The sequence below is a fragment of the Lissotriton vulgaris genome, chromosome 2_2, assembly GCF_964263255.1.
Source record: "Lissotriton vulgaris chromosome 2_2, aLisVul1.2, whole genome shotgun sequence".
In the NCBI taxonomy this organism is placed as follows: Eukaryota; Metazoa; Chordata; class Amphibia; order Caudata; family Salamandridae; genus Lissotriton; species Lissotriton vulgaris.
This window is the reverse complement of record NC_141688.1, coordinates 30610708-30682796: the sequence shown is the minus strand read 5'-3', so window position 1 is coordinate 30682796 and position 72089 is coordinate 30610708. Positions and strand designations below refer to the sequence as shown.

The window sequence follows — 72089 nt, the reverse complement described above, 5'->3', positions numbered from 1 at the left end:
ATGGTTAAATCATCCAAGCGTAGTACAAAATCGGCCGTGTCCGGCACATGTGACCGCCATGATTGTACTATAGGTTGTAAGAAATGGTCTTCATACCTTCCCAGTGGTTCAAACAAAGAACAACAGCTGGAGACAATGGGTATAAATGGGGGATCCACAATATTTTTATGGATTTTCTTTCTTTTTATTTTATTTTTTTATTTTTTTTATTTGCATCAAGTGGACACACGAAAGGAAAAAGCCATGATTTAAAAAATCAATGTACAAAAAAGATTTTTCAGTAACAGCAATACATAAACATTAAACATTCCATAAATCATAAGCAATAAAGAGGTCATACAGAAAGTAGAATTAAAAAAAAATAAAAAAAATAAAAATCCAAGAAATGACATATACTGTTATTGAGACATAAATAAACCCCAGATTCTGTCAACTTTTCGTTTAGACCCCTTGAAGCAGCAAGGGCAGTCTCCATATTATATGTTTCCTTAACTAGGCTCCACCATTCCATAACTATTGGTGGGTTTTTTTTGGATCCAAGCTCTAGCAATAGTAAGTCTTGCACAAGTAACTAAAATATTCAGCAAATCACTGAATGCGCTAATACCCCCACATATACCCACCAACACATCAATAGATGAAAATAAAATAGGTTGAGCAAGTCTATCAGACACCACCTTAATTATTCTGTCCCAATATTCACTAAGATGAGGGCAAGAAAAAAACATGTGGACAATATCAGCACCACTCAGATCACATTTAGGGCATTTCGTACGATCACCAAAATTATTATTCATTGTCCATTTAAGAATTCTCTCGGGAGTATGGTATAATTGACAAACAGTTTTAAACATTTGCAGTTTTAGACTAGAGGATTGAACTGACACATTGAAGCTTTTAAGAGATAAAGTAATTAGATCAGTTGGTACAGTCAAGGCCAATTTTCTATTCCATTTCTCAGTTAATTTTATGATGTCGCTAGTGTTGAAGCCAGAAAGAATCTTATATCCTATACTAATCATAGATTTGTCTGCTTCTCTATAGATACAGTCCCATACCTCAGAATCTAATACCATGGCAAGTTCTAATTTCTTCACTAAATAGTCTTTAATCTGATAACATTTAAATTTAGCCAATTCAGATAGATTATAACAATGCTTCATTTTTTCAAATGCCATAAATCCCTGATGATCATATAAATCTCCCAAGAATCTAATACCGGAATCTAAGAGTAATCAGCAAGATGGATCATGAAAAAAAAAGGAAAACCCGGATTACCCCACAAAGGTGTTTTATAGTGTAGATGAGAAACGTTACACTTAGCCATAATAGATCGCCAGATATTAACTGTATCTCATACCGTCTTAAATTTAACCCTTTTAAAGTAGTTAGGGTCATTTAGCCTGTAAAGGAACATATTAGCATCCTGTCCAAGTAAAAACCTATGAAAATACAAACACTTATCGGTGACTGTTAGACTACAAAGACGAGTCAGAAAAGCCGACCAATAATAGAGCTTAAAGTCCGGGAGAGCCAATCCACCTTGATTAAAAGGAAATTTAAGTGAGGAAACAGCGCGCCGGGCTTTTTTATATCCCCATATAAAACTACTAATATTTCCCTCTAATCTAAGAAAATAAGAATTATTTACCCGTAGAGGAATTGCTCGAAATAAATATAAGTATTTAGGCAAAATTTTCATTTTAATTAAATTTATTCGGCCAATGATACTAAGTGGCAATTTATGCCATTTCTTAAATTGCATAGCGGTCTCTTTTAATAATGATTCGTAATTTAATGCTACAATAGAATCAATATCCGAAGAAATGTTGACGCCCAGATAAGTTGCAGCACAACCAATTCCTGGGATGGGGGCAGGCGGATGATAATTCATAACAATTTGAGTTTTTGTGGTGTTAAGTCTATAGCCAGAAACTGAGCCATATATACCTGCTTCTATTATAATGCCTTTCATGGCTTGAGGCACATCCGAAGAGAAAACTGCAACGTCATCCGCATACACAGTGATATCAAGTTTATTTAAGCCGTTAAAAAAAGGGCAAATTAAAGCCTGACGTTAAAGTGCGATTAAGAAAGGTTCCATACCTAAAGCAACAAGCATTTACAATGCAATGGTCTCTGCATTATTAAAGATAGAGCTATTGGCATTGCTCATGACTTTTTTTTTTAAACATAAAAAAATGGTATTGTCATTCACAATGGCAATAGGTGAGCATTAGAGAGTAGTAGAGAGTATTCGCGGACACTGAGCCACACGCCCACACACACAGAGCCCAACACACACACACACACAGAATCCCACACCCACACACACAGAGCCCCACACACACAGAGTCCCACACCCACACACACAGTAAAACGTGATGACTTTTTTTTACTGCTTTAAAAACAGCACCTGTCTTAAAAGTAGATTGCCTCTAGTCTTGCATATTCCATATTCACCTTATGAAAGGTAGTAAGAGGAGCCCCCCCCACCCGTTAAAGCTTAGTCTATGGGAATGTGATATGTTTGATAATTAGGCATCAATATATAGTAAAAGAGGGGAACATAACTGATCACCAGTGGTGATCAGCAAATCAGTGATGTTCTGTAAAAAGTTGTCTCTATTGCTGGCAGGGTAGCAATTTCCAAAAATGATTTTACTGCCAACATTAATGCATCGTTTGTAAAGGTCATATTGAAATGACAAAAAACGACTGTCTGGCAACATGCTTAGCTTACTTACAGACCTTGTTTGGGGTGGAAAGGGGCTAGGAAGGTAAGCTGCAGCTGCCTAAGAGTGTGGACTGACAGTCCTGGATTTAGAGCTGTACCACCTGGCAGTCCAGCTAGTGTAGGCACCTAGAATGATATCGGAGAGCCCAGAAGCAAACGAGGAATATTTATTTAGGCAGTGCTACAAGTAAGGGCGACATGTTGGCGAAACAATGGGCATCACTGTAGATGTAAGGACTCACTAAGGTTACTAGAAACTGACATTGCTGGACTAGAATATCAATATGTACCTAGACCACAGTGGCATTTGTGACTGCGCTACTGTTGTGATCCTTGCCCTCATCCTATATGCTCTCTAGAAAAGTAGACACGTTTAGCAACAAGGGAGACTCACAATAAAGGAGAATTTAATTGAGGGTGGCAAATTATATACATTACAGAGACTTACCACACAGTACCCTATAATTGCTGGTCAATTTTCAACATAATACAGCAATCAGGTTGTTATATAAAATACGAGGGAGTGAGCCAAGATATGCTTGAAACACAGCACACTGAACATCGTACCTGAAATAGGCTGCTGTAAAAGGGCAGTGTCACAATTCTAAAGTGTATCAGTTAAACGAGTTTGCGCTAAAAACACACAGGGAGGTATGGAAAGCAGACATAGGGGAATATATTGAAAATGGTGGAGTGTATCAGCCTACCCAAAAGCAGTGTCTAGAAACGCTAGATTTCTGCGCCTGCAGTAGAACACCTTATACTGTATGCATCTCACCCATAGCCAATTGAACATATTTCCAACAGTACCTGGCAGTGGTCCCCTATGTCAGGTAGGAAAAGCTGGTATTGTGCATATGTTCTGGTTGTGTACTTCGCTCGCAACACATTGGACGCACATGTTAAGAGTACACAAACCACATACCAGATTGATATAGTAAGAGGTCTAAGGCATGCATATTGGGTCTCACACCAAAACACAAGCAGAATATGGCCACAAGTAGGTTTGATTAACTGGCAGTGAGGCTAGAGCAAAGAAACTGCAATGCTTTGGAAACATGACTCGCCACCTACCATGAGTGAATGAGAGTAAGTTGCATAAATGGGCGAATCTGCTGCTCGTTTGAACTGAAAGAAAGAACGACTCAGACTGGGATACTTTTTTTGTTAAGAGCTGCTGAGAAGGATGATATTAGACACGCATAAAAGAACCACATATCTGACCAAAATGAACGAAAATGTCAGAAAATTATGTAAAATAACGTAAAAGCAGGGGCTGGTTTACCCAGTCGGGAAAATCTCTTAAGTGCGAACACCTTCTTCTTAGTGCATTTCTAGTTCAGATTAAATCTGTTTTACGCATACTAGTCTTGAATTGAGTTCGGCAGGCCATCTGATTCGTTATTGCATTTTGCCAAATCACTAACCTACAAGCGGAGATTTATATATCGCTAGAACATCACCCTGAGCAATAGATGTGCCTAGATCCGAGAAGCTGGCAAAGATGGGAAGCTGAAAGCAACGGGATTCATTTACAAAATTCTATGCTCCAGACACCTCGTTGGCCAGTTTTCCCAGAGACAAGACAACAGATGTCTTGCATCACCAATTGTGGACCAAAGAAGAGCTTCTGCAATTATGTTATCCCATTACTCCGCTGTGCAGACTGAATGACCTCGATTTCCTGCCATACCCGTACTGTAAAAATAGCTCATTCATTTTGGATAAACGTTAATTTCTTGGGTATTAAATCCACTTTTCCGCATGCCTCGTGGAAAGACTTCTCTAATATTTAACTAGCCAAACCCATTATCTGGCTGCTTGTGTACTTTATCAACTGTTTTACGTAAAAAGTTTGAACACTCTTGAATATCTTTTACCCTCGCCCAAAATCTCGCAGTACATCTAAATATAGTTGCACGACCCGCAGCATTCGGTAAAACTTTGTCTTACCATCAGATGGATGTTTATTCTGAGTTACTCAAGGCATAGTAAACTGCATAACGTATTTGAGCGCTTGGCCTTTCCTCCCTGCCTTGAAGGCTGTGCGCTTTTCGACCACTGAGTTCCTCTGCAGTTCCACACTAAGCTGTGCACGAAAACATGCTACTTGACCCGTGAGGCTTCCTGGAGGGTTGTCTCTTCCTGTCCCACTTTGCCCAGTGTTTATTTCCTCTGCGGGGCTGTGGAGGAAGCACAAAGCACGCCCCCTTCTGCGTGACCCTCCTATGATGGGCTGGCTGAGAATGAAAGTCTTACGTTCGCTACGGCGCGCGCACTCCTGAAAACAAAAGCTATGGTGGGGGCGGGACTTCCGCCTTGTGCGCGAAGCCCGCACCCACGAGTGCCTGGCCCGAGGAGCAGTGGTTGAGGCTGCAGATCTCCGGAGTGGCGGTAAGTGCCCTTACTTGTAAGGGGGGGGGGGGGTGCGCTTGTGTGTGTGTATATGTATGTGTGCGATGGGGGGCCTTGGTGCACGTGTGTGTGTGCTTGTGCGGGCGCGCGTGTATGTGTGTGTTTGTGTGTCCGGGGGTGTGTGTCTATGTATGTGCGTGCGTGGGCGCTGGGGGAATTGTCAGAAGAGGTGCGGCGTAGAATGTGAGGCGAGGTGGGGAGGGGTGGGTGCAGTATCGTGGGCAAAGGAGAGAGCGGACGAGGCACTGGGAGGCATGCGAAGGGGGGGCGAGAGTGCCGGGATAGTGGGCAATTGAGGAACATCAGCGATGTGAAGAGTGGGGTGGCATAGCGAGCGCTGAGCAGGGCTGCTGCGGAAGGGACATGAAAATGGTTGATCACCGGAGTAGCAACGGCATAAGGGGCCCGTTGCTGGAGAGTTTTTAAGAGGTGCGCATCTGTCGGCGGGGGGGCGGGGGGCGGGCGGCTCCCGTATTGGTGGGGATGTGTGCATGCGTGTGTGTATGCGTGTATGCGCAGGCGTGTTTGAAGCTTCTCAGGAGACAGTGGCTGAGCGCGCGGCCCGCGGCAATCGCCTCAACAGGAAATGCGCGCGGCCGGGACTGTCTCCTGGGGAGCATAGTCGCTGACAAAAGATCTCGGCGGAGACGCGCTTCCGCGCGTTGACGCCGAGACCTAAAAAGCAGGGGTGCCCCTCTTAATTGGAAACATAGGAAAGCATTTTCCCATATAAGATACCTTGCCCATGGGATTGTCATAGAGCGATTGAATCCATCTCAAAAGTTGACCTTTAATGCCAAATGCTTGTAAAGCCGCCCATAAAAAGCCCCACCCCACTTGGTCAAATGCTTTTTCTGCATCTAATAAAATCATACCGAGTGGGGCGGGTTGAGTCCGTGCAGCATCAAAAGCAGAGATGGCCATATTAATATGCTCTGTAGTGTCTCGTTTTGGAATAAATCCATGTTGTTGGGGAGAGACAAGCTGGGACATGACTGGCGCAAGCCTAGTAGCCAATATTTTGGCAAAGATTTTAGCATCACTGTTGATACGCGAAATTGGCCTGTATGATCCTCTCTCTTGTGGTACTTTACCCTTTTTTAAAAAGAAATTAATTTGAGTTAAATTCCAGGATTTGGGTGCTTGTTGCCCATTACCTTTAGCACTGATCACATTAGTTAATAATGGTATCAATTCCTCAGTACAGCATTTATATAGTTCCAAAGGAATAGAATCCTCCCCTACAGCTTTACCCGTTGCTAGGGAGTTGATAGCATCCCTAGTTTCTATTGCTGTAATGTCTGCCACTAATTGTACAGATTGTTCCGGCTCTAAAACTTTAACCATGTTTAACTCTATATAATTCTTAATACTATCATCCGAGGTTGCAGTTTCTGGTGTATATAGAGCTTGATAAAAAGAAGCAAATTGTTGTAATATTGATTTTGAGTCACAAAATAGTTGATTGTTACCCCCTTTAATTTCTTTAACCGTATTCTGGCATCGATCTTCACCAACTTTGTAGGCCAGGAGTTTACCAATTTTATCACCGCTTTCATATTGATCAAGTTGGTATTTCTTTAATTTGCTAATACTCTTGACCCTGAGAAGATCTTTTAATGCAGCTTTAAGTTCAATTAGTTTAAAGTTTAGTACATCTAAGTTCGATACCCCATTAGAGAGAGCTTCTGACATTTGAAGTTCAATATCACGAATTTCTCCAAGCCTTTCCTCATTTAAATTTCAACGGTCTTTATTTTGTCGCCAGATGTATTGCTGAGTGAATCCACGTATGCTAGCTTTACAAGCATCCCAAACTATCAAGGGTAAACTAGATTGTATATTTATGTCAATGAATTCTTTTATATGCTCTTTAAGTTGATTTACAAACACAGAATCGGTGAACAGATATCTTGGAAATAAGAAAAGACGAGGAGAAAACTCTTCAATTGCAGACTCAAATGTTAAGGAGATCGGGTTATGGTCCGAGGTTACCCTTGGATATATAGCCATCGAACAATTACCGAGAATAAAGTCTGAGACCCAGATCATATCTATACGTGAGCATCAGGGGCGTAACAAACGCTCCCGCAGCCCCCGCAGTACAGGGCGGGCCCCACTCTCTACAGATAATTAAGGGGGCCCGGGCCCCCCTCAGCTCTTCAGTGAGAGAGGCTTGCGCTGAAGCAAGCCTCTCTTCCTCCAAAGCAGGTGCAGGCTGTCTGCAGCCCGCTCTGAACTCTGAGCTCTCGCCTGCTCCCTCTGACTGAAGAGAAACAATGTATCAAGTTGAATTGTTTCTCTTCAGTCAGAGAGCTCGAGGCCAGAAAGAGGATGGGGGTGGGGGCCCCAGAGAGCAGGAGGCACTGGGAATGAGGGCTTCCAGAGACCTGCATGTATCTTCCCATAACCAGGCTGCGGTTAAACGCTAGTTGTGTGGCTAATTAAGGGTACGCACCTTTTATTCTTCCAAACAAACCAGTAGTATAGTATTTGAAAAACATGGGATAGTAAGACGCCAAGCTCTGATTGGTCCTCGTGAAAAGACAAAGCACACACAGGAAACGGACAAGAGCATTCCCTCTCCCAGATCTATTATGAGTCAGTATTCAGTATAGCGGCTAGGAGATTAAAGAAAGATAGCTCAGCTGCTAAAGTGCCTGCTGCAGAGTTCCATGCCTAACCCTTGTGAGCGACAGTTTAGAGTGAAGTAGGTAAAACAAGCACCACTGACTTGCAGAATCATCACATATCAGTGAGGCACCCGCAGATAATTCAATATGCGCTCTATTTGGTATGTAGATGGTAGTTGTACCCTTCCAGGAGGGGATGACTTTCTTCTCTAGCCCTCTCTCCCCCGAGGGAAGAGTCAGTCCCTCTCCCTGCAGAGGGTGATGTCCTACAAACAGTATTAAAACACCTCCTTTTGGTTTGGCGCTGTCATTTCTGCCTGGAACACACTGGGGTCATGCCCCCTTCCCCCGCCCCTTGGACTGTCACAGGCACATCCCTCGCTCCTGAGTGCCTGTTTGTACATTCACCTAAGGTACTCGCTCCAGTCAGAGAGTAATGCAGGCTTTATTGCCAGCTTTTCAGTTCAATGGACCCCCCCCCACACACACACATACCTCAGGAACTTGATTCAACTCCACCGCCACTGGCAGGCAACTACTTTGACTGTATTCTCAGTCAGATATATTCATTTATTTGCCATTTTATACCGTGGACTTAACGCAGCGAGTGGCAGAGCGCTTTTATAAAAGAGGAAAATGTATGCTGAATATACAAAGGCATTACAATGCGAATTAATTGTATGAATTGTACAAAAGGTATATATATAACTGGCAAGAAAAGCTATTTATATACAGAAATGCAGAGTGTTCCTCCCAACAGATGTAGAAGTACCTGTAAATGTAAATGTAGTTGAGCTTATATAGCGCACAGCTACCCGCAGTGGGTTTCCCGGCGCTTGCTTAGGGAACCCGTCCTGGTATTCCCCTGTGAGATAACCCCGGCAGTGTATCCACAAGGTGAAAGCCAGGAATCCCGCCACGAGGGGCCGTTGTGGAGATTAAGCAAGCTATTGCCCAGAGTCGCAGAGTGTGAACCCGTGAGTCGAGAAGGCACCGGAGCGAGAATTATCAAGTCCGTGGAATTTTGAGCCCAAGACCCGCCGAGGCGGGGAATTGAACCCTGGTCCAGGGCCGATCTCAGATTCCGGGTCTGCCGCCTCTAACCCCTGAGCCACACTTCTCCTTTCCATAAGTACATTGTGGAAAGAACCCGGAATTTTGAAACGGGTCCCAAGAGGAAGTGACATTGGAACAGAAAAAATATTTCAACTCTCTTTTAAAGGTCAGGACTGGTTTTAGGTCAGTGCGACCAGTGCGGCCGCCCTGGACGCCAACCTGGAAGGTGGGGTGCTGTGTTTAGCAATAACTTAGGATGTAAAAGCATTTGATGCAGAGTTTCTTGTGCGACCAGATTTCAGGCAGCAATAAAAATGTCGGGAGAATGGTGCAAGGTAGAAAAGGGTGCAAGGCAGGGGTGGAGTAGGGTGCAAGGTAGAGAAGGGTGCAAGGCAGAAGGGAGAAGGGTGCAAGGCAGAGAGGGGAAGGGTGCAAGGCAGAGGGAAGAAGGGTACAAGGCAGAGGGGAGAAGGGTGCAAGGCAGAGGAGGGAAGGGTGCAAGGCAGAGAGGAGAAGAGTGCAAGGCAGAGGGGAGAAGGGTGCAAGGCAGAGGGGAGAAGGGTGCAAGGCAGAGGGGAGAAGGGTGCAAGGCAGAGGAGAGAAGGGTGCAAGGCAGAGAGGAGAAGAGTGCAAGGCAGTGGGTTGAAGGGTGCAAGGCAGAGGAGAGAAGGGTGCAAGGCAGAGAGGAGAATAGTGCAAGGCTGAGGGGATAAGGGTGCAAGGCAGAGGGGAGAAGGATGCAAGGCAGAGGGGAGAAGGGTGCAAGGCAGAGGGGAGAAGGGTGCAAGGCAGGGGTGGAGTAGGGTGCAAGGCAGAGGGGAGAAGGGTGCAAGGCAGAGGGGAGAAGGGTGCAATTCAGAGGGGAGAAGGGTGCAAAGCAGAGAGGAGAAGGGTGCAAGGCAGAGGGGAGAAGGGTGCAAGGCAGAGGGGAGAAGGGTGCAAGGTAGAGAAGGGTGCAAGGCAGAGGGGAGAAGGGTGCAAGGCAGGGGTGGAGTAGGGTGCAAGGCAGAGGGTAGAAGGGTGCAAGGCAGAGGGGAGAAGGGTGCAAGGTAGAGAAGAGTGCAAGGCAGAGGGGAGAAGGGTGCAAGGCAGAGAGGAGAAGGGTGCAAGGCAGAGAGGAGAAGGGTGCAAGGCAGAGGAGAGAAGGGTGCAAGGTAGAGAGGAGAAGGGTGGAAGGCAGTGGGGAGAAGGGTGGAAGGCAGTTGGGAGAAGGATGCAAGGCAGAGGGGAGAAGAGTGCAAGGTAGAGAAGGGTGCAAGGCGGACGGGGAGAAGGGTGCAAGGCAGAGGAGAGAAGGGTGCAAGGCAGAGAAGAGAAGGGTGCATGGCAGAGGAGAGAAAGGTGCAAGGCAGAGAGGAGAAGAGTGCAAGGCAGAGAGGAGAAGGGTGCAAGGCAGAGTGGAGAATGGTGCAAGGCAGAGGGGGGAAGGTTGCAAGGCAGAGGGGAGAAGGGTGCAATGCAGAGGGGAGAAGGATGCAAGGCAGAGGGGAGAAGGGTGCAAGGTAGAGGGGAGAATGGTGCAAGGTAGAGGGGAGAATGGTGCAAGGTAGAAAAGGGTGCAAGGCGGAGGGGGAGAAGGGTGCAAGGGCGAGGGGAGAAAGGTGCAAGGGGGAGGGCAAGAAGGGTGCAAGGCAGAGGGAAGAAGGGTGCAAGGGGGATGGTGATGAACTTAAAAATGTGCCCCCCCTTGAAAACATTTCTGCGGACTCCCATGGCAACGGACACTACTTTGTGAGAGAGAGTGGGAGAGAGTAGACAGAGAGTGGTGTGAGAGAGAGAGTGGAGAGAGAGAGAGTGGAGAGAGCCAGTGGAGAGGGAGAGTAGAGAGAGAGAGAGGGTGGAGAGAGAGATTGGAGACAGAGACAGTGGAGAGAGAGTGGAGGGAGACAGTGGAGAGAGAGTGGAGAGAGAGAGAGTAGAGAGAGTGGAGAGAGAGTGGAGAGAGAGAGTGGAGAGGGACAGTGGAGAGAGTGGAGAGAGAGTGGAGAGAGAGTAGAGCGAGAGTAGAGAGAGTGGAGAGACAGTGGAGAGAGACAGTGGAGAGAGAGTAGAGAGAGAGAGTGGAGAGAGAGAGTGAAGAGAGCGTGGAGGGACAGTGGAGAGAGTGAGCGAGAGAGAGTGGAGAGAGACAGTGGAGAGAGAGAGTGGCGAGAGTGGAGAGAGAGTGGAGAGATTGGAGAGAGAGGGAGTAGAGAGAGAGTAGAGAGAGAGAGAGAGAAGAGAGAGAGTGGAGAGAGAGAGAGAGTGGAGAGAGAGGGAGTGGAGAGAGAGAGAGAGTGGAGAGACAGAGTGGAGAGAGAGTGGAGAGAGAGTGGAGAGAGTGAGGAGAGAGAGTGGAGAGAGAGAGAAGAGGGAGTGGAGTGAGAGAGTGGAGAGAGAGTGGAGAGAGAGTGGAGAGAGTGAGGAGAGAGAGTAGATAGAGAGAGAAGAGGGAGTGGAGAGACAGTAGAGAGAGAGAGTGTAGGGAGACAGTGGAGAGAGAGTGGAGAGAGAGAGAGTGGAGAGAGAGAGAGTAGAGAGAGAGTGGAGAGAGAGAGTGGACAGAGAGAGTGGAGAGAGAGTGGAGAGGGACAGTGGAGAGAGTGGAGAGAGAGTGGAGAGAGAGTAGAGCGAGAGTGGAGAGACAGTGGAGAGAGACAGTGGAGAGAGAGAGTGGAGAGAGAGTGGAGAGAGAGAGAGAGTGAAGAGAGCGTGGAGGGACAGTGGAGAGAGTGAGCGAGAGAGAGTGGAGAGAGAGAGTGGAGAGAGAGTGGAGAGGGACAGTGGAGAGAGTGGAGAGAGAGTAGAGCGAGAGTGGCGAGAGTGGAGAGAGAGTGGAGAGATTGGAGAGAGAGGGAGTAGAGAGAGAGTAGAGAGAGAGAGAGTGGAGAGAGAGAGAGAGTAGAGAGAGAGGGAGTGGAGAGAGAGAGAGAGTGGAGAGAGAGAGTGGAGAGAGAGTGGAGAGAGAGTGGAGAGAGTGAGGAGAGAGAGTGGAGAGAGAGAGAAGAGGGAGTGGAGTGAGAGAGTGGAGTGAGAAAGTGGAGAGAGTGAGGAGAGAGAGTAGATAGAGAGAGAAGAGGGAGTGGAGAGACAGTGGAGAGAGAGTGGAGAGAACGAGAGAGTGGAGAGAGAGTAGAGAGAGAAGGGAGAAAGAGAGAATAGAGAGAGTGGAAGGAGACAGTGGATGGAGACAGTGGACAGAGAGTAGAGAGAGAGAGAGAGAGGAGAGAGTAGACAGAGAGAAAGTGGAGAGAGAGAGTGGAGAGAGAGAGAGTGGAGAGAGAGAGAGAGTGGAGATAGAGTGGGCAGACTTGAGAGAGAGAATGGAGAGAGAGAGATAAGAGTGGAGAGACAGTAGAGACTGACTGACTCAGAGACTGAATACTGACTGACCGAGAGACTGACTGGCTGAGAAACTGACTGAGAGAAAGAGAGGCTGACTGATTGAGAGAGAGACTGACTGACTGACAGACTGACAGAAAGAGAGAGATAGAGAGACTGACAGAGAGAGAGAGACTGACAGACTGACTGACAGACTGACTGACTGAGAGAGACTGAATGACAGTGACAGAGAGCGAGAGAGAGACTGACTCACTGAGAGAGAGAGAGAGAGAGAGAGAGAGAGAGAGAGAGAGAATGTGATGGAATTGGGGTCACAGTGTGGATGAAGCTATGCAATGCCTCTTAAGATTGCTATTGTCTACTAGCAAAAATGTATTATCAAAATGTGCTCTTTGTAGTTACATCTGCTTTTGAAATACGGCATTGTCGCATTGTCTAATGTTTTAAAACGGAAACAAGAAGGAGCAGTGGATGCACTTTTGTCAAAACTGAACAGTGAGTGGGCCCGTTGTTGTATATCATGTATATCATGAAAGGAGTCTGCATCAGGAAACCCACCTAAAATTGGGCAAACTTCCCCGACGTACTGATGGCAGGGACCCTGTAATGAATGGACCGCCACCTATGATAGCCTGCTGGCAGACTAAGCCCAACCTTTAACTCCACCATCCAGTGTTACTTACAACGGCTGGATTGGTGACAGTGGCGTAACAATAGCCCTGCATGCCCTGCAGTATGACAGGTCGCTAGCCTAGAGAGCTCTAGACTGGCACGGAGAATGGGAGGGGGGCCCCTTCCATGTAGTTTGCAGGGGGCCCCCTAAATTTTCATTACGCCACTGGTGAGCATACCTTATGAGCTGCGGAGTAATATGTATAGCCGGCTAATTTGGAATTTAGACATCTCCAAGCATCCTTTAGGAAATGAGTAGCAGCTAAATCCAAAATTGCAGCTCTAGTTTTCCTCATTCTCTGAAAAGAATTTTTCCGAGTAGTGTCCAAATTATAATTCATAATACAATTGAAATCACCCAACACAATATATTCCCCATTCCATACAAGCAATTCCATATTAATCTGATCAAAAATTGTAGGCTCGTCTTGATTTGACGCATAAACCCCACATATTGTATATTTTTGACTTACCAGCTTCATCTGTGCTATGGCCCATCTGCCAGCTTTATCAGTTAGTGTCTTAAGTATCTCACATTTTAAGCCTTTGTGCGTTAAAATCGCTACCCCCCGGATTGAAGCATTAAATTCAGTGCAAACTATAATATCGTATCCTAGGCCGGGGATGCTTGGCTCCACCTTGGGGACTCCCAGCAGGGACCATCCCACAGGGAAAGCCAGGACGGGTTCCCCAGCGTTACACAGCGCCAGGAAACCTCCGGGTAACAGTGCGCTTTACAAGCTCAAACATAATAATAATAATAATAATAATAATAATAGTTGCTTAAGCAAGTGTTTATCTTTATAAGCTATATGAGTTTCAGTGATAACCACGATTTGAGGGTTATGCATCTTAAGCTCCTCATATACAAGACTCCGCTTTATTCTATTATTTAAACCCGACACGTTCCAAGCTAAACATTTTATTTGATGCATTTCAAATTATATATGTCCCTATCTATATGACCTCCATAACAAATCAAATCAGCTTTATAATTCCTCTTATTTTTGTAGTTTTTGTGTCCTTTGATGCATTTTTTACCCCAAAGCATATCTTCCCCTTCCCCGCCCCACACTCTGCCCCAACCTCCCCCCACCCAATAGCTACCTGCAGGTCCCCCCTTAGATCGGCTGCCGCTATATTGGCAGCCAACAAGCGGATTTAGCCGCTTATAGGATCCGGGCCAACAAAATTATCAAAAAAGCCGTGCTTTTATAGTCATCAATAACTAACGTGACCTATTACCACCCAGTCAAGAAAATCAGACCAATCTAGAAATAAATTGGAGTGTATAACAATAGAGCAAAACAAAAAGCGAACATAACATTAGTCAATATCCAGTTCATTTTTCCAATCTCCAAGTAGCCATAGCAGATTCAACCTCGTTCTCTTCCAAGAAAAAATAAGACCGGCCATTTTTTTTATTACTTTCAGTTTTGCTGGTTCTTGCAAAAAAACTTGACATCCCAACTCCTTAATTGGATCAATAAATTGTTTCAGTTTCCAGCGTCGTTCCAAAGAAAGTTTACTTAAATCAGATTGAACAAAAAATATAACTGAGTCAATGGTAACTGGAGTATTTGTCCGTGCTTTTATTGATATGGCTTGGCGAAGCAGATAGTTACCTATACAGATCAAAATTGGACGAGGAAATTTACCACTCTTATTCCTTTGAACTAAGGGTAGCCGATGGGCACTTTGAATCTGGGAGTCCCAATCTCAATCTGATCAGTCAGGAAAGGCCTTCTGAAACAGTTGGGCAATAAATGCCCTAGGGTCAGCTCCCTCGGCTTCCTCCACAATACCAAAAACACAGAGGTTCTGTCTCCGTTGTCTATTTTCTAAGTCTTCAAGTTTAGCTTGCATCTGAAGAAGTTGAGAAGTTTGTTTATTCACAGCACTCTCAGAGCGATGTGACTTTTCCTCCGTTAGAACCACTCTTTGCTGTAGTTCCTCCACATCTTGGGAGATAGCCCCCAATTTACATGACAGCTCTTGCAGAGAGGCTTGAGTCTTATTGCTGTCTTCCCTCATCTGTTGGTAATGAATCTTGGCTTCTTGTTTCTGTTCATTAAGTAACTGTAATATCGTCTGAAAAGATGCAGACACCTCCCCTTGAAGGGTCCAATCTGCTGATAAGATAGAAGGGTTATCCGGTCCTTCTGCAGTAATTTTTTTTGTTGGCTCTGCCATTGGAGCCGGTCCGATGCCCCCCTTTGTTACTCTTACGATACTAGTTGTGTCTTGTATTGAAGTATTGTTATTAAATGAGAGTGTAGGTGTATCACCCGTAGATGTTATTGGTATTAAAGAAGGCGATTGCAAAATTGTTAATGGAGAAGAGGAAAATTCTTCTAGAGGTTCTTTACCAGAGCCAGATAGTTCCTGTCTTTCCATTAAAGCCGCCGCATTTTCTACATTCTGAGCTGCAGTGGGTACTTCAATTGTTCGTTGGTTAGAACCCATCGATCCAGGTGCGTCTATCATAGAATTAGAAACATTTGCATCGTTGGTTAGCATACCCAGATCACTAGTACTATTACCTGAAAGTCTCATAGCCACTGATTTAACACCACCCTTAGCTTGCAACCACTGTCTGATAGGACTATTTTCTGCTATTGCTTTCATAGTGCTTGGCTTAGATTTGCTTATAGTCTTTTTGGCTTTATTCTTAGTTTTGCCTCTAAGCTTTTTGATGTTGATAGTTTTATCTTTATCTTTAGTCAATCCTGATGGTGTGTTGCTCCCATGATCATAAAGGTCAAAATACTCCTCATCTGTCTCAATGCCATCCACATTATCACCTTCTTCAGCCCCTAACACTCCCATTTCAGCAGAATTAACAGTTAAAATAGTAGGCAACACTTGATTAATTGATGCATTTTCCGTACAGAGAATTTCAGACTGTGTGGGGGTTATACTGATATCAGTTACTAAGTTTACAGCTTGATTAGTCAGGGCAAGAGAACCAGTAACTAAGCCAGTATTAACTTCAACCGTTGAAACTGTAACATTGTCCTGGCTCTCTACAATAACATTGTTGCACGTTGACTCGAGCAGTATTGACTGAACTCCCACATTTGGTAACATTGTATCAGCTTTAGAGCCACCCACATTTACTCCCAGCTTCTCTTGCCTACCAGAGAGTTGTTTGTTCATATCCAACGCAGAGGTCGGTGTATTGTTAGCAAGTTCCCCCATAGAAACTGGATTGCTGGAAGTGGTGGTCGTTAGCATCGCTGGTGCTGGCGCGGGTGTTTGTTTCCCAGTTACTGCCGTGGTCCGGGTATTCCTCGCTGAGAGCTTCGGCGCCATCCCTGGGTGACCTGTTGCCGTTGTCGACGAGGAGGAGAACCGCCGATAGACCTGCAGATCGAACCAGCTAATCGCCGACCAACCCCTCGTTGACTCAGGGGTCAGACGCGGTAATCGAGCGGAGCGCAGCAAGCTCCGTACTCGGCTCTCAATCAGCCGTAGTTGCAGCATCCAGGTAAGCTCTGACTAGCAGCGCTCTGCAGCACCGGCACCTGCACCCAATCCGCTGTAAAGTGTTGTAGAATACGGGGGCCCCGCTCTAGTGCCTTGATTAGTAAAAATCGCCGACAGAACCAGCGGCATAACCCGCAATGTTGAATCAATGTAGAAAAGCCGCTAATCCAAAAGAGTAGCCACTTTTAGAAGACGAGGTCAATCACAGCATACACGGCAGAAACATGTACGCAAGCCCGGACCCGTTTAGCGCACCTCCGCTCTGGCAATGTCAATCTGCCATCTTGGACCTCCATTTTTATGGATTTTCTGAAGCATATTTAATCATGGTTGTCTCCTACACCGTGTGCTTAAAAATACCAGGCTTCTAGTGTTGATCCAATCCATGTCCAATACCTTTGTAAAGATGTCAACAACAATCTCTTGTGTAGGATCGTGATTTTGTTTCAAGTACGTGGAATCATCCATGACATTTTAATTTACGTTTTTTTTAGTGTAATAGCTGCTGTCCATGAAGCACCACCCTAGGCAGCTTTTTAGAATGTTAATTGCGGATTATTTCTTATTCCAAATTCACACATTTTAGGTGCTTTCTACATCGCATTTAAGGAATCGCAATTTGCAATTCCTTAAATGCAATCACAAAAATAGGAAATCGCAAATTTAGCGATTCTCTAATTTGCGATGCACTGTTGGGATGATACATCCCAAAAGGCATTTTCCCATTCGCAAACGGGACAATTCTGAGACTTGCCCCGTTTGCGAACGGGAAGAGGGCTTGATACATATGCCCCCATATTCTCAAAGAAGTGGCGCAGTCTCAATGTCCTCATGAATTTAAACAAAGCAATCTCTGTGTTAAAGAGGTTAGTGTTGTATCTAGGCACAAAGGAGAGTAGCTTTATTCAATATGTTTAGTTGTTTGGATGTCAATATGTAAGAAAAAATATTTAGAACTAGACTTTGTTCTGCCTTCTCAGGTTCTTCCTGTCTCTTTCTTTTTCTTTTTCCTCTTCGTGTTTTTGCCCTGCCCCTATTGTTTTGGATGTACTGGAGGTTGCCCTGCATCTTGGTCCCTGGGCAAAAAAGACCCAGTGGATGTAGATGGTTCTATATCCGTCTTATCCAATCTCACAGTTGTGTCTCTTGACTTATCTGTTTGTGTAAAGTCTTTGTTTACTGGTGTAATCTATTGTATCTTGTTTGAATTTTCTCAATTTGCAATCCTGTAGTTCTTTGTCATAGCTCTCCAGACAATTTTTGATTTCCTTCAATGTTGTTTTCCATGTGTCTGGCTCTACTCTGATTGACAAATCCCTCTTTAGATTATATATTTCCTCTTCTAATTCTTTGATGGTTCGTGTCAATTCCTCTAATAATACCAGTATAAGACCTAAGAAGCATTTATTTAATATAGCATACCATTTCTCCATGAATGTTTTATTGTGTTAAAAGCGAAACAGCATTGGCCTGATAGCTAATCTCAACCCTCGTGGAATACATTTTGTTTTATGGTATTGTATCAATGGTGAGGCAAGTAGTCATTGATTGAGCCCCCTTCTTGTGATAAATTTAAGTTGTTTTAATTGCTGAGTAATTGATCCCTCTTGAATGTTGAAAGTTTTGATTTTTTCGAATTAGTGAATAGATTTCCATAGCTTGTTCTGATGTATATCCTTTAGTATCTGTGTATTTGTCTGTGATGTTTGAATGGTTTCAAACAACATTTGTCCACTGTGGGTGCTGCAATCTTATGGTATGCAGAGAAAGTGTTCACAGAAATGATTTTAAATTGCACACTCCTGTATTCTTTGTTGTGCCCTGTCTCTGATTGAATCTACAGTGTTGAGTGTACTGCATGGGGAGGGATAGCTGCCTATCCCCCATAGGTATAATCTGAACAAATATTTTCAAGTAAATATTTTTCTGAAACCCATGCGTACAGATAAAGCATTTAACATTCCTTTTTCTCAATGTACACCAATACACCTATACTCCGCCACAATTTAATCAGAGGTAGATACTTCTCCCTAGCCCACCCGGAGCCGATGGCAGGTTCGGACTGGGGCACAAAGTAGGCAGAGGCACCAAAATAAAAGTAGCCCCATTAGTAAATTAGAAAGCTAATAAAAGTGGCCCATGTTTGTAAGTTTGGGCAGTTTCAAACTTATAAAGACACACTGTATAAGTATTTTGCAAGGTAAGGGAGACTGCAGGGATTTAAGCTTTCGGCAGGCAATGTTTGTTTTAATATCAGGGAAATCAACAGTAGAAACTGGCCCAGCAGACCATAAAACAGACCCAGAAACAGCCACAAAATGGGCCACACATTGAGCTGTCAGACCAGCCCATCAGACACTGCCTGGTTGCCGTACAGGTCAGTCTGACCCTGGATGATGGTAGTGACAGAGAGGTGAAAGTATTCGCATGATTTGTTTCAGGAGGACCAACTCTTTCTAAACAGAAGTCAACAATCACAGTGAAGGATTGTTGATCTTTACTGAAACAAAAGATTAGGTCTTTCGATTCCTTGACAAGGGTAGGAGAGGTACCGACTGACGATGGCCAAAATGAGCAATGTGTATCAATAGACTTCATACATACAAACTCTCAGTCTTGTGAGTTCAACTTAAGCTCATTTTCACCCATGCATGACTGGAAAGCTGACAGATATTTGGAAATGCAGCAAAGGATATGTCTGACCCTTTAACCCCTTCGCTGCGGGGTGTTTTTCCCCCCGCTGTGCGGGGGGAGGGTGGCCGCGCGCAGCGCCGGTGTGCTTGTGACGAGCTCGGCTTGTCATGAGGCACAGTGCAGCTGCACTCATGACGAGCGGAGCTCTTCACAACCACACCCGTTTTTTGCTGAGATCGTCATGAGTGCAGCTGCACTGTGCCTCATGACGAGCTGAGCTCGTCATGAGCATAGAAGAGGTTAATAAAGATAGATAATGATTTGCATATTGTTTACAAAGGAAAATAATTTTAAACTGTATGCTCATCTAAGGTTTGCTTGCAGCTGGATATATATATATATATATAACTGTTTAGGGAAAGTGAAGTGTCCCGAAGCATGCTATAAGAGCACATAAATCATTTAAAGGGCATGGGGGCATTACAGACAAGAGGACATTGTGCTAGGAGCGAAAGTGTGCTGCTCTCTTCCCTGTTCACCCCACTAGGCAAAATCTATCAGGATCAGCAGGCCACAACCAATGGAACATAGATGATGCCACTGAAGGGTGCCTTAAGTGTAGAAGGTACCTCCACGGGCCTGTTTAACCGGATCAACAGCATGAACTGCAAAAGTCCTCCGCTGCACTTATGTGGCAGGTGGGATCCGCAACTGAGCCCCCTGGTCACAGTAGTTATACACAGCAGGGATAATCGGGTGGGGATAGTGGACACCCACACTGCCAATGACACATGGCGATGGTGAGTCGGCGCGTCTTCCAGCAAAGCTGTTAATGCACCTGTGTACATCCACGCATTAAGGTGTCAAACATTCTCATTGAAGACCGACTCTGCAGACAAGGAGGATCAATATCAGAGGGTCAAAAAGCAAGCAAACCTACAGCCTAACTAATACTTGGTGATTGCTAACCTAAGAGGTGCACTTAATAGAAAACCATGGGGCTCAACTAATATACCTCCTCACGAGTGCCCCCGCTCTTATTCGCAATGGTGGAGCCACTGGGACATAGGATCCAGATAAGAGCAAAGATCAAGGGCATACAGTTTGGCCTGAATCCTAACATAATCTATGCCTCGTGGTAGACAAAATGATGTTGATTCTAACATGCGGGTGGAATTCGATTCCTGCAGTCAAAGAAAATTTGGAGCAATGTAAAAAAATACTGGGGTTTAAAATGAATAGGCAAACCTCTCTATCCCAGAGTGCCCAATACAATGGGCCCCAAACTCAGTTAAATGCTTTGGATGCCATCTCACAGGTAATCTGATGAAATGCAAGACAAAAACTGACCTGTCTTAAAGATTCAGATTCGGGAAGATTTTAGTGACATTCGCCGCACGACTGTTCTTAAAATGATCGCCCTGCCCAGACTCCTGTACACTTTTCAGGCACTCCATGTGCCCTCCCAATAGAGGAGTTGAAAAAAAAGAAAAATAGATGAATCGACTTTGTGTGGGGAAGAGGCAATACTTATTCATTAGAGCCTCTTAATGGCACCTAGAGAAAGGGGGGGGGGGGGGGTTCGGCATGCCATAACATTATACAATACTTCTAAGCAACAGAGTTATCATAAAAAAGAACACTTAGAAAAACAGACAAAATGTGTGCCCTATGCAAGTGCACTTTTAATGGGAGAAACGCACATAGCATTTTTGACCATATTTTACTATCTAATAGGTGCACTGCCACCTTTACTGTTAGATTTAATTCAGGATCTCCATATGGATACCTGGTGCAGAATATTGTTGGGAGGAGAAAGAGGCTTGTCATAATCCATTCCCTCGGCCAATGGACTCAAACAGGGCTGTTTGTTGGCTCCTTTATTGTTCTCCCTTTACGTTCATGATCTCCCTCAAGTTCTATCTTTGAGCAGTGGAATTGCTCCTGTATTGGGGGATAAAGCTATTGTGTGTTTAATGTATGCCGATGACATATTGATGTTAGATTTGACATCGAAAGGGTTGAACAAGCGTCTACAGGCATTACATATTTTCGCAGAGTCGCACTTTCTACATGTAAACATCTCTAAAAGTAAAGTTATGTGCATGTCGGGGAAGAAAAAACCTGCTCATGGGAGTTTCGTATGGACATTAGGTGGCCATAAGTTAGAAATTGTAAACTCATACGTATTTTTGGGGAAAATAATTTGTGGTAATATGAGTCCCATATTGAGAATAATATGCGCAAGGCTCTGACGCAGGGCAAGGGTCTAAACGCTCTTTATAAAGCCACCGGAAAACGTCATTTTCCCTACTTGTTAGAAGCTTTCCGAGCAAAAATCCCTGCCTCATTACTGTACGGTACTGAACTCATTTATGTGAACAAATGGGGTTTTCTCCACATTATTGAAGGTAGACTCTTGCGACAACTATCCTCTGTTAATTCCGCCTGTTCTGTGGCCTCTCTTAGGCTTGAGTTTGGCATAAGAAGTAGCTGGGTCCAAGGACTAGCTGGGATAGTCAGATGGGTCTTCTATCTAGCTAAATGCGAACCCTCCAAGTTAAGACATCTCATTCAAAAGGAATTACTGGGTCCTTTAAAAGAACTTTCTCCAATCGTAAAAAACTTTAGAAAGGCGGTCTCTTTGTTGCGATTGGAAGAATCCTCTTTGTTTTCACTTTCTTCTTATCAATTAAAGGCATTATTAAAATCAGCAACGTGGAGGTTAAGCTTTATGTCGGATAGAGACTCTATTGTATCAAAGAAAAGCAGTCTGTCGTTGATTAATTCCTATGTTTTTAAATCCATGCAATATTATGTATCTTGGAATCTTCCACATGGCATTCGGCGTTTTTGGTACTTGCTAAGATAAGACATGTTACCCTTGAATAATCTCCTATCCAAATGGTATGGTTCTTCCAACATATGTACTTTGTGTAACCATTCGATCCAAGACCTCTCCCATGTTTTGTTTATTTGCCCAGCTTTGTCAAATTCACGGCGTAAGTGGATAAGACCAATTTGTCTGAAATTAGGTATTCTATCTGCCAATGCATTTTCTGAAGCGATCTTAAGCCCCCTTAATGAAATGTTTTGTTCTAGAATATTTAACTTTTTTTAATGCTTTTTGAACTTATATTAATCAGGTCGGTCATCTTTATTTTGTAACAACTGAATGATTTTATATATTTGTACTGTTTTGCTGTTGCACTTTTTATGTGGACCTCTCACGAGTTTCAAATCATAAAATAAAAACTTGAACTTGAACTAGGTGCACTGCTCAGGCATTTAACTTTCTAACTCGTTGGATTTCATTAAGTGATTATTATCCTCTGAGCATTGAATTGTTGTTAATCCTATTCTTTAAGCAGCGGCACAATATTATTAGTTCACAAGCAGAGGAAATTGAGTTAGCAAGTCTTAATGGGTATACCTGCGATGGACACAGATTGTTCCGGATGGGTTTCTTAAGCAACTGACAGCTAGTAACAGAGAAGCCTTTAGAACCTGCTGAGATGACTCGATAGTGCCTAACGATACCATTAACGTTTTTTTGTCAATCACAGTGGGGGTGAAGGAGAACCTCTCAGTTGTAAACAGAAAAACTAGACAGGAGAAAAGGGTTGGTTCAATACGACATGCACCAGAGCCCATAAACTGTTATAGGAGGCTCTACATAATTCCCCCAAATGCAAACTTGAGGTTAAGACTTGTAGAACTGAATATAAGAAGGCGGTGACGTTAAGGAAGTTTACAGTTAAGGGAGAAGGATTGGGAATCCTTATGTGAAGCTTGTGCTAGTAAGGACAATAGAGCTTTCTGGAGAGGAATTAACTCTGCGCCATTGACACCAGGATCAAGATGGCCATTATGGAGAAGACTGAATAAAGCATTTTACTAGCATTTATTCTCTACTTAATGTTGCGCCTGTATTAGAGCAAGGACATAGTCATACGTAAACAGCAGATTCCTCACAGACTACCACCTTGGTACCCTTTAGTATGGGGGAAGTTAACGACGCAATATTGGCTAGCAAAGGTGCTAAAGCCTTAGGTCCAGATGCAATCCCAGTAGATCTATATTAAGCTCAAATTGATATAAGGGGGGCCCAAGTGACTTTAGTACTCAGGGCATGCTGCACAGCTTGGTTTTTACCAATATGGGCCGAATCAATTATTGTCCCTATTTATACAAAGGGAGATCGATCAAACCCGGATTGTTATAGGCCAATTTCTTCCCTTGATTCCAAGGTGAAGATTGTAGGTTGTATTATTTTAAACTGATTGCAAGACTGGGGGGATACACATACATATTCTCAGATCTACAGTATGGATTTTGTCCTGGGATTGGAAGAATAGAGCAGAGTCTCAATTTAAGTATGCTACTTGGGAAGTATGTCAAAATTATAGAGGGGAACATGTACTTAGTCTTTGCTAACCTCTCTTCAGCTTGTGGACAATTATGAAAGATCTGGGGTGGGGACATCAATTTTCTGAAAGATCTATACTCTGGATGTAAAGCAAGGGTCAGATATGGTACTAGAGGGGAATGCACTGAAACCTTTAGGGTGGAGAGGGGGGTGGGACAGGCCTGTGTCCTGGCCCCCTCCTGTTCTACCTATATATAAATAGCGTGGGTGCAGTACTTATTGCATCTTCTAAATATCTCCCGCAAGTAGGAACTCGCCCTGTACCTGCGCTCCTCTATACCGACGATGTTGTCCTCATGGCACGTACTCCACTTGCCCTTCAGAACCCGCTTAAAAACTTTGCTGAATATATGCAGGACTCTTGGTCTTTTATTAAATCAATCAAAAACCTTTGTTTTGAAATGTGGGAGGAGCTAATTGTCGAGATCTTGGGGCGAGTCTGTAGCCTTATGGCTAGAGTGGTTGATCTCGAAGCTGGGGAACTCAGCAACGACGCTTAACATCCTGTGATTCTGGACAAATCACTTAATCTCCCTGTACCTAACAAAAATCAATGTGTTCATCCGTAACGAAACTGGTGCCCATGTAAAGCGCACTGATTCCGGATATCCACATGTCTAGTTCGCGCTATATAAAACTCTATAAAAAAATGTTTTAAAATACATGGCATATATTTGATAAAGAGTGCTTATGGAATAAAGCCATTTCCAATAGGAAACTACAATTTAGTAAAGCCTGTATGGCACCCAGAGGGTTTGTCAGACGAGTAGGTTCTAATGCACCAGAGCTAATGATGTCAATTTATAAAGTTAAATGTGTTAGTGTTGCACTCTACGGGGTAGGTGTGTGGGGACACAAGAAATGTAGTGACATACAACTGGTACAGAAAGAGTTTTTCAGGTATCTTCGTGCCACCCCTAAACCCACTCCACTTGGAGCCCCATTCATTACAGACCTGATCATGCTACAGCCCATCCTACTTTGGCATAAAGTATGGACTTCTGAACATACCGACTTAAATCGTGTTATAATCAGGTGCACCAGAGCTAATGATGTCAATTTATAAAGTTAAATGTGTTAGTGTTGGACTCTACGGGGTAGGTGTGTGGGGACACAAGAAATGTAGTGACATACAACTGATACAGAAAGAGTTTTTCAGGTATCTTCGTGCCACCCCTAAACCCACTCCACTTGGAGCCCCATTCATTACAGACCTGATCATGCTACAGCCCATCCTACTTTGGCATAAAGTATGGACTTCTGAACATACCGACTTAAATCGTGTTATAATCAGGGATTGTCTTAAATCATGTTTATACCAGCGTATACCGTGGCTTGTTTACATTCAATGTTTCTGTAATGATTTAAACCACCTCGAGTATTTCAAGAAGCCTGAAACACTAGACCTCACCAGTAGGGATTCTGTAAAAAATGAAGCCATGACACATCTGGAGAATCTTAGACTTACATCCGAAATTTTTAAACCCAGTCTTTGGAAAAATCAAAGGATTTTAACCACTTTTGATATGCAACCCTATCCTAAAGCAGTTTTAAATGCAAGACATAGGTTTGTCTTGACTCGTTTAAGTTTGGGCACCTTTCACCGGGCGGTCAGTTTTCCAAATATGAATGACTGATCTACAACTTTAACTAACTGTCCTTGTAATGATGCAATGGCACAAAACACCATGCATGTGGTATTTTTCAGTAAATTTCATAATTATCAGAGGAAGCGCTACATTGTACCAATTATAAGACGTGTACACTTTACGCAATGTCAACCTGCATATTTATACCTACAATCTCTGCCTTCCTTGGATATTTGTTACAGTATGGCATCTTTCTTGTGGACTGTTTTCTGCGCCAGAAATAACATTTCTTTAGCTCTTCCAGAGTAATGAGACATAGTGTGAACATTTTTATGCTGTCATTCTGGGTGGTAATAGACGTTGGCTTGACTTAGGACTTTTGCATGGTCAGCAGAGATAGTCCACATTCTAAGCAGGTCTAGAGTTGCATGTGTTCAGTTTTAAGAGCACTATTAAATGGACTGTTCCCAGGAGCCGGGTATGCACTGACTACACTGGTATGGTGGGTGAAAAACAATGGAATGGAATGCTGCCCCGAGCTATCAATAGCGGCTCAGATTATTTCAGGTATTTCATCCATTACTTTGTTGTTGGTTGTAGTTGACTGGGCTGGGTCCGTGCTCACAGTGCTATGGGAATGCGTCTGTATGTACTGAAGACCCAAATAGGCAGAAACTAGTCTAGAATTGCATGCATTCCCTTTTGGAGGAAGACTTATCTGGGAGTTTGGAATGCACTCTTCCCATGAGGAGCTGGGTTAGTATTGATTTGCATAAGATGGGCCTTCGTCTAGAGTGGTATGGTGGGTGAAAAGTTATGGACTGGAATGCGGCCCGAGCAATCGCCAGTGGCTAAGTTTAGTTTAAGTACTCCATTCATCATGTACATGTTTGTTGTAGTTGATGCACCAAGTGTGACTCGGATTGTTTGACTCAAGCTGTACCTTACAGTGGCCTCCCCCGGAAGTTGTGGATTTACTGTTCCCATGATGAGCAGAGTCAGCACTGACTTGCATAAAGTGGACTGGTGGGTGAAAAATGATGGACTGGAATGCTGCCCTGAACAATCTCTAGTGGCTGACATTAATTCAGGTATTCCATTTATCACCTTATTGTTGTTTGTAGATGATATCTTAAGTTTGATGGGTATGCCCAGAATTGGGTCCTGTGCTCACTGTGCCATAGGAATCAAGATGCATGCTGCTAAAGGGGCCCAAACAGAGATAAGCTAGTCTAGGGTTGCATATGTTTCCTTCTAGAGGGGGCCTCACCTGGCAGTTTAGGATTGATTGTTCGCATCAGTATAGATTTCATGAGGTGGATCTCTATCTAGAGTGGCATGGTGTGTGAACAATGCGGGCTGGAATGTGTCGAGAGCAATCCCCAGTGGCTGAGATTAATTAAAACATTCCATCCATCACCTTATTGTTTGTTGTAGTTGATGCCTTAAGTGTAATAAGGATGCAGAGACTAGGGTTGCATATGCACTGTCCCGTAGGACATCTGCTGCACCCTACTGAAGAGGTGCTAATAGGCCAAAACCAGTGTGGGTATATTTATGTTCCCTTCTCGAGGGACCACGTCTAGCAGTTCAAGGTGCACTATTCATTGAGGAGCAGGATCAGTACTAATTTGCTTAAGGTGTACCTCTGTCTAGAGTGACGTGGTGGCAAAAAAAGATAGCCTGCAATGCTACTCGAGCAATCACCAGTGGCTGAGATTGATTAAAGCATTTCATCCATCACCTTGTTTGTTGTAGTTTACTTTGTTCAAAGGCAAACTATTAAGGTAGAATCGACTTACCTAGGGAGTGTTAAGGAGAAGCAAATATAGAGAATTGAATCTGATAGCGACGTATGCACACCAGTGGGTTTATACCCATTGTATGTAAACGCTGAATGAATGACAATGGAATTGAAGAGAGTATGATGAGAGAGGATTGCCTCTTGACTATGTCAACAAATGTGCTTCAGGTCAGGAGTTTTCTATATCAAGATGAAAATAAAAGAGCAACACAAAGTGGGACTGCAGTGGCAGACCAGGAGCTCTAGTCAGTGGTTGACTTGTAAACATCAGACCATTGAAGCTACACTCCTAGTTTTTTGCCTGGTAACATGTTGTATCTGAGTATGTAAATGTTGGTAATATGTTAAGCAGTCTTGTAGTCACTCGCAGTGTTGTTGTTGATGAAAGAAGAGTGGCGCGAGCACATCTGGTGAAGGAGAGGACTTTCCAACCTCACAATTTGAATGTGAAGGATGTAATGTTATTGCCACTCTTATACCGCACATTCTTTCGATTTTATGGCAGTCTAGTGACTTTTAGATAGGAAGGATCTCGCACAGCTATATAATCCAAGTGGTGGGATTGTAATGAATTGTAGTGTGCTACTAGGGGAAAACACTGTCTGGCCAGGCAGTGTAAAGTAGATAACGAAGAAAAAGCTCCCCCGCCTAGGAGAAGAACCCCCTGAGCACAACGTGAAATTGACCGTAGTCTGATTCAATAAGCGTGAAGTAGTCAATAGTTACTGTTCAGATTGGAAATATTCAGCTTTCCATTTTTATTTTGAACTTTATATATCTTTTTTTCAAGTAAGTAGCAAGGCATGTAATCCACATCCAGTTCAAAGAATTAGGATATATTCATTTTCACACATTCCAATGCATTTCGGGCGGAGCCCATCATCAGGGGATTACTGCGTGAAAGGAAACTTCACTTTCACCCTGCTACTGATTGTCACGGAACTCCGCGGAGTCCCTACGTAATTTTCACACGCAGTAATCCCCTGATGATGGGCTCCGCCCGAAATGCATTGGGATGTGTGAAAATGAATATATCCTAATTCTTTGAACTGGATGTGGATTACATGCCTTGCTACTTACTTGAAAAAAAGATATATAAAGTTCAAAATAAAAATGGAAAGCTGAATATTTCCAATCTGAACAGTAACTATTGACTACTTCACGCTTATTGAATCAGACTACGGTCAATTTCACGTTGTGCTCAGGGGGTTCTCCTCCTAGGCGGGGGAGTCTAGTGACTTTCTAATTGGTCATGAAGTTTCTGGGTGTCTCTAAAAGGCTGATAGGTTTGGGGAAGAGTAAGTAACAGCCAGGGAGCTTCTGTCTGACTTGACTAAATCAAACTCTACTTCACTTTTCTTTCAGAGGTACGTACTTCCTGTAAAGCACTCTGGATTCACAACTTTGCCAGATCCCTCTGCAGAGAGGCAAATGAGTGGTCCTCAGTCCTCAGGTGCATGTATGCTCCACCTTATGCAGAGTGCAGATGCTGGAAACCTGACAGCTACTGAGCCCTGCTAGAGTCCCTTTGGTGTCTGAGGCATCATGTTGAGTGCCATGAAATGTGGATTACATGCCTTGCTACTTACTTGAAAAAAAGATATATAAAGTTCAAAATAAAAATGGAAAGCTGAATATTTCCAATCTGAACAGTAACTATTGACTACTTCACGCTTATTGAATCAGACTACGGTCAATTTCACGTTGTGCTCAGGGGGTTCTCCTCCTAGGCGGGGGAGTCTAGTGACTTTCTAATTGGTCATGAAGTTTCTGGGTGTCTCTAAAAGGCTGATAGGTTTGGGGAAGAGTAAGTAACAGCCAGGGAGCTTCTGTCTGACTTGACTAAATCAAACTCTACTTCACTTTTCTTTCAGAGGTACGTACTTCCTGTAAAGCACTCTGGATTCACAACTTTGCCAGATCCCTCTGCAGAGAGGCAAATGAGTGGTCCTCAGTCCTCAGGTGCATGTATGCTCCACCTTATGCAGAGTGCAGATGCTGGAAACCTGACAGCTACTGAGCCCTGCTAGAGTCCCTTTGGTGTCTGAGGCATCATGTTGAGTGCCATGAAATGTGGATTACATGCCTTGCTACTTACTTGAAAAAAAGATATATAAAGTTCAAAATAAAAATGGAAAGCTGAATATTTCCAATCTGAACAGTAACTATTGACTACTTCACGCTTATTGAATCAGACTACGGTCAATTTCACGTTGTGCTCAGGGGGTTCTCCTCCTAGGCGGGGGAGTCTAGTGACTTTCTAATTGGTCATGAAGTTTCTGGGTGTCTCTAAAAGGCTGATAGGTTTGGGGAAGAGTAAGTAACAGCCAGGGAGCTTCTGTCTGACTTGACTAAATCAAACTCTACTTCACTTTTCTTTCAGAGGTACGTACTTCCTGTAAAGCACTCTGGATTCACAACTTTGCCAGATCCCTCTGCAGAGAGGCAAATGAGTGGTCCTCAGTCCTCAGGTGCATGTATGCTCCACCTTATGCAGAGTGCAGATGCTGGAAACCTGACAGCTACTGAGCCCTGCTAGAGTCCCTTTGGTGTCTGAGGCATCATGTTGAGTGCCATGAAATAACACCCGGAGGGCGGGAGAAGAAACATTTGTTGTTCCCGTGCAACCTCCTCGGCATTTCATACAAAACCAAAAGACATGGTAACTAAGATTCTGATACGTAGGAAACATCTTCATATAATCTTTGTTTTCTCTACCATGGGTATACTTTAGCTTGAAGGTCCATGGAGGAATCTATGTGTATCCTTTATATGGCGAGATCACACATCTATACAGTCATCTCCTAAGTGCCTAAAGTGTAAACATCATTTCTATTCATAATCCTGATGAATGCACTTGATTATCAGTTAGTCCAAATCTCGCAAGCTTAAAAAACACATCCATGTTTTCAGAAGATCCTAGTTTGACACAATAGCAGGCGCATGGGAATAGGTTGCTTAATCTCCACAACGGCCCCAGCAGCGCTTGGATGCCTGGCTTCACCTTGGGGGTGCCCAGGAATGGACATCTCACAGGAAAGCCAGGAAGGGTTCCACAGCGGTATGCGTACAGCGCTACGAGACCTCTGGGTAGGAGGCGCTATGTAAATACAAAACACACATATGTCTTGGGCATAAGGACTGCCTGGATGCCTGGATACCTAAACCCTGATTATGAGTGGGCCAGGTGGGGAAAAGCTAGTGGTATTTACCACACCTGTTAAACCCTGTTGCCCCCGAAAGCTGTCTTTATCGAGTGTGTTAAAGTACCTCCTATTTCCTTATTGCACACAATTCTGCATCTTTTGCCTTTTTTGTGGGCCTTTTCCCTCGATAAATTTCAGCAGATATGACTTACAGAAATCTGACAAGGGAAAACAGAGGTGTGATAATTTTGGCACATCTTGCAATTCCGATCCCTGAACCTATTGGAATCAGAATTGAACCCCAGTTTGTAAGTATCTTAGTGACCTTAGTGATCAGATGAGGACAATGGTAGAAGGAATGTCTCCCTACAGGTGTTCCCGTGCTAGAAGTAGAGTCTTCCATGTTTTTTATGACTCGTAGGGACGCAATAGTGCTGTAGAAACACTGGAATTTTACTTGCACTTTTTATCAAAAGATTTAATACCATGTTGAGTGTCACCTCAAAGATGAGTATTGGTTACCTCTGGAAAATATTGGTGTGGCAACCTCACTTTTCATAGTACAGCTACTCTGCTCATAAATCAGCTGTTTAACCCCCGCATGGCTGTGAGGGTGCTCTGTACACATTGATCTGGTGACCACCGTCTTGTACCAGTCCACTTTCACGCCCATAACCATTCCCCCAACTGAGGGTGAGGCCGACTGCTGTGGTTGGTCAGACTGGGTCTGGAGCAAGACTCTCCCCGTATCCCCTGTATGTCGCCACTGCTGTTTGCGTAGTCGATGGGTGCTCTCACTCCGCCACCTCCTTGGACCAAAGGTAAACTATCTGCCTCCTGAGTACTCCACAGGCCACCTCCCTCTGCAGTGATCTCTCTTCTGCCCACAGAGTGACATCTCTGACCCATGTCTCAATGCTGGGTCCCACAGTGGGTTCCGTGCCATCACTATCCACCTTTTTAGCTAGGACCATCGCTAGTTCAAGGAACCTATTCCCAACCTTCTTGGGGGCAGTTCATAAGAATGCCCCCAGTAGGCACACCTCAATAGTGGTCTGGAGTGTCCTGTGAAGAATACTATATAGCTTTGCCAGTACCGCCCCCCAGTATGCCTGTATGCGGGGGCAGTCCCAAGTCATGTGCCCAAAGTACATATCCAGGATATGGCAACAGGGGCATCTCACAGGATCTCCTGTGGTGTCAGGTACTTTCTATGTGTATATTGAACTGTATGTACTTGAGGCGTGTACTTCAAGAAACCTTATGTGGGTATGCCAACAACCTGCCCCATTCAGCCTCTGTAAATTCCCGATCCAGCTCGGTGTTCCATTGTGTACTAGGACGGCCAGAGGTCTCGTAGTCTGTGTGTTGAGCGCCTTGTATAACCAGGGGATTAGGTGTCTCCCTGACCCCATCATCAGCAATAGGTGAAGTAAAGCATGAGTCGAGGGTTCCTCAGCTCCCATCACCCAGAGCTCTCGGAACGTTTGTGTGAATACTTTGTGTGTGAGGAATTGTCCTCAGGACAAGTTGTGTATGGTGTTTAAGTCCTCCAGTGGGATGAGGTGATCCATGTGAAAGCAATCGCCCTTTGTGATCCCCCCTCCTCTGTCCGCGTGTTCATCTGACCGGCCATGAAGAAGGTTACGTGGGGCAAAACCCACCAGAGGGTGCTCGGGTGCATACAGCGCGTTGGTTTTTAGTCGTTTATTACAGATTTGCCAGCAACGCAGTGTCGTGGAGAGAAGGACCCCAAGCTGTTGGATCCTTAGTTTGGAGTTGAGTAGCTTTGCAAGCAGAGCCCCTTGGTTTGGTTTGGACTGTGGCTTAACATTCAATGTGTTAGCATGTTAAGCACTTGCTCCTGATACCGGATGAGACCTGCATGTTAGGAATTTGAATTCAGGTAGGCCTAACTCAGCTTATCAAACTTTAGTGGTGAATACATTTGCTAACATTATCTTGGGTATCAAGAGTTTTCTGTTTAATGCTTACCTGCTTTACTAAGCACTGTATTTAACAAGCATTTGCAATGCAATAGGTCTTTCATTTATGTGAGTTTGAGTTAGGTGCATTGTAAATGACAAGGCCTGTTATTTATGTGTTGTTTTTAAAACAGATAGATAAAAGGCATTGTCATTTACAATGCCAATAAGTTAGACTCTTGCAAATGTGAGACCTATTGCATTGAAAATGTGTGCTATAAAAATTAAAAAAGCATTAGGAGAGAGGTTGTCCAGCCTGCAATAGCAGGTAGGGCAAAGCTATTTGAGAAAATAGTGCTTGGTGGCTGTAATTAAAGCCTACGGAGCAACAACACACATAACAGGGGGTGTCGCCATGGGAGGTTACAAAATGAGGCAAGGCGGTACTAAGGAGGGACTACTAAGCCTTTTGTCCATTGAAAAGCCACAGTTTACAGTGGAAAATGACACAAGCCAATGAAATATGTGGGCGGAGAGTGGGTGGAGCTTCAAGTCCCTACCTCAAAACAGCATGCCTCGCAGAGCAGCACATGTGCAACCCAGGCTCGACCTAAAAAGGTTATTATCAATGTGTCTTCTTCCACAGGAAAATTAATTTATTGTCATAGTGTCATGGGGCTGGAGTAGTGGACGCTGAATTCTGTGAATATGTTTTAGAGACTCGGATGTAAGGGCAAAGCTCACAAAAACCAGGTAGTTATGATGGGATAACTAAATATGACTAAAAAGCCATAAGACAAAAAAAACTGCTGTTGAAGTGTTGATTGAAGACTGAAAAGTTGTTGATAACTTCCTGAGGAGGAATTGTAGGGCAGGATGAGGGCTTAGACTAGAAAGACATGGACTACCAATGGAGAAAGACGAAAACAGGAAGTGCTAGACTTATGTAGCCAATGGGGGCAGTGTGAAGGAATATATGAGGTAATATTTTTTATATCGATACCAATAAACATAATTTTCGAACTTTGCGAGTCATGAAAATAGTCTACTCAGACCTGACAGTAATGGACACATTTTAGGTCTCATAATAATCAATGCAGATCATTATTGCGCAGGGTTTGAAGTGGGCCGGGTCTCACCGGATCTGAGCACCAGCAGTTTTTTTAAGGGGGCCTCGAAACGGGTCTCTATCAGGGTCTGTTATTGTGCCCTGGCACAGGTGGTCCGTTTTTTTCCGGACAGGAGTTACCGCAGGCACATCGATGTGCACATGCTCACACTGCTCACTTCTCACTAGGGAAGAAGTTACTAAATTACGTCATGCCAGGTGAGCCTTGTAGGAGAAGGGAAATCCTTTAAATGGAGTCATTTTCTCTCTGGATTTCCCTTCTCTTTTTGAAACTCAGGAGCAGCAACATCGTCGTGGTGTCAGCAGGGCTTTAAGTGGAAGCTTTTTCAATGTTATATACAACAAGCCATAGTTGCTACTTATTATCTTATTTATCTTGTACAACTAACAACCATTGACAAAGCCAATGTTCTGCCTTGTTGTAGGTATGATGTTACTTGTTGTAAAGCCTATATCTGGATGCAATGACAGAATCCGCAAAATACAAGTCCGGCAGCACACTTTGCTAAGCACAGATTTTTAGCTTATCCGTTTTTAAGCCACACCCTTGATTCAATTAGCCACGCCCCTTTGAGAGACCCACCCAGTTTTTTTCATCCCACTTAAAGCACTGTTATTACATAATATTCAAGACGGGTCAATGTTCACTAAACAGTGAAGCACGTCTGATAAATGAAAGTCTAACATGGCGGCTATTCTCATAAAGCACCACATTACCATAGAAAAAAGAGCTGATAATGCGTTTTCATAGTGCGCTTACTATCAGAGTTATGTGATTTCGTAGATCTGTAAATAGCAGGTGTTACTGCTTATTTATAAAGTGATGCTTCTATACTCCACACTGTAAAACAAACGCACACCCTTTCAGTTGGATTCTATTCGGAGCGCTACGGTAATTCCTTGGCATGCACAGCAAACACCTCCCTCTGCCTGCCCACCTCCCTCGTAGCCTCTCGTGCAGGGAGCAGCCTTCCATAGGAAGTCCTAGGAATTCCATTCACAGCTGCAGCAGGATGACCTCACTCGGATTTTTGTAGTAATGTTTATGTCACCCTCGGTATGTGTTCAGAGGCTCTGTACAGGAGGTGCGTCACATGCCATGGCCATGGCTTCTGGTGAAGTGGAGACCCTGTCAAAACATTCCTTTCAGTTACTCAGGCTTTAGTCAGAGCAGCAGCCGCGGCCGGTGCCTGTTGGTCACCGTCCTCCTCCTCCTGCCCTGCCCGGTGCAAGCCACTCCGTCCAAAATGCTAAAAAATCGAACTCATCCTACCAGGAATAAAAGTATCGTCATTAATCAACTGATTTACCTTAAACTTTGTATAAGTTAAATCCTGGATTTGTAAGCAATGCTTCGCCATAGTAAATATAAAACTCTGGAATGTCTGTGGGGACATGGGAGCACAGTGAGGCATGCGATCACTGGAGAACCATGTGAGCGCCATAGAGAGTGCTGGCGCCCATGACACTGACTCACCATATACCAACTTCAGTAAGAGAATGACTATTCTCCAAAGGAAGTGGAATGAGAATCAAGATTTCATTAAAGGCACGGAGCCTAACATTATGCTTTATTATTTAAACCGTTTTTATTGCAGGAAATCAGTTCAGTGCACATGTGTACAATAATTCTTCGCCGCAGGCGCCTACGCGCTCCCCGCCCGTTATTCTGGAAGTGTACACAGCCAATAAGCCCACAACCCGGAGGTCGGGCAGCATCAGTCAGTGGATCATCTTGTCTGCCATCATGCACAAATGACTTTCAATATACTCGGAGTAGTACACCCTGCTTTTAATATTTTCACTTCTCTCCCCTCTAACAACCCGTACCCTCAACACCCCCCCTTCAACCCAACTCCCCTAACCTCCCCAAACTACCTCTCCCCCACGAGTGCTCCTCCCTGCGCCTAAGCTCTACCATGATATACATGTATGTGTGCTATCAGGAGTGGTGATGTCTCTTTAGGAATGCGCTCCTGGTACATGTCGGGGTTCTACTTCGCCCGACTCAGAGAGACTGTCCTCCTCTATCGTGCTGTCCCGCAAAGCCTGCACTTGCATCTCCCATTCCATGGTCGCTTCCAGTGCTCTGTCGTCAGACCTGCGGCGGGCTAACTGGTACCTGAGCGTGCTTTCGCTCGCGGCCCACTTGAGCATTTCGTTGGTCCACCTCCTAAGTGTCGGGCATTGTTTTGATTTCCAGTTCCTAGTCAATTCCCTCTTAGCTAAAATCAGGCCCATATCCACAAATGTACTCGAGATCTTGTTTTTAGGTGTATGCGGGAACCAGTGTAGCACACCCACCGCCTTGGTGAATTGTAACTCCCTGTCGGTCGCAGTATTCAATGACTCAATAACCTCCCTCCAATAATCCAGCAGATGTGAGCAGTCCCAGAGCATGTGTCCCAGGTCCGCCCCCACCGTGTTGCATCTGGGGCATGCCGCATCCGCCACTCCGAAATACCTCCCGATCTTCCTGGGTGTAAGGTAAGCCCTGTGCAGTACGTAGAAATGAATCAACTGAAAACGGGCATTTCTCGTGCTCTTTCTAGCCCGCCTCACTATCTGTGCCCATGTAGTATCTGGGATCTCAGTCTCCAGCTCTAGCTCCCAAGCCTCTTTCAGCGTGGCCAGGGGTTGCAGCGTCTCGCGTAACATTCGCGAGTAGAGGCATGTCACTGCCTTATACGTGCCAGCCGCCATCATTGCATATTGGCAAGCCATTGAAGTCGGGGGCTCTTGGATCCCCTCCCCCCAATGTGCCTGCATCGCTCGTGTTATGGCCGTATGCATTAGAAAATCCCCCCTTGGGAGGTCAAAACGGTCCCGCAGCGCTTGGTAGGGGATCAGTTCGCTGTTCTCATAGAGGTCCCCCAGTACCTGCAGTCCCTCATCCTCCCACCCCTGCAGTCTCGACCAGTCGCTCCCGTGCGGAAGTGCTGTCACCATGCCCAGGGGTATCTCAGGCGCGTACATATATCTCACCCCAGCCCGCTTCTGCGCTCGGTTCCAGCAAAGTCTATACGTCTGCTCTTCCAGCGACAGGTCCCTGAGAGTCAGCTTCTGATACAAAGTTATGAATGCCAGCACGTGTCGGGGGGTGCCCACTTCCCTCTCCGGTTCCGGTCCTCGGTACACACGCGCCACCTCCTGCGTAAAAGCCTGCAGTTGTGCCGCTAAATAATATAATTCGAAATCAGGGACCGCTAGGCCGCCCTCATCCTTCGGCCGGAGCAGCGTTGATAAAGCAATTCTACGCCTGCCCGTACCCCAGAGGAAGGAAATCAACAAAGACCTCAACTGCCGAAAAACCGATCTGGGTATCCAAATAGGCAGCGTGCGGAAATAATAGAGGAGGCGCGGCAAAGCTATCATTTTCACCAGGGATATGCGCTCTGTGACCGAGAGCGGGAGAGTAGACCAGAAGGCCATATTACCCCACAGCGCTCGTATACAGCGACCTACGTTGCCCTCTAATAGGTCTGCAGCCTTGTGGTAGATGTGTACTCCCAGATATTTCAGGCAGTCCGGCGCCCAGGCTAGCAGCGGGCGGGTAGTGGGTCTCGGTGCCCCGTGACGCAGCGGAAACAAACATGACTTGGACCAATTAACCCGCAGCCCAGATAGTCTGCCGAAGGACACCAGGAGTCTCTCCGCCCCCACCAATGCCTCCTGCGCATTTTCTAGGTATAATAGGAGGTCGTCCGCGTATAATGAAATAAGTTGAGGGTTACCCCGGTAGGTCAAACCCCTGTAAGATTGTCCCTTCCTGACTTCCGCCGCAAAAGGTTCAATCGCAAGAGCGAACAGCAGGGGGGACAGTGAGCAGCCCTGCCTAGTGCCTCTGCGCACTGGGTACTGGTTCGACACAAGGGGGCCCACCCGCACGCGTGCCACCGCCGAAGCATATAACACTCTCGTCCAGTGTATATAGCCGCCGCCGAGACCGAAGTACTGCATAACCTTATATAAGTAGTCCCATTCCAGGCTGTCGAATGCTTTTTCTATGTCGATTGACAACACCATCGGCGTCTGCGTGTCGGGCCATGGTTCTCCCAAAAGGCGAACCAGTCGGCGTATGTTAGTCGTCGTGTTTCGGGCGGGGATAAAGCCTGACTGGTCGCTATGGACCAATTCCGTCATGTGCTGCAGTAACCTGGTCGCCAGTATGGTGCTCAGGATTTTGTAGTCCACTGTCATCATGGACAGCGGCCTATAGGATGCCGGGTGTTTGCTCTCCCTGCCCTGTTTCAGCAATGGAATCATGAGAGCCTCGCACATGGATTCAGGCAGCTTACCCCTAACCTTAGCTTTGTTGTACACCACCTGAAGCCACGGGGCCAGCTGGTCTATATATTTACTGTAAAATTCGATAGGGAGCCCATCCAAACTTTGGGTCTTATTGCGAGCCATCTTCTTCACTGCGCTCCTAATCTCACCCAGTTCTATATTCCTGCCCAAGGCCTCCGCCTGCTCTTGTTCTAATCGCGGCAACTGAAGGCCCTCCAGGAAAGCAGTTATCTCATTGTCCTGCCCCTCGAGCGCGCTCTCATAGAGTGTCTCGTAATACGAGCGGAAGCATTCCAGTATCTCCGACTGGGTGTGGCGAGCAAGGCCATCTTCCCCATCAATAGCTAGGATTGGGTGGCTACGTCTCGTGGGGTTGGCCAGCCAGGCTAGCAGTGTTCCCGCCTTATCTCCCTCCGCATGCGCTCTCGTCACATAGGACTTATGGTCGAAACAGCGGAGCCGTTCCATTTCCACAGCCACCGCCTCCTTGGCAGCACTCACCGTCCCTTGTAACTCTGGGTGATTAGGTCGGCGCCTTCTCAGCATCACGCAAAGTTGCTTCCATCCTCTCTAGATCGTCTAACAGGGACCTGCGCGCTCCCGTACATTTCCCTATACAGTGGCCTCTAACAACTATCTTGAAGGCATCCCACTCCTTCGCTCTAGACGATGCAGTGCCCTCGTTCTCCTCGAAGTAAGAAGTGATCCTATCCCCCAGCGCTTCTCTAAACAATAGGTCATCCAACGTGTCCGGCCTCAACCGCCACGTCGAGACCCGCGGTGTCTCGGTCAGCCAGTTAAGGGTTAGCAGTAAGGGATTATGATCCGAGATCGTGCGGGCTAAGTATTCCGTGCTGGACACCGCCGGTAGCACTTGTGAGAAGCACAAGAACGTGTCCAAGCGGACATGGAGGTCGTGCAACCCAGAGTAGAAGGAGTAATCTCTCGCCGCCGGGTGGTGGGCCCGCCAAGCGTCCTGCAGTTCCCAGCTCTCCTGCCATTCCAACCTGCACTTTGCCTGGCGGCGCATCGGAGATGTCCCCAGAGGCGGATGAGATCTATCTAGCTCCACGTCAGTCACTGAGTTAAAATACCCTCCCATAACAATGGGGCCCGCTAAAAACCCTGCCAGCGCACCGGAAAGTTTAGTGAAGAAAGACGCTTGGTCAATATTAGGCGCATACTCACTGCACAGCGCTATGTCCCTACCTTTCAGTTTCCCTTCCACTGCCACAAACCTGCCCTCCGGGTCTATTATGTGTCTGTTTACTTGAAAAGGAGTCCCCGCCCGTATCCAGATCAGCGCCCCCCTGGCAAATGCGTAATATGTGGTGTTAAACAGTTGGTCCCTCCACCTCCTCTGTAGCGCTATTCCCTCCTGCTTCGTCAGATGCATTTCCTGCAGCAGTGCTATCTGCACCCCTCTTCGAACCAGATATGCATGTATTTGGTGCCTTCTTGCCATCGTATGCAGACCCCTCACGTTCCAGGTTACACATTTCACATTAAATACTGTATTTTTTGGCACTTGAATTTTAACTCACTCACCCCTCCTGGGACACATCCTTGTGTGCAGGCACCTTTCCACTCTGAAAACGAGCGTTGGTAAGGGCGAAATCGCCGCATTTCCCGCCTAATTATCTCCCCTCGCCCTGATTGGGACACGCCCACTAGAGGCCACGCCCCCTTAGTCCTAGCTATAAAAAACGCGCTGAACTACAAGCGAGTCCGATAACTTGGACCCTCCTGAGGCGCAGCCGGGAGTAGAAGGAGATTGAATTATTCACTGTTTTTAAAACTTAAATACTGTGGGGCAGATTTATGAGGCTGTTGCGTCACGCAAGGCGGCGTAAACGTGGCGCATCCCTACGAACGATTTACAACGTGACGCATCTAGGCAGATGCGTCACGTTGTAATGCCCTGCGCCGCTTGTGGGCGTTCCGGCGCAGGGTGGGCGTTCCGGGGCAGGTGCGCCTCGCAAAAGTGGCTCAGTCACTTTTAAGCCAATGCTGCGTCAAAAGCCTGCGCCTGCTTGAAGCAGGCGTAGGTCTTGACGCAGCATTATTAAAATGGGGCACCCCGAGCCTTGCTGGAGCTGCGTCGCGCTTGCGACGCAACTCCAGCAATGCGCCTCATTTCCGGCACAGATGCGTCGCGCATCCGTGCCGTTTTTGCACCATGGTGCGCCGCATTATAAATGCGGCGCACCATGGCTGGCGGAGCTGTGGCGCACTGTGGCGCATGTTAACTGGCGCATCCCTGGGGATGCGCCAGTTAACATAAATCTGCCTTTGTGTTTTTTGGCACTTGAATTTTAACTCACTCACCCCTCCTGGGACACATCCTTTGTGTGCAGGCACCTTTCACCGCTGAAAACGAGCGCTGGTAAGGGCGAAATTGCCGCTTTTCCCGTCTAATTATCTCCCCTCGCCCTGATTGGGACACGCCCACTAGAGGCCACGCCTCCACCTATCCCCTCCCTTCAAAACATGTGCATGTACCGGAAGCGCAGCGGACGAGCGCAGCGGGCGCGACGAATGCGCGCCGAAGGCGCGCATAAGGCAAGCTCGTCTGTGCTCGTCCGTGCCGAGACCGGGCCTAGGGCTACCCCCCCTATATCCCCGGCTACAAAACCTAGACATTACAGCTCGGAAACTCTCATGGGATTAAGACATACCGGCAGGGACTGCCTTCAGTCCCAGTTTCATGCAGAAAACATCCCACATACCTGCCCCTCCTGTCAATCAACCCTGAAACCTAAGCCGGCGCCAGACCATTCACATGAGTACCGCATGTTCTTGCTCAACTGCAGATCCCTGCCCAAACACAGGGCAGAGTTTGCATTATTGCTGGAAGAACGTATGCCAGACATTGTTTTCCTAACAGAAACATGGCTGGCCACAGATTCGGACCCCGCGGTAATCACAGCTCTCCCTCCCGGCTTCCAAATCACTCGGCTGGACCGCCCTGAGGGCAGAGGAGGAGGTCTAGCTATTATTTACAAAGACCAATTCCTCTGTCGAGTTATTCCGGAGACCATACCTGACTGCGAGAGCCTAGCCTTCTGCCTCGAACTCTCCCCTAACACCTGCTTCACAGGTACTCTAATTTACCGCCCTCCAGGCCCTCCCAAACAATTCCACAACCTTCTCGCCTCGATTGTGGCAGAACGTGTCAGCACTTCCTCGAACTTCACCCTGTTAGGGGATCTTAACTGCCACTTTGACTCCACAACCGATCACATAGCTACCATGATGATAAATGACCTAGCAGCGCTGCAGCTAACTCAAATCGTTAGGTCCCCCACTCACGTCAAAGGCCATTTGCTGGACCCTGTGTTCAGCAATTGTGCAGATCTTACATCTAGCCCACCAATCCACCTTCCATGGACTGACCATTTACTAGTCCCCTTCACCTGGACCACACTCAAACCCCCAACCACTAAACCCACAGTACGAATAGCAAGAGCCTGGTCCCGCCTTCCAGTCGACAAATGGATGAGCAAACTCGCTAGCAACCCTCCTCTCCATAACAAGGACCCATGCCTAGCTAACCAGACCTATGAAGACTGGATCACCCAATCCCTTGACAACACTCTCCCCAAAAGAAAAGCCACTCTAAAACGTTCCCATAAATCGGCACCATGGTACTCAGAGGCCCTTAGGGCAAAGAAACGCCTATGCAGGAAAGCTGAAAGGAAATGGCGTCTGGACTTCTCTCCAATAGAAAAAACCCAATATCGAACGCTACTCAAAGAGTACAAAGAAGAAATCAAAGCCACTCAAGCAGCATATTTTTCTAACAAAATCATGTCTGCCAAATCAAAACCTAGGGAGATTTTCCTAATAGTAAAAAATCTCACCAAGCTACCACCCAGCCTACCTGTTACCACATCCACAGAGCACTGCAACAATGTGGCAGCATTTTTCCATCAAAAAATTGACAAAATCTACGCCTCCTTTCCCCCCCTGGCCACCTCCGCCCCAGCCTCGACTAACTCAGTCTTGGCAAACCCTACCCCACAGACCCCCACTACACTAGCTCACTTCCCCCTTCTAGATCTGGCATCTCTGGAAACTGTAGCCCGGAAAGTCAAATCTGGCTCCCCCAACGACCCAGCCCCACCAGACATTATAATGTCGGCATCTCAGGTCACCCTGCCCATCATAATGGACCTCCTGAATGCCTCTATCTCCTCCGGCACGGTCCCGCCTGGATGGAAAAGGGCCATGGTTAAAGAACTGCTGAAGAAACCCAGTTTGGACCCATTAGACTTCAGCAACTATCGGCCAATCTCCCTGCTTCCCTGGCTGTGCAAGGTGTTGGAGAAATACATCAACAGCCTTCTGGTCACCTTCCTAGAAACTAACCAACTGCTAGACCCCACCCAGACAGGCTTCCGACCCAAGCACAGAACCGAGACCGCCCTCCTCAAGGTCACCGAAGAATCCAGAAAAATCTTGGACCAAGGAGGATCAGTGGCAGTGATCCTCCTTGACCTCAGCGCGGCCTTTGACATGGTCAGCCACGACATCCTGCTTAACCGTCTGGCTAATGTAGGTGTCAAGCACCAGGCTTGGCTATGGTTCGAGTCCTTCCTGAAAGACAGATCCTTTCAGGTTTTCGACGGTGAATCAGTATCTACCAGCAGACCTTTAAGGTGCGGAGTCCCACAAGGCTCCGCTTTAAGCCCGGCGCTATTTAACATTTATATGAGGCCACTGGCTGAGGTTGTTCGTCCGTATGGAGTTAAGATCATCTCCTATGCGGACGATACCCAGCTGGTGGTCACACTGGCGCATGAGGCCAACATCCCCATGAGCGGGGGACTCTGTAAATGCCTTGAGGAAGTAAAAAGCTGGATGTCTTCCTGATCACTCAAGCTAAACGGGGACAAGACGGAGCTGATGCTTCTAGGTCCCGCGAATCCTAGCTCCTTCAATTCCCTGTGGCCACCCTGTCTGGGCACCCCCCCAACACCCAAGGACAACATCAAGAGTCTTGGGGTGTGGCTCGATAAATCCCTGTCATTCGACACACAAGCCACCAAACTGTCTGCCACCTGTTTTGGCCTTCTTAAAATGCTCAAAAAAATTCTCCATCTTTTACCTATGGAGGCAAAACAAGTGGCCATCCAGGGTCTGATCCAGTCCCGCCTGGACTTCAATAACGTCCTATACCTTGCTGCACCAGACTACACATTGCGGAGACTTCAAACAGTGCAGAACTGTGCAGCTCGGACACTGCTCCAGCTCCCACGCCGACAATCCGTCAGAGCTAGTCTGACCAGTCTACACTGGCTGCCAGTCCGCCAAAGAATCCACTTCAAAGCCTTGTGTATTGCCCACTTGGCTTTCTGGGACAAAGGCCCAATCATCACCCGCGACCTAATCTCTCACTACCATCCAAGCAGAAACCTACGGTCAAACCAGACTTTTTTGGCCACCGAACCCAGAATAAAAAGAGCCAGAGCAGGCGGTAGGACCTTTACCCATAACGCTTCCAAGCTATGGATCGCTCTTCCCCTACAGCTGAGAGCCAATAGCTGAGAGCCAATTCCAATCTTACCTCATTCCGGAAACAGCTCAAGACTCTCCTTTTCAACTCCCCACAATAATTCTGGTAACTACCCCCGCCTCTGTCTATACATCTGTCGGTCCCTCAGCGCTTGGACGCCCCCGGGCATCAATCGCGCTTAATAAATCCACATACAAATACAAATACAAAAATATTAGCCATAGTCCCATGTTGTGCAGCAAGGTCCAGTAACGGCGCACGGCCCGGCACACGGGGTCACACTCATCCCACCCAGCCCCAACACAGCAAAACCCCCCTCCCCAAACACCCCGCCTCGAGCTCCCCCAACTACTCTCAGCTCCCACCCAGAACAGGGCCCAGCTTCGCGAGCGCAGCTCCCATCCAAACCTAGCGAGGACTCTGTGTCCTACCCCGACAACCAAACTATACCGTAGTCGACACTACAGTGGTCTTAGGGGCCCGAAAGGCATGGCTCGGTTCCGAAGGTGGTCAACTTAGTCCCCTTCCCCCCATCCCGCAATCCCCCCATCCAAGTCCAAAGTTCCATCCTGCTGTACAGTGTTCGATACCATCTGCCAGCCACGGCTCTCCCCAGGCACCTTACCAGTTCAGCGTGGGGCATCTCCATTATCATTCGTCCAGTAGGCCTCCCGACGTCTGTGGCGTGACGTCCGGGCCCTTACCACTATTCAAGTCTGATAGTTCCGCTTCCGAGCCAGTGATCAGGCCCTCCGCTTCCGAACTGTCACCCGATTTAGATCTCGTAGTGCCCGACAGGTTTATTACCACTTGCAATGCGGCTTTCCTCTCGCCTTCAGTTTGTGATACCGTAGGCTTTTGAGACCGTTGTCGGCTCTCCCGGATCCTTTGTGATTTCCGAGTCGGCTGCTGGGTTCGCTCTTCTTCCTCCCTGTATTTTGCTCCATCCGTTCCGGCCTTGTACATGTCCCACCACGCCCAGGCGTCCGCTGAATTGTGGAAGAAGATCGTCTTGTCATCCACCACCACTCTGAGTTTGGCTGGGAACAGAAGTGAATATGGTATTCCTTCCGTTCAGAGTTCTTTTTTGAGCGACAAGAAAGAGGCTCGCAGCTTCTGTGACTCATACGTATAGTCCGGGAAGAGCGTCACTTTACTATTATCCACCTGGAAAGGACCCACGTCCCTCGCTCTCTGTAGCAGCCAGTCCCGGTCCTTATAGTGCAGCAGTTTTATCACCACCGGGCGGGGCTGTTGACCTTGCCTAGGCGGTCGGGCCGGGACCCTGTGCGCACGTTCCAGCGTAAAAAAGGGTGATAGACCTTCCGGCGCCACCTCCGTCTTCAGGCATTGTTCAAGATACCCCACCATATCGTCCCCTTCCTTCTGTTCCGGAAGGCCCACCAAACGCACATTGTTGCGCCTGCCACGATTTTCCGCATCTTCAGCTCTCCTCTCAAAGGCCTGAATGCGATCGAGCGTGTCCCGAAGCTGCCAATCCATAGATTTGTGCTCAGGCAATATCTCCTTGAGGGTGTGTTCTGCAGTTTTGACCCTATCTTTGAGCTTGTCATGGTCGGCCCGTAACAGCCCCAGTCCCAGTGCCACCTGGGCGATGTCTTGCTGCAGCGCTTCTTTCGTAGCTTGGATGGCTTCCAAAATGCAAGTTTGTAATTGCTGCAGGTCCGCCGGGGCCTGTGGGGTTCCGTCAGCAGCTCCCGAACCCGCAGCCTCCTCCACCTTTCCCCTAGGCTTTCCCATTTGATCTGCTGGAAGAGTGGGGGGGGGAGACTTCCACCCCCACGCTGTCGGAAGAGGGGAGGGCAAGCGGGTCGGCACCGCCGGTGTTTGGACGGCTAGCTCTGGGCCTCCAGGTGTTTTCAATGTCCACTTGGTCGCGATTCACCCGTGTCCAGTATCGGTGGTTATCTCCTCTATCTGCTCAGTGTTGCTGCATAGGCCTCGGTCCCGTCGCCAACAGGATCCAGCCAAAACTGTCCCCAGGCCGCTCAGCCCCTTCAGAGATAGTTAAACTAAGTCCGCCAGTGTCACCTCCAATGAGCAGGCCTTCCGGATGCACTCGGTCCCTCAAGCCGTGATCGTTCTTGCTAATGCCGCTCCGGCAATTAGGGCCACACTCCGGCGCTTCCCCAGTGCATCGTCGCGAGGTAGCGTTTCCCATTCCTCCGCCGTGCGATCGCGAGTCGATCTCAGGATGCTTCCAAATGTCTACTAGTTGGGCCCTTGTCCGCGCCGCTAGCGCCCCTCTGCTTCGCTTGCAGGCGCTGAGCTCCCCGCGGGTGCCAGGGTAGCCGCCATCTTTAGTTCTTCGGCCTTTGTTCGTGTGAGGTCCAGTCCGCCTCGACTACAGGACCGACGAATTCCCCTGTCCGCAGCAGGAAGGAAGGCTCAGGCGAGCCCAGGCGACGTCACCTCAGTCCCAGGCTGTCTCTAAAGAGGCGCTAAGGGAACTCGGTTAACTTTGTTCTCGAGCTCAAGCTCTGGCCGCCATCTTGTCTCAACTCGCGCTCGGCTCTTTGTTGTTTTTCCCTCGAGTCGATAAGCGCTGGGGACACCTTGAATTCGTTGCCCGGGGGTCCGTCGCCGTTCAGGTGGTCTTCACTGATCGAGTGATGCTCTTTAGGATGGATATCGTGCGGTTTTTCAGGATAAAAGCGGGGATCGGGAGCGGAGCTACGAGCTCACGCTGCCTGTTCGCTCGGCATCCAAGCCACGCCCCCCCTAACATTATGCTTTATATCTTTCATTGCAGCGCCTGCAGCACTTTTAACCCCTTGGGCGCGGCCGCGATTCTGCACCTGTGCGGCGTTTTTCGAAGTGGGTGGGTTCATGACGGCCCCCAGCCGTCATCAGCACACGAGCACCGTGATGCATGACGGCTGGGGACCGTCATCAGCATAGAAGGGGTTAAAGAACCTTACAACAATTAAAAACCCAAGAACCAGGACCCTCCCTTTTATAAATATCCCCTTCACTGAACATTCCTCCTCTGTTACTTTTACAAATATCCTTTCTCCTTTCCATCGCCGTCTCCCTATTCACCAAGAAGCCTTCCAAAGCGTCCTTATTGCTTGTTATTCTACTGAGAGAAAAACTCAAACCCATTAACATTCTTTTTTATTTCTACATTTTTTCCATGATTGCAAAACAAACTTGGGGCCAGATTCCAATGCGGTTAGGAAACCATTCCGACCGTATTGCTTTGGGAATGGTTTCCGATCGACTCGGGAGAGTCCAACTGACTGAGTACGATGCATCTGGATGCTTCCAGATACGATTTGGTTGGACTCCCGTTGACTTCAATGGGAGCCTGTGTTCTGACCGAATGCTTAGGCTCCCATTGAAGAAACAGGTGGCTGGGGAAAATCGGTCACCCTGTGGCAGGAACCCACTGGTGCCTGCCACACTGTGCAGGGTTGGTAAGGGGGGACCCATGGGTTCCAACATGGGCCCGATTGGGAAGGCTCAGGGTGCAAGGGGCCCACTTCGGGTCCCAAAAGTCTGATTCCGACTACTGATTCGAGTTAGAAGGCACGATTTGGAAAGGCTGTCTAAATCCAGCATCATAATCAGTCGCTTGGAAACGCAGCCCGTAGAGATATACGATTCTGCCCCGTGCGGCTCTGTCATTCTGAATGCCGTCTGGTTTTGATTGGCATCATACTCGGTCGGTCAGAAATCTTTTCGATTCGGTCGGAAAGATACGTTCACGAACTGATTCGGACGGAGCAAATGTCGTTAAGCGGCCACATCAGAATCGGGCCCTTGATATATCACCCATACTGTCTTTTGTAATACATTTCCCATTCTCCTTCATTTCACCCTCATTTTTATTTTTTATTTTCGAAGGGTTGTGGAGGGCGGGATAATGTTAGCCTCCGTGTCTTTAATGCAATCTTGATTCTCTTTTCACTTCGTTCGGAGACTCGCCATTTAATTTCAAGCCCGGAGGCTATCATTATGCATGTTGAAAGCCCCTTAACACTACATTTGAGACGTTTTATTGGTCTGAAATGATGCTTTGCAAAAATACCCACACTGGGCCAGTCAGCTACTTCAAAATTTCTTTCAGCCAACCACCAGACAAATATAACTTACTCGCCATTGCCCCTCGCAAAAAATGCAATTTGTATTTGTCTACATCAATGCCACCTTCCTTCATGACATCTTTCACCCATCTTGCAATTGTTGCTGTGCTCACTGCACCATATGGCTTCACATAAAATATCAATAACTGACTCTTCCCATGCTTTATGTATTCCAATCACCTGCTCGCATATTCACTCATACAAGCCACTGCACACAACTTTCTTTCCTCTGGCAATCTTGGATAATAAACAAACTCTGACATTATCTTTGTCCTCTAACAGATCTTAAAATACACCCCATCTGGGCCTATTATCTTGTTACTAACTTCTAGCTCTTTCACATCTGAAACTCTCCTGCATGCTACCAAACATAATAAAGTTGCCAACTTCTCGGAAAGTCTCCTCTAAGTCAAATATCTATTTGCAGGCCAACTTAAAAACAGTGACAACATCGCATTGACATCATGCAACACACTGTAATATGCTTTTGGAGGTCTTTTCAACTTCATACTCTTTAGAATTCTACACGTAATAACATTTCTGACCAATGTTCTAGCATCTACAAGTAAATGTCCCGCAGAAATTGCTGACATGTAGCAATTAATTGACCTATATCCTAATCCTTCTTCAAACTTCTCCTCTAAAAATCTTATCACCTCAACCTGAGGAGCCTCCATGAGATCCACACTTCTCTCCATGCACCAACTAGCCCATATTCTCCAAATCCCTTTATACCTACTCCTAGTTCCTGGAGCCCAGGATTCCTCTAGCGACTCTGCAGCACAACTCTAAAGTCCCTTGAAAGAACTTGTTTTCCTGAACAATAAGATTCAGCACCTTGCTCTGAACTAAAGGATGATTCTCTCCCACTGTGTTCCTTTGAAGTCCTTCTCTTGCTGGAATAAAAAAAAGCTCTGCACATGCTAACTCCATCAGTGACAAGAACCAGACCTGCAGCACTCAGAACAGTGTTACCAACACTATCTGCAATTTTTCCTGTCTCAACTTTATGAGTACTTTCTGTATTATTGCAAATGGAGGAAAAGCATATGCTCTTCTCCCTCTCCAAACCTGCTGGAATGCGTCTACCGGCGACGCTAAAGGATCCGGCCTCCAATCGAAATAACCCTCTATCTGGTAAGTCAATCGACTTGCAAACAGGTCATCCTCTAATGGACCCCAAAATGTATCTATTCTGCAAAAATAATTCGTAACCAATTTCCAATCCCTGCAATCCATCAAATGTCTTGGATTCCAATCTGCGGTCCGATTTAAATCCACTGGTAGGTATTCTGCTTTTACTGCTATCCGGCGCTACAAACAAAAATTACAAAACACCTTTGACAAATTTGCCAAATCTTAGGATCTTGTTACACGCAATCTGTTAATATATGCCACTGCTGACACTTTTTCCATCTTCATCAACACAGATTGTCCTCCTAGACCTCTCCTAAAACTGTTCACTGCATACAACCCCACAATTAACTAAAAACAATGTATATGACCAGACTTCTCTTCCTTTAACCAAACTCCACCTGTCTGTTGTTGCCCTAAACATGCTCCCCATCCACTCAAACTTGCAGCTGTCTCTAAAACAAAATGTGGAGCACTCACAAATATTGCTTGTCCATTCCATGCCTCCATATTGTTCCTCCACCACAGTAACTCTTCCTTCCAATTCCCTCAAAGTCAAAACCTCCTTTGTCATAGTCTGGATCTGGAACTCCTTTTTTATCATCTTCACTTTCTTCTTAACAAGATACTCTCCATTGTATCTACCTGGAAACCCAAATACTCTATTCTTTGAGATGGTTCTAGAATGGATTTCTCTTTGTTCAGTAAAAAACCTAAGACCTTTAACTTTCTCAAAACCTGTATCAACTCTTTACTCAGTTCCCCCTGACCCTATGACATTAACAGAATGTTGTCTAAGTAAAACTCATGCATATTCCCCTCTGATGAAAATATGACACGACCACCCTTGTCAAACGCCAACGAGCCGCAGAAGGCAGAATGGAAGTCACTGAAATTGGTAAAGTATCTTTCTCATCTGAATTGCAGAAATTTCCAACTCTCCTTTTCCATTGGTATAGTGAAATAGGCATCATTTAGATCCAATTTCACTATCCAATCCTTCTCCATCAACAAAACTAGCATATTATGGATTCCATCCACCTTGAAATGTCTGTATATTGAATACCTGTTCAGTTTTCTGAGATGTATGACCAGCCACTATCCTTTGTCCTTCTTATTTACTAAAAATATATTGCTTATAAAGCTTATTGTAGACTCTTCTATACATTCTATTGCACCCTTTTTAATTAATAACTCTATTTCTGAATCTACGATTAACTCCTGTTCCTTTGACATCTTTATTTCCCTTTTCTCTTCTGCTTGTGGAGGACAATCCATAAATTCTATTGCATACCCTTGTATTGCTTCTAATACCCAATGATACTGTGTTACCTTTTTCCAGTCCTCTGTGAAATATCTCAGATGTCCCTCTTTCTCATGCTTCCGAGCGCCTTTTCCAAGGCAGTGAAAGTATTCACTTATTTTCCAATACCTTTTACAAGGCCTTCCCTGAAAAGGGACCCAATAACATCTAAAACCTTGTCTTGGCAAATCTTTAATGATCTTTTGAGTCCTTTTCTAGGATCCTTGTCAAGTCGGAACAAAAAACGAATGAGATCTAGATCCAAATTTGTTGTTACACACTTTTTAATCTTTGACTGTCCTTGCACACTCTGCCTTCATCACTCTTCGCAACTCCTTAGTCAAGGGTTTGTGGATCCATGTTTTAATACATTTTCCTGCGTGGTCCATAGGACACCAATCACCACTTTTTGGGTGCTTAATATTCAAGGGAGTGAACATGTCTCCTCTAAATGGATCCCTAATCGTATCTGTTGAACATGTTATTTCAACATCTTCAAAAGCCTCATTACACTCATCATCCTGATGCAAATCGAAAATATGCTCATCCAGTTCCTTCCCATTATTCATATTAGTCATGTTCATCTCTCCCTTCAAGTCTTCTTCCTCTTGTGTGCCTCCAAGGGCAACCTTTCCATGTGTGCCATTAAGGACACCTGTCTTTGCATTCTGCCATGGACACCCTTCTTTGTAATGGCAAACAAATCATCCTTTCCCCCTTTTGACACCACAATGTCTCCTACATGACTTGCCTTTTTTATTCTCTTTTTTCCTACCTCACCGTCTTCTACTTCAGAAAGGAAAAAACATCTTACCCAAACCCTAAATCTCTTTTCCTTTTCTTCAGAATGACAGCCACAGCCTCCTCCACCTGTTTCCTCATTTCATGCTATATAAATATTCACTACCTCCTCATTCAACATTGCGTCTGTAACTACGAAGCCACTGCCCAGTTCTTCTGTCATACTTCCTCAAATCCAATAATCCAAAACTATTTACTTCCAAAATACCAACTTAGTGCCAACAACAAGACTCCATAAAGTTCTTCAATCACCTTCCTATCTCTCTCTATGCCAAAAGAAAACTGACAAGAGATCTTAATGTATTTGGCCGTTAAACTTCCTCCGTGCTATCCCGTTTTCACTTCTTCCTACCTATCACAGCTCAAATTAAAATGGCTGGCAACCTCTTGTGAGAGGATGTGCGTTAGTATAATGATTCACACATGCTGCCCATGCAAATCTGGCTGCTTACCATGCTCCGTTGGCGGGGGAGCTCCGAGTTGACCTCGAGCGACTCTTCAGATTAGAGCAGACTAACACAAGCCGCGTTTGCAAGCGGCTTCCTGGCAACAGCACAGGCTAACACGCGCCAAAGCGCGTACACAAAGCGGAATCGAAAGGAGATGGTCGCCACACTTCCATAAATTAGAAGCTTAGGTTCACACAAACAATGCTCATATCGTGCCTCCTCTATCATACATATATCTCAATTTAGAACTCAAACTTAAAACACATACTGGTTGAAATAAATCAGAAAGGTACTTATCTCTCTTGGAGCAGCATTTAAAAGAGGACGAATGTTCAGTGAAGGGGATATTCATGACTGGAGCGTTCTAGTTCTAGTGTTTTTAATTGTTGTAAAGTTCTTTTAAGGTGCTGCAGGGGTAGCATTAAGAGATATAATGGTAGCCTCCGGTCTACACCTAATTGTTTATCTGAGTGAGTGGTTGTGTGCGTAAACCTGGACTTGTGTTGAATACTCACCACCTCACTATACCTGTGCCTCCATTGGTATGTTTGTATCCTTGAATATAGCTCAAAATGTATATGTGAGTGAGTGGTCGTATGCATAAACAGGGACCTGTTTTGGACACTCACTGCCTCATTGTACCATTGCCTTCATTAGAGCATTCATATCGCTGAGTATGGCCTAGAGTATGTATCTGGGTCAGTTGAGGTGTGTGTTTCTGTAAATCTGAACCTGGATTTACACACCCACCGCCTAACGCTACCTTTTCACTACCTTTTCTTTCATATCCCTGAGTGTAGCCCAGAGTATGTATCTGAGTGAGTGACAGTGTGCGTAAACCTAGACCTGCATTGATCAACTTCCACCTCACCGTATCTTTGCCTCCATCGGAGCATTCATATCCCTCTGTATAGCCCTGAGTGTGTATCTGAATGAGTGATGGTGTGCATAAACCTGGACCATGGTTGGACACCCACCACCTCAATGTACCTCTATCGGAATATTCATATTCTTGAGTGTAGGCTTTAGTGTGTATTTGAGTGAGTAGTATTGTCCTCAAATCTGCACCTATGTTGGACACCCACTGCCTTAGTGTACCTTTTGCACCACGTTTATATAGGACACCAATCACCACTTTTTGGGTGCTTAATATTCAAGGGAGTGAACATGTCTCCTCTAAATGGATCCCTAATCGTATCTGTTGAACATGTTATTTCAACATCTTCAAAAGCCTCATTACACTCATCATCCTGATGCAAATCGAAAATATGCTCATCCAGTTCCTTCCCATTATTCATATTAGTCATGTTCATCTCTCCCTTCAAGTCTTCTTCCTCTTGTGTGCCTCCAAGGGCAACCTTTCCATGTGTGCCATTAAGGACACCTGTCTTTGCATTCTGCCATGGACACCCTTCTTTGTAATGGCAAACAAATCATCCTTTCCCCCTTTTGACACCACAATGTCTCCTACATGACTTGCCTTTTTTATTCTCTTTTTTCCTACCTCACCGTCTTCTACTTCAGAAAGGAAAAAACATCTTACCCAAACCCTAAATCTCTTTTCCTTTTCTTCAGAATGACAGCCACAGCCTCCTCCACCTGTTTCCTCATTTCATGCTATATAAATATTCACTACCTCCTCATTCAACATTGCGTCTGTAACTACGAAGCCACTGCCCAGTTCTTCTGTCATACTTCCTCAAATCCAATAATCCAAAACTATTTACTTCCAAAATACCAACTTAGTGCCAACAACAAGACTCCATAAAGTTCTTCAATCACCTTCCTATCTCTCTCTATGCCAAAAGAAAACTGACAAGAGATCTTAATGTATTTGGCCGTTAAACTTCCTCCGTGCTATCCCGTTTTCACTTCTTCCTACCTATCACAGCTCAAATTAAAATGGCTGGCAACCTCTTGTGAGAGGATGTGCGTTAGTATAATGATTCACACATGCTGCCCATGCAAATCTGGCTGCTTACCATGCTCCGTTGGCGGGGGAGCTCCGAGTTGACCTCGAGCGACTCTTCAGATTAGAGCAGACTAACACAAGCCGCGTTTGCAAGCGGCTTCCTGGCAACAGCACAGGCTAACACGCGCCAAAGCGCGTACACAAAGCGGAATCGAAAGGAGATGGTCGCCCTCTGCCGTATGCTCAAGCAATAGCTGAAACGTCCCCTGACCAGGATATATTTACCAAGTGCCATGAAGAAACTCTCAAGGACCAGTGCATCAACAGCATCCAGTGTGTCTAGTCGGCTGACAGACACATGAAGAAAATTCTCTCCAAGAAATATATATAAGGCTGTCCACCGTTTGTCCAAGTACTGATGAAGACCCGCCCCTGATTCACGTAGTCAGCGCATCACCACTAGGGTCGAAACGTCGACGCACCATGCTAGAGATCTAACTGTACAAAGTCTGTTAGGAACAAAAGAAATTATTTTGCCTAAATGACTATTGTGTTCACAGTTGGCAATCTTGAGTAATTGAACCACCATGTATTTATGTATGTATGTTTTTAACCTGCATTAGTTCTTCACAAACCACGTTGTATTGTAGTGTATATGTTCACTTGTCGTTTGGACAGCATAACTAATGTCTGAAAATATGTTAAAATATTGAGAAAGTGTATTACTAAAGATTTACTTTCTCTACCAGCTGGGTCAGTGTGCTTTGTTTAGTGCTACTACATATGTACCCCGGCAGGGACATTTCATTGGAGTCACAGAGTGGAATACCGGGTTGAAAGGTATTCCCTTCCGACAGAACCATTATTGTTTGTTTAACTACCCGCCCAGGTTCTGAGGGTTACAGGGTCACCCCATTATACTTAATGGAAGCGCGCACACAAGCAGCTGTCTCCCTTTTAAAAAAAATGCACGAGCTGCGGCCGCAGCCGAATCAGCTCCTTCACCAAGGTAAACAGTAATGAAGCAGCGCTCTCATGAAACTAAACTTCACCCTAGTGCTTCGCTTTTCATTTTTACTGTACTTTAAAAAATTAACATGAACAATTAACAAACCACCCACACTTCCATAAATTAGAAGCTTAGGTTCACACAAACAATGCTCATATCGTGCCTCCTCTATCATACATATATCTCAATTTAGAACTCAAACTTAAAACACATACTGGTTGAAATAAATCAGAAAGGTACTTATCTCTCTTGGAGCAGCATTTAAAAGAGGACGAATGTTCAGTGAAGGGGATATTCATGACTGGAGCGTTCTAGTTCTAGTGTTTTTAATTGTTGTAAAGTTCTTTTAAGGTGCTGCAGGGGTAGCATTAAGAGATATAATGGTAGCCTCCGGTCTACACCTAATTGTTTATCTGAGTGAGTGGTTGTGTGCGTAAACCTGGACTTGTGTTGAATACTCACCACCTCACTATACCTGTGCCTCCATTGGTATGTTTGTATCCTTGAATATAGCTCAAAATGTATATGTGAGTGAGTGGTCGTATGCATAAACAGGGACCTGTTTTGGACACTCACTGCCTCATTGTACCATTGCCTTCATTAGAGCATTCATATCGCTGAGTATGGCCTAGAGTATGTATCTGGGTCAGTTGAGGTGTGTGTTTCTGTAAATCTGAACCTGGATTTACACACCCACCGCCTAACGCTACCTTTTCACTACCTTTTCTTTCATATCCCTGAGTGTAGCCCAGAGTATGTATCTGAGTGAGTGACAGTGTGCGTAAACCTAGACCTGCATTGATCAACTTCCACCTCACCGTATCTTTGCCTCCATCGGAGCATTCATATCCCTCTGTATAGCCCCTGAGTGTGTATCTGAATGAGTGATGGTGTGCATAAACCTGGACCATGGTTGGACACCCACCACCTCAATGTACCTCTATCGGAATATTCATATTCTTGAGTGTAGGCTTTAGTGTGTATTTGAGTGAGTAGTATTGTCCTCAAATCTGCACCTATGTTGGACACCCACTGCCTTAGTGTACCTTTTGCACCACGTTTATATTCCTTAGTATTGCCCCAAATTCATATGCGAACGAGTGGCGGTATGCATAAATCTGGCCTGGATTGGGCATCCACCACCTCACGCTACCTTTGCCTCCTTTGTACATATGCCTGAGTGTAGCTTTTGGTGTGTATCTGAGTGAGTGGTGGTGTGGGTAAACCTGGATCTGCATTGGGAGACCCACTGTTCACTCTACCTTTGCTTCCATTAGAGCATTCATATCCCTGAGTGTAACCCTGTGCGCATATTTCAGTGAGTGTCAGTGTAAATAAACCTGGACCTGCGTTGGACACCCGCCACCTCACTGTACCTTAGGCTCCACAAGAACGTTTATATTCCTTAGAGTAGCCCTGAGTGTGTATCTGAGTGAACAATGGAGGGCCCAAGTCTGGATCTGTGTTTGACACTGTACTAAACTGAATTATTATTTGGGGTGGGTGATTGTCCACCACAAGGAATAATCAGTCACAACCCTTGTCAGGGTAAACCTAAGCTCAACCCCCTGTTAGCTGAGGCACAGAGTAGACAGGCTTATCTTAGGGCAATGTGTAAAGTTGTTATGATGTACCAAAACAATAATAAAGCCAAAATGCAAAAAACTAAACATTCCAAACTAAGATGAAAAAACATAATATGATGTAATAACACAATGACAAAAATCTGTTAAAGGGAACCAGAGATATGAATTTTTAAAGTTTTAATAGGAATAGTACCAAGAAGCACAAAGTGTCAATGATAGTCAATGGTCGCGATAGATGGGGACTAGGGTTTATTTTGAGGTTGACTTTGATGGGGAGCGGTTCGGACACACAAAGACAGATTTTTCCTAGGCAAAGATTTTAGCACCTAACTTAGTCCTTTAAGTACCCATCCACCTCAGGAGTACACTCCTAAGCCTCCCTAGCACTGCGGGGGAGGCACATAAAGACTCACAGGGTGTCAAGCAAAGGCCAACAACAGGGTCCAGTCTAGGTTCAGTTGCCTCTGCAACAGCTTGGCAGTTGCAAGAAAAGGCCTCTAGTAACTTGTTTTGTCCCTGTAGCTTTAACAGGAGGTCATCCTTATGACCATTGGAGTCCACTTCTTTGCCCTGGGCATAAGTGGGGAGTAAGGGGGGAAGGGTCCGGTTCTTCAGGGTCCCTCTCAGGTTAGAGGTAGGAAGTCTAGCCCTCTTCTGTATTTCCTCAGATCCAGTAGTTTCTGAGGAGTGTGCCTGGAGGTGCCACATTTATGCCTGGTGGGTGGGAATGCCTGCTTGACACGCCGAAAACAATGGGGTAAAGGTTCCTGGGGCCAATACTGTCCATTTAGTCATTTTCAAGATGGCAAAAGTCTTCAGCCATTCTAAATATGGACTCTGATGGCTGGGTGTGTGTGTTTGGGAAGTGTACAATGGTAGACCTAGTGTCCGCCCCATTTAAAACTACAATCCATTTTGAAGCAGGCATTGTTCTCCAAATAAATCCAGAGACAAAATTCTGGTAGAACAAAAGTAGGGAATTACCAATCAGACAGTGGATATGCAAGAATTATCTTGGCATTGTGTTCCCATCCTTTCAAGGGCACCCTAGTGTTATATGTAATCCCAGCAGACATGTCAAGCAGGGTTTGACACTCCAACAGTATTTTCCACTATTAGAGGATGCTCTCAGCCCTCGCCATTCTGCTGAGCTCCAAGGAGTCACCCCTCCCTATTAAGGTTAACCTGTCAATCACATTGCTTCTGGGAAAAAAATATGCACCTATTCAAATGTTAATTACTGGATAGGAGAAGTTAGGTAGAAAATGCAAATTAGCCTCAAAGAACTTCATGAAGGGAAAGGGTAACTTTCTAAAAGTTACTTTTCCTTAATATTTATTAAAAAGTTGACTACGCCATTGAATTGCATATTTAATAACTGTTAATAACTAACAAAAAGTGTTCTTTGATTATTTTTCTAGCTAGTCCATTCCTGAGATACAAATTAGGATTTTCATCTGCAGTCTGGTTTTCTACAAAAGACAGGTAGGCCTGCCACAGTGGAAAATTGCTTTTGGGTTCTAGTCAATGTAAGGACATGTTTACATGAAATTTCTATATTTCATATATTGAAATACAATGCATCTTGCCTTGTGGGCCACAAGGGCTACATAGGAGTGACATGTTCATATTTAAAAGGGAGATTTTACCTGTCACAAGAGTTTATTTTGTCAAATCGAATTGCGTTTTTACACAGCTACTAGCAAAAGATATGGGGTGACCATGCAAACACCCACCAGCTCACTCTATTATTGCTTACATCAGAGGGTTCATATCCCTGAGTGTAGTTCGGAGTGTATATCTGAGTGAGTGGTGGTATGCGTAAACTTGTGCCATTATTGGATGCCTGCTGCCTCACTGTACCTTTACCTCATTCTTATGCCTAAGTGTATCTCTGATTGTTTGTCTGAGTGAGTGGTGGTGAGCGGAAACCTCCTGTAGTGGAAAGATTTTTAAGGGAGGAGGTTCTCCTTCAACTTTGCAAATCAATATTCTGTAAGGGCTCTGAAGTGTCTGAGAGGGAATCAGCAGCAGACAGTGTTGCATTGGGAGGTAGGTATTTCATTGCCCAGGAAGTCGTGGTAGGTATTTCACTATTAGAGGTTGGGTTTGACATCCTGGAGCTGGAGGGCAATTTACTTCAACAGAGCAGTTGAAAGATTGCAAATGTGTGAGGAGAGCAACTTTAATACATAGAAAGGTAGTCTGATCACATTATGCAGCTATGGGAGGTTTAGTGTGGAGTGCACTAGAGGGGTGGGTGGACAAGTTAAGACCTGGTAGTGGAAGTCACTAGCTAAGAAAGGAGTTGGGCTAAAGATTACCATGCAGGGGCCATGTGTTAGCATAAAGGTTTTGAGGTTCAAGAGAATGAAGAATTGGAATCTGAATTGTCTTGGGTAAGTGTCAGTGGCTTGGATCATACTTTTGTCTATGTTATAAATAGAGATCAATACTTCAGTTTTTTTTATTGTGAGAAGGAGAAATAGAGAGTTTGAGATCAAATAGATTTTGATTGAGCATGTCACATCTAGAAGGTTACTGAAGAAGTTGTTGTGTCCTATGTAGAAAGACACCAGGAGCCAGGATGTATATTTAGGTCTTCTTTATTAATCTTCCAATTCAGGTTACATCTCTCTTGACTCCAGCCAGCCTAGTGTGGAGGGTGGTACACTGACCTGGAAAATAGTATAACTAGGGTAGGCTTAGCTAGTTAGTTTGTCCGACTTGTCCAAATAGCTAACCTGTCACTGACCCAACTCACTCAATAGGTGATCGAGAGCAGAGTGCTGGCGGAGCACTCTGTCAGAAGGTTCGATAACGCAATCGGGGTTCTGGAGAGGAGTTCGATGACCCAATCGGGGTTCGACTGTTAGCTGCAGAGAGGGCTTACAACGCTGGCGCTCTGAACTTTAGCTGTGGTGCCGATCTTAGCCTGTGGTGGTCCTTTCCTGATTCAATTTGGTCCTTAACCTGTCCTGATTCTGGTCTGCACCTGTTCCTTCTCGCTGGCACCTGCACTTTGGGGTTCCTATTCTTTATCTCAGCCCGTGGCCAGGGTTGGTCTTCACACCATTCTACGTAACTATAAAGTGTGGGTTTGTCATTGTACTGTTTTCCCTTTTTCTACCCACCCTATGTTTTAAATGTTTAACGACATTTCTTTCCAATTCATTGCATAATTCATTTTGAAATTCATCTTTCTAACTGAATGAGCAATTTTTGATTTACGATGGTTTCAAACATTTAAGAATGTACCTTAGATAAAGATCTTAAACCTCTCCCGAGTTTGTGGTTATTTTATGAAACGTTATGTTATTCTACTACTTATTTTCTTGCTAACTCCCTTGATCCTCCAGGACTTTAGGTATCGGTGACTAGGATTGGTAAGTTAAATGGTATTAGGTCCCGAATGGTTATACAAAATTGATTGAGTGAAGGTTTACCTGTCCAATGTATATAAGGTTTTATGGGCCCAGGTGACTATGTTAAAATTTGAGCAGGTGAGCTTGCGCTCTATCAGGTTATTTGGTAGCAGTGTGATGGTTAGGGTTTAGTTAAGATAGGTAGTTAGTTGTAGTTAGTTGGTTAATGTAATTACATTAAATACAGTAAATGGAAGCCACACTGTAGTGAGGTCACTTGCCTGTGGAAGTAAGTGCATGGTTAGGTAAAACCGGAAGCACTGTTTTAGGGACTTATCTGTATAGCGGGTGTGTAGCTGAGGTAATATTGTAAAGGAGGGGTGAGTACAGGAGCGTGAGAATTCTAATTGTTGATTGGTCAATGAAAATAAGAAACGCATTGGTATTGGGGGCTTTTCGTAAACAACTGAGTGTCATCACAAAGTAAAAGCGGCATAAATTATATGTGGCATTTAGATCCAGGATTCATAGGAAATAAACCAGATAGAAAATATCTGGGTTTTGCTAAGGAACAGATGATTAGAGGGAGACCTTATATCATGTACGGAGATAAAAGAAAAATGTCATTTGTAAAAAAAGTTAAACATTTCTTTAAAAAGGATAAACTGAAAAAAAACAGAGAAGGGATTATTATTCCACCACCGAATACGCCTGCATCATACATGATGGTTGAAAGGGGCTATCACACTTGCATATGGTTAGAAAACTGGATAGAATATACAAAAGATGATGGAATTTTGGCATTTCCAGAAAATGGTACCTTCAATGGTAGAGTTTTGTATAATGTAAGAGCACGCATGAATGAATTAGATCCTAGATTAACCCAATATGAGGCATTAGAGGAATGGGAAACAGAAGCTATTGAGCGAGATAGATCTAGAAGTGATAGGAATTTGAATACATTTTATCCTAAATTTCCTAAAGAGACGAGAGATAAGCAAATGAAACAATGGAGGCAGTCCATGTTAGTGGAAGGATTATATCCTGTCTGAGCTTTAGAAGAACAAACAGGAAGAAAAAGTACAGAGAAAACTAAAAATCTAATGACAAGTGTTGATCCAGAATATTGATTACTTGGAGGATTTACTAATGAAATATCCGCCACCTTATAATGAGGAGCAAAATCAAGTTAATCCTAGTGCTCCGTTCTTAAGGCCACCTTTAGTTCCACAAGTAATACATGAGGCATCATTAGAAAAAGTGTTACAAGAAAAGGAACTAGAAGCAATAAAAAAACAAAGCAATTAGTTAATTCAAAAAATTACACAGTTAAATATAAGTCCTGTAGCTTTAACGACTCCAGTGACTATAGGTCCTGTCGATCCTTTATATGGAGATAAGCAAACCAGTTCTAGACCTCCTGTTCTAACTACACCTGAAGTACAGCCAAGAAAAGAAACATTAATAGTGGATGATCAAGCAAGTGAATATGAGTCAGAAATATCTTTAATGCATTTACCTATAAGAGAACCAGTAAGTAGCTCAGCTAGGAAAACTACACCTGTAAAAATAGGTACAAATGGAAACCTCATCAGGTACGAGAAGTGCTACTGTAGTTACCCCAGAAGAAATTGAAAGATGGTCTAGAGAAATAGAAAAACCAAAATCACAGCCAAAAAGATTGGATATTTTTAAATTAAGAGTTAAGTTAGAAGAACTGCTTTCTGGAAATGTGGGGTTAGACCGATTAAATACATTAAATGAAGATGAATTGTTGTTTATATGTCGAAGTATCACTCGTAATACAAAAACATTTCATGAAAAGTTAACGAGTTTGGCAAATGAAATGGGAATTTATATTGGTAAATCTTAAGTGATACAGAAACCATATTGAGCTGAATTTTCTGATAAAGATTTAGAAAACATGAATGTGTCAGGTCGTAAATTGCAGATCAAAGAGTTGTTATCACTGTTGCAAAAATGGGGTGATTTAGACAGATGGAAAGCTAGATGGATAAAGAAAAAGGAAGAAGCTCAAGCAAAAAGCACTGTATCTGAATATGTGTTGAAAGAATCAGAGAAAGTAGAAACATTGTGCCCGATGAGAGAAGTGCCAGGAGGAGGTTATGTGCATGTTCCATGGTCTCAACAGGATATTCTATCATTTACGAATGATTTCCCAAAACTCAGAGCGAAACCTGTAGAGTGGTACAGGCAGGTCGAAAGATTTGTGAAGGTCTCGAAAGTGTTGCTAAAAGATTTGGATGGGTTATTTGACATTGTCATTCCTGTAGATTTGTGGACAGAGTGTAAAATAGCAGTTGATTGGCCTAATGATGAATACCCTAGAGATCCAAAAACAGGAGCTCCATCAGATGAAGTGGTGAAAAAATATAATAAAGTAATACTGTACTTGAAAGGAAAGGTACCCCCAAAAGAAACAGATTGGACAAGAATAAACAGAACTACCCAAAATAAAGATGAATCAGTACATGCATACTACGAACGCCTTTTACAGGTATTCAAGCAGTACAGTGGCTTAGAAAGCATTGATACAAAAGACATCACCCATTTTATTTATCGGTTTGTGTCAGGGTTAAAACCAGAAATTTCGCAAATGATTAAAGATCATAAGATCTGTTGGCAGGCCAACCCGATAGATGACATTTTAAATACGCAAAATATTGTGGAGAGGAGTTAGAAAATAAACAAAAGAATTTAGAAGAAAAAGTAATGTGGGCACAAGTAAAATTAGCAGAGCAACAAGAATTCCAAATGAAAAATATTCAGACCCAAGGAGATGGAAATGGGTGCAAACCTAGGGGAAACTTTAACCGAGATGAATTTTCCTTGTCATGGGTGCGGCAAGTTGGGGCATTGGAAGAACGAGTGTAAGGCTGTACTAAATAATAACATGCAAACTAACAATTTGAATTCACAGACGCAGAATGAGGTATCGCAAAAACAGTAACAACAGGTAATACAAAGCCAGTTATCATTGGCGCCTATGCCAATTCCTGGGAGTCAAACAACATACAGTGTAAATACCACAAATTGGGAGGGAAGTGGTAAAAGGGATACAGAGACACCCCAATTTCTTTTGAGTGACACGTATTTTGATGAAGATAGTTTCTGACGGTGCCTGAGAGGGGAGGACGAGGAGTGCGTACTTTGCGCTTCCTTGCAGGTAGATCAGTCAGGTCCATACATTGAGGGAAAGGTTGAAGGAAATTAGGTTACCTTTCTGTTGGACACTGGCGCTACCCGCTCTACTGTGAGAACAGCAGACGTTTCAAACCTACCCCACTCGGGAGAAGCTATCCAAGTAGTGGGCATTTCTAATAAACAAATTAGTACCCCAGTTACAGAACCAATGAAAGTTAGATTAGGCAATTTTAAAGAAATGCAAGCGTTTGTTGTATGCGACTCCAGTCCAGTAAACCTGTTAGGAAGAGATTACATACCTTCGGTGACGCTTTTTCTGGTGGATACAATATCTGCCTGTGGATTCCTCACCTTTTGAATACCCCCTGCGCCAGCATTCCTTGGGAAATTCTTTCCTAGCTCTCCCCACGCCAATGAGGACGTAACAATGGACCGGTTCTGCAAGTGGCATCTCGTGATATCACCAGAGCCACAAAAGGACGTCGTCGGTGTGATGACGTCAGTTCCACCCATTTTTTCCGTGCCACCGAGGCAGAAGGGCGGACTGACACATTTTCTTATTTATATATAATACATCAAAACACACACATATATATATATATATATATATATATATATATAAATATATATATATATATATATATATATATATATATATATATATATATATATATATATATATATATATATATATATATTTATTTTTTTCCTCTCAAATGCCCTGAGCTTTACAAAGGTCACTCAATGCAGCTCTTTACCATCCGGTTTAGAAGCCCCGAGGCTGCTTGCAGTTTTTTGCATCCATTTCGTTTTTGGTTCCTTGCTTGATTCCCCGACGCGTTTCGAGGCAGAACGCCTCTTCCTCTTGGGGGCTGCACAGAAATAATGAATGCCTCACCAGTTTTGTCTCACTGATTGTTTTATTGAGAACATCGCCTCCATGGGCGTGGCACACGATTGCCCGATGGCATGATGGTCCGTGTAGGTCTTAGGGTGAGTATTGTGTTAAAAGTTCAATTTGAAAGTTCATTGTCTCTGTGTTGTTTGTTGAAGCTTGTTACATCCTTAAGTAGGCTGGATTTCAAAAACTGCAGGCTTCGTTTTGCCTAGAGCTACACGCTTTCACGGAAAGAAAGGGTTTCCTTCCTAGCCTTTCCATATAGTTCTCGGAAATGGTGCTCCTTTGCCACGGCCAGGACTGCCGTGTACTTAATCTTCCTCTCAAATGCCCTGACCTTTACAAAGGTCACTTGATGCAGCTCTTTACCATCTGGTTTAGAAGCCTCGAGGCTGCTTGCAGTTTTTTGCATCCATTTCGTTTTTGGTTCCTTGCTTCATTCCCCGACGCGTTTCGAGGCAGAACGCCTCTTCCTCTTGGGGGCTGCACAGAAATAATGAATGCCTCACCAGTTTTGTCTCACTGATTGTTTTATTGAGAACATCGCCTCCATGGGCGTGGCACACGGTTGCCCGATGGCATGATGGTGCGCGTAGTTCTAAGGGTGAGTATTGTGTTAAAAGTTCATTTTGAAAGTTCATTGTCTCTGTGTTGTTTGTTGAAGCTTGTTACATCCTTAAGGAGGCGATGTTCTCAATAAAACAATCAGTGAGACAAAACTGGTGAGGCATTCATTATTTCTGTGCAGCTCCCAAGAGGAAGAGGCGTTCTGCCTCGAAACGCGTCAGGGAATCAAGCAAGGAACCAAAAACAAAATGGATGCAAAAAACTGCATGCAGCCTTGAGGCTTCTAAACCAGATGGTAAAGAGCTGCATCGAGTGACCTTTGTAAAGCTCAGGGCATTTGAGAGGAAGATTAAGTACAAGGCAGTCCTGGCCGTGGCAAAGGAGCACCATTTCCGAGAACTATATGGAAAGGCTAGGAACCTGGACCATCGGGAAGAGTAAACAGATTTAGTGGAGTGTCGTCTGGATGATAAAATAATGTCCACTATCTCTACTGGGAGAGAGAAAGAACTCAGGTTTCCCCGTTCAATCTCCAGGCATGAAGGTGCAGACTCTGGAGGTGGGGGTGTAAAACCTGCCCCTGCGACTGCGATAGGAGGTCTGCCCTGAGAGGGAGACGGAGCGGAGGGTGCAATGAGAGGTGAAGCAGGTCTGTGTACCACACCTTTCTTGGCCAATCCGGAGCGATCAATGTAACTTGGGCCTGGTCTTGACGAATCTTCCTCAGAACCCGAGGGATCAAGGGTATGGGAGGAAATGCGTAAAGGAGTTGAGAGCTCATATCTATCTGAAACGCGTCCCCCAATGCTCCCCGCATCGGACGCTGGAGACTGCAGAACATTGGGAAGTGCGCCTTCTCATGAGTGGCAAACAGGTCTAACCGAGGAGACCTCCACATTTGAAAGATGTGATGGACTACCTCCGGATGAAGCCGCCACTCATGATCGGCTGAGTAACGCCGACTGAGACTGTCCGCACGAACATTTAACACTCCGGCCAGATGATTTGCAAACACACAAATCTGAAGACCCTGAGCCCAGGACCAGAGTAGCAGAGCATCTCGGCAGAGACGGAACGACCCTACCCCTCCCTGTTTGTTGATGTACCACATCGCGGTGGTGTTGTCCGTCAGGACCTGAACCGCCCGACCACGAAGGGAAGGGAGAAAGGCCTTGAGCGCCAACGTATCGCCCGCAGTTCCAACAGGTTGATGTGAGACAACCTTTCTTCTGGAGCCCGAAGACCTTTGATCTCCAGATCCCCCAAATGAACACCCCACCCTAGAGTGGAGGCGTCCGTGATCACTGTGGCCACCGGCGGAGGAGCCTGAAAGGGCTTTCCTTGCGACAGCTTGCCCTGCACACTCTACCAAGATAGATCTGCTGCAGTTTCTCTGGAGATTTTTATCTTCTCCCTGAGATCTCCGTTGCTCTGATACCACTGCTTGCGGCGGCACCACTGGAGTGCCCTCATATGCCAGCGTGCATGGTTGACCAACAGAATGCAGGAAGCAAACAGACCGAGCAGGCGAAGAACCTTCAGGACTGGAACAACCGCTCCATCGTGTAACAAAGGAATAATTTCCTGAATGTCGAGAATTCGCTGAGGAGGCGGGTATGCTCGACACACAGACGTGTCCAGTATGGCCCCTATAAACAGGCTGCGCTGAGAAGGCACCAGGTGAGATTTGGGTACATTTATCGAGAAACCCAATCTGAACAACAGCTGAGTTGTCACTTGCAAGTGGCGCGAAACCAACGCTTTGAGTAGCCAGTCGTCCAGGTAGGGGAAAACAGGCACCCCAACCTTCTGAGATGAGCTGCTACCACTGCAATCACCTTTGTAAAGACTCGCGGTACTGAAGTAAGACCAAACGGGAGGACCGCAAACTGGTAGTGTTGTGACCCTACCGTGAACCGGAGATACTTTTGATGCGACTTCAGGATAGGAAGATGAAAGTATGCATCCTGTAGATCGATGGACACCATCCAGTCTTCCTGTTGCAGTGCAAGAAGAACCTGTGCGAGGGTCAACATTTTGAACTTCTCCTGCCTGAGGTAAAGGTTCAAAATCCTGAGGTCCAAGATAGGCCTCAAACGACCATCCTTTTTGGGGATCAGGAAATACTGGGAGTAGCAACCCTGACCCCTTTCCTGATCCTGAACCACTTCTGTTGCACCTTTTTGAAGCAAAGCAAGAACCTCCTGCTGTAAAAGCAGCAAATGGTCCTCTGAGCACCCACTCTGGCGAGAAGGGTAAGGATGAGGAAACTTTAAAAAGGGAAGGGGGGTGCTAGAGGGCGCGCAACAGTATGGCCACACGTACGTGAGGCTCCTGATGGCCGGACCCAATATCCTACATTTATCCTGCTGATAACAGAGGTGCTGATTGACAAAAACTAGCCAAGTTGTAACTGCAGACCCGGAGCACACTCGGTGAAAGTCTGAGGCCGATTGGTCAAGTACTGTGGAAACGGGAGCTGACTCGAGTTTCACCCGAGCGCTGAGCTGGAAACCGCCGGACGCATGCAGCGAGGATGAGCGCTGGGAAAGCCTGCGGTCGGAGGAGCGGAAGAGAGGCCCCAAGCACACTGCGAGAAAGGTGGAAGGAGTTGCCGTGAAGTACACGGGGAATGGCTGACTGCCTGGACTATGAGTGTAGGTATTTGTGTGATCATAGGATTTCCAGGAGTGGTGCACCTCATGTTGAGAAACGGCAGACAATACCGGAGAATAGCGGGCCCGTAGTATAGAGGTGAGGCGCGGCCACTGATTCCATCGTCAAAGGGATACGAGTGTTCCGGTGTACGAGGTGCCACGGGGGACAGGCGCACGTTGCATAGATGCGGGGGACACAATAAACGCGAAGCTGGGGTGGGCTCCAGTTTCAAAATTGGACGACGGAGCCGGAGCAGCAGGACTGCAAGGCGCCATTTTGAGAAGCGCAGCTAAAGAATCGGCTGGTGCAAGAGAGTGATGGAATACCTCCAAAGTGGGTAGAATAGCATACAGTGCTGTATGGTGTTTATTGGAGCTGTGAGAGGTGCCTGAAACCCTGCGGTATTAGACGCGAGCACTGGAACCATAGACCGTTGCTGAGAGAGCGGGGGGATGAGGTTAATTGCCCTGCAGGGGCACCGAGGAGCCCCATAATACGGCTGGAATCTAAGCGGACTGCTGCATACTCCATCGAGGATATAGTGGGGTGGCGATTGGGACCGTGGGAGAGTGCAAATGATCAAGAAGTCGGGCTGGCTGGGAACGGCAGCCATTGCGCTATCATAGGAGGTGGATAAAAGCGTGGTACAGCAACAGCGGCGAGGCCAGCTCCATAGGGAAGGATACACAAGAATTTTGCGAGGACTGCTGCCCTCCTTATTCCCTCTGCAATACTGAGTGATTCTTGCGACAGTGGAGGTCTAAGTCATTGTTGAGCGTGCATTCGAGAGGCTGTAATACCTGTCAAGAACCGATCAACCTGAGCAAAGTGCAGTGGAGGGGCACAGGTGCCTGAAATCGGCTTACAGTGACCCTGCACCAGCTGGAGAAACATAGAGGGGAGAGTATACATTGATTCCATTTAATAAAAGCAAGACACTTGGTAGAGCAATGGGGAAGTCAGATACTAGGCAGCCGAAACTTACCTTCGAAAACTCTAAGACTGTGTCCAAACATAAGCAAAGTGAGGCGGAGACTGTAGAGGAGGAACGAGGTGCGGTGTCGCAGAATGCAGATATGGTTAATATACTGCAAGAAATGAGGCAGGGCTTCGCGACGGTGGTGGATAAGGTTGATCGCATGTCTTCAAGAATGGACGCGATAGCACACAAGCATGTATGCGCATGAGGAACGCATCATCGAAACAGAGAGGTGAATATCTGACAATGATGACATCACGGCGGGACATACGACTCAACTTGCACGTATGGATAAAATCCTGAGGACCGTAGCGGCCAAAAATGAGGACTTGGAAGCGCGCTGCCGGCGCAATAACATACGGGTGGTAGGTATTCCGGAGACTACCAACACTGGCAAAATGGAGGAATATGTGGAGAAACTGTTGACAATCGCTGTGGGAGCAAAAGCGTTCTCCCCTCAATTCATTGTCGAACGAGCACATAGATCCCTCGGACCGAGGCCTGTACCTGGTGCAGCAGCCAGGCCCATTATTGCACGGTTGTTGAATTATCGTGATAGGGATGTGGCCCTGCGTGCTGCTAGAAACAAGCAGTCGCTGACTTACGAAGGTAATACTTTTTCAGTATATCCAGACTGCACACCCTTAGTGCAAGAAGAACGTAGAAAGTTTATTGAAGTCAAGAAGAAGTTACGAGAAGCGCAGATTGATTATGCTTTGCTCTACCCGGCAAAATTACGGGTCACGCACCAAGGCAAACAAAGATTCTTCACTAACTCTAGCCAAGTGGAAGTCTATCTCTGTACGGTGAAACAAATGAATCGAGACAGAGGAAGTCGTAACGGTTCCCAAAGATCCTCCCCTGCTAGAGTGGAAGAAAATCCACAGTGACTGTATAGTCAGTGCAGAACGAACAATGTTTTGGACTTGGCAAGTATAAAATGGATAAGGTAAATTGGCATGGGTGAGTCTTTATAAACAGCACCAGTTGTTAGAAGTTATAGAGTTCCGGCCCACCCCTCCCTGAGGTAAAGGACCCGACAAGTTTCATCACGGAGGGCCTCAACGGGAGGGGAGTGGCTGTGTAGCCCTCTAGAAAATGGCCTCTAAGGATGGCCCCCAGAGGGAGTACCCCAGTAATGACCAGCAGCCTACGAGTTGCTGTGGATATAGAGACTACATGGACATTGATGTTGGGGAAGAAGGAGGGGGAGGGTGACTGATGCTGGCAAAATTGGGTTGCTTCAGTGGGAGGTGGGAAGGAGAGGAGAGGGGTGTATGGTTGTGAAGTTGTGGAGTTTAGAGTTAACGGTATACAAGTGTAACTACGTAGAGGTCCATTGGTACGAGAATGATCAAGATATCAAGATATCCATTGCAGTGTGGTTAGGAGGAGTAGGGGGTCGGTCGAGGGGGAAAGTCCTTCCTGTATGCTAGTATACATGGTGCAGACACTCAGAGACTATGGCTGAGGCACCTAGGACTGACCTTAACATACTTACATGGAATGTGCGAGGATTGGGGGATCCCAGGAAAAAGAGACAGGTCTTATCCTATTTGGATAGACATAATGTGCACATTGCTATGCTACAAGAGACTCCCTGTCAACGTAATACACAGGTCACTTTTGCTAGCAAATGGGCGGAGACTAGAATATTCTCTTCCTATTCGAACTATGCCCGTGGCACTGCAATATTAGTTAAGAAACAGGTACCCTTCCAGATGGCTGGAGCTTCATGCGATTCGGAGGGAAGGTATTGTATAGCAGGGGGGAGGCTGGGTACCCAAACTGTCCCCTTGGTCTGCTGTTATGGGCTAAACGTGGATGACCCCGGGTACTTTGAAACACTCTGGGCCAGGATCTTTGATACAGAGTCAACACGTCATATGGGGAGGCGATTTCAACGTAACATATAATCCCAGTTTGGAGAGATCCCACACAAGGAAATTAAGTTAAACTATCATCTGATAGATGCCTAGAGGCATAGGCACCACAGGTAAGGGAGGGCACACACTTCACGGCGCATGCACACTCATGGGCCAGATTGGATTACTTTCTGGTAACTAGAGGACTTGCACCTGCGATAGCTGATACGAGACATCTTGCTAGGACGTATTCTGATCACACACCGGTATTAATGGCACTCTCCTCCACGGATTTTAATGTACCGTGTAGCCCCTGGAGGTTATAGCCCTCAATCCTACTAGATACGGTTTTTCAAGAGGAACTGAGGGAGGAGATAAGTGATTTTTTCAGACGAAATAAGGACTCTGTTGCAAGTGTGGAACTGGTGTGGGAGGCGTTTAAAGTAACAATACGAGGATATTGTATAGGGAAAGAAGCAGGAGTGCTTAAGGATATACAAGCCACAATTAGAGCTCTGGATAGGGACCTCAAACGATTAGAAGCTGAGCTTGCGGAGTCACCAAATGGAGGGACACAGGCAGCCTTTAGGGAAAAATTAACACTATACATGAAAGAAGACCAGAGGGAGGCGAGATATAAAAGCAAGTACTGGATTGCCAGGAATTACGGTGAGGGAGATAGGCCAGGACGAATGCTCGCGCAAAAGGTGAAGAGGCCGCGTTGCGCCGACTACATTACAGAAATAAGAGACTCGAAGGGCGAAGTTTGCCGTGATACCCACAGTATGCTTAATACATTCCTGGAACACTATAACACACTGTATACCACGACAGGGAATGTGGGTGTAGAGTTGGATGGATTCCTAGGGGATGTGACACTTACCAATGTACAGAGGGCATTCTTATGTGCGCCGTTCGAGTTGGATGAGGTCATGAGTATGCAATCTGGCAGAGCCACGGGTACTGATGGTATTCCGGTGGAATTTTACAAAACTTACATTGCTATCATGGCCCCCGTACTTAGGGAAGTGTATGAAGAGGCACTGGAAGTAGGACAGTTGCCCCTGACCATGAGAGAGGCGCTAATACTGCCACTGTTAAAGCCAGGTAAGGCCCCTGAACATTGCGACTCTTATAGGCCGCTGTCGCTGCTTAACTGTGATGCTAAAATCCTGGCTAAGCTCATAGCGACGCGACTGAGTTTACTCATGGAGCACCTGATATTACCTGACCAATCGGGCTTTGTGCCTGGGAGAGCTAACTCTCATAACTTGAGGACATAATTTGCAATTTTACATACAACATCCCCAGACCTTCCCATGGCGGCAACTATTTTAGATGCCACTAAGGCATTCGACTCATTGGAATGGGTTTAGTTATTTGGAGTGATGAAGAGAATGGGGTTTCCGCCATTGTTTTTGGCATGGATCAGATTGTTATTCACCAAACCAGTGGCGGAGGTCTTGATTAATGGGCACACCTCGCACACTTTTGACATAACAAGGGGTACCAGGCAGGGATGTCCTCTACCACCGCTGCTATTTGCGCTAGCAGTGGAATCACTAGCGGCGAAACTGCGGCAAAGCCACAATGACAAAGGACTGCAGTGTTATCAGCGTCAAATCCTTATCTCATTATACGCAGATGACATCACCCTGCATATTCGTAACCCACAACAGAACCTGAGCCCGGTACTGCGGGAATTCATTGTCCTTGGGAGATTGTCTGGTATACAGATTAACTGGGCAGAGTCTAGCTTCTTTCCCCTCACGGCAGCGGTTGAACGTTTCGAGATGGATTACCCCTTGGAATGGTGTGCAGATGAACTCAAATACCTGGGAGTCAAAATTACGAGAGATAGGGGGAACTTTTGAGGGCAAATTATGGTACTATTATGACCAGGCTGAGTGATAACGTGTCGAGATGGGTGGCGCTTCCCTTGTCCATGGCAGGTTGTGCGTCCTTGATTAAAATGGTGACACTCCCACAGCTTTTGTATCTATTTTTGAATATACCATAGTATCCAGGATCACATTTTTTTAAAACGCTTAAATCAGAGTTAATACGACTGGTTTGGGGAGGTAAACAACCTAGACTGCAATGGGAAGTAATGACTAGACCCTATTCACAAGGAGGGTTCGGAAATCCTGACTTCGAACTATATTTTATAGCGGCGCAAGCCCACTTTGTGTGGTATTGGGTTAAACACGCTATATGCCACAAGTGGCAGCAGAGCATTGGCTGGCACACCCCATTTCCATAGAAGGGGCATTACACAGCGTGGTAGGGGAAGAGAGAGACAACCTAATGCACTTCATAGCACGATCATAGCATGGCGAAAGATTACTGGCACGTTGGGAGTACCCTTGGTATACTCACCCTTGCTGCCCCTCACATATCTCCCGGACATACCCCTGCTCCAAGAAGAAGTATTTAAGAGAAAGAATAGCATAACCACCTGGGGCGACATGTACCATGAGAGTACGTTTCGTACCCTTGATCATATGTGTCCGACGGAACCACGGACACCGCTAGATGTCTTTTTGTACATACGATTGAGGCAGAGTATAAAAACACTAACCCTGAATTTTCCGGAGGAACCGGAGGTATTGACCCCATTACAACTCATACTGGACAGGACCAAGCCCATAAGACTAGTATCCCTGATATATAAAACAGTACATGTACAAAGAGAACGACCTAGCCCGCAGTCACGGGCGAAATGAGAGGAAAAATTGGGGAGGCCTCTGTCAGACAAACAATGGGAGACCTGCTGCTTACAAACTGAGAGAGTATCAGCAAGTAGTAGACTCCGAATTATACACTACAAATTTCTACACATATTATACTTCACACCAGCTAAAATGTACCGATTCAAACTTAGGGAAGACGATAGATGTGACAGATGTCGCTCTGTGGGAGCGGATTTTCTACATTTGGCGTGGGATTGCCCGAGTGTTAGAGAATACTGGAATTGAGTATTTGGGGTGCTGCAACAAATGATAGATGCGCCATTGGAGCCAGACCCCTTATTAGCGCTGTTAGGGTATGTTAAATCAGTAAGGGCGGAACATAGAAAATTCATTGCCACAGCACTACTTTTGGCCAAAAGAAGGGTGGCCTGCAGATGGGGGAGGGGGCGGGCGCCTAAGTTTAAGACATGGATGGAAGATCTTATAGCCTGTCAGGAAAAGCTCGCCACGTATGCAGAGCTACTGCCAGTAGATTCTAGACCTCATGATATTTGGGCCCCACTAACGTGCTATTTGCTTAATAATACGAGAGTTAATTGTTGAAGCTGAATTCATGCCACATTTGAGATGGGGGTGGGGGCATTAAATAGTATGTTGGAGTGAGTACAGGTTGTTACGCTTTCCATGTAAGGGTACAAGGGGGTAACGGAGTACCACAGAGGACATATTTCAGGTTTATGCCTGTGCAAACTGTTAGACTCAGATAAGCCCCAATCTGAATCAAGTTAAAGGTTTAAGATATCTCAGCT

At 45.6% G+C, this 72089-nt stretch overlaps 1 long non-coding RNA gene across 1 annotated transcript; it reads left to right on the top strand.

The window, feature by feature from the left end:
• Positions 1-25931: 25931 nt before the first annotated feature.
• LOC147728969 (uncharacterized) lies at positions 25932-58353 on the top strand. The gene is made up of 3 exons (XR_015309199.1): positions 25932-26066; positions 56512-56575; positions 57862-58353. It is a non-coding gene; the product is annotated as an uncharacterized LOC147728969 (long non-coding RNA).
• Positions 58354-72089: the final 13736 nt, after the last annotated feature.